Raw genomic sequence first — 69,476 nt, 5'->3', positions numbered from 1 at the left:
ATGTATAAAAATGTTTAACCCTTACCTGGATGTTTGTGCTGCTTTCTTTGAAGATGCACTGCTGCCTTGCAGATGTGTATTTTTGGGGTTTGTACTGTTCTTTGTGTTATATTAGGGGGAACATTAACGATTGGGATCAGATGATTGGTCTCCATCGTGCTACACTGGAACATGTAGCATGTGAAGCATCAGTTCACAAAGACTTGTTGAGCTTCTGTTTGTTTTCAAATGAAAATGTTAAATTTTTTTGCATGGTCCCTATTTTGTTGGCAAGTCTCTGAAAATATCAACAAGAAAGACCCTTGTACAGTTCCAGTCAGTTCTCTTTTCTTTCCACATGTAGATGGAAAACGTTACCAAAGTGGTTACGTACGTTGGTTGGTTGGTATGTTGGTTGGTAAGTGAAATTAGCAGCTATGTTTACCAATGTTTACTACATCATCTGCTTGAGCTGAAACACATTTCTTCCTGAGTGGGCCTGTTCAATGGAGAAGACAGCTGAAAGGAGCCGACAAGTTCACGTTGTACTATTCTCCGAATGGCCTGACACACAAACCAAAGGGCTTTACACGATTGTGGCATTTACACATAAGCTTCCAAAAGAAAAGAAAAGAGAAAACCTTATTGGTGATGTATTTTCTTCCATTTTGTTTCAAAAACAAACAAAAAAGATCATTTACTGATTTTCAGTGAAAGTAACTAAATTTTCATTCTCAGTATTACTGAAGATCCTGTTTTCACCTCCTCAATTTCATATTGAAACCTTTCATTTCTATAAATTAACGAAACTGTTAGGAGAAATACTGATCATTGACGAGGAAACTCTTAATTTGTCCTTGTTTGAGGCCGGACCATTTACTATGACGCACAAATTAAGTCCACATGTTACCACTGACTGACGCCGCCAGAAATTAAGATTTAAAGAGTAAAATGTTCCTTTTTTTTAACATACGATGATCCTGTTAAAGATAAAGACACCAATGGAAGCAAATATGCAGCCGGTAAGTTGACGGGACTCTGAGTTTGCTGATTTTTTTGCGGCGTGACGCTGCGTGCTAGCGGTGCTAGCTTTAGCTTAGCCGCCGAAGTGTTGCCAGGCAACGCAGGACGCCGGTAACCCTGTGATGGCTGCAGATGTCCATTAGTTTGAAGTGAGGATATTTGTTCTATTTGGAGTATTGTGGGTGGCATTTTTTTCCACCTTCACCCTTCATTTTCTACAAAACTGCATTTTTTTTTAATGTTTTGGTTTACCTGCAGGCAGTGTGGATGATTCAGCACACACACACTTTGTCCTGCGCTTCAAATACCCCAAAATCAACTACACTTTATTTTTTACCGCACTTTATATTTTCAAAGGTTTATTCAATAAGTTCATATTTTTGATTAAAAGTTGGATTAAGTGTTCATTCTTGTGATATTATGAAAAATAAATAAACATATTTTCATTCGATTCTGTGAGAAGATGAAGACGACTGAAACGCAGAATGTACAATGATAAAAGCTAATCCCTAAAATAAAAAAATTAAAAAGATCATGGAACAAAATTAAATTACAGCATTTTCTGGACTATATATTTTGGTTTCTTTTGATAATCAATCAATCAATTTTATTTATTTTATTTTTTTTTTAATCCTGGTCCTTCTGTGACTTTGTTCTTCCAGCTAAACATTAGAAACGTGTGATTTATAATCTGAAACATATAGCAATAAATAAACCAGAATGTAGAATGGTCTAAAATGTTTTTAAAAATTGTAAAAAAAAAAAAAAAATGCAAAAATTATCAAGAATTTCTTGTTACAAGGTGCCGAGTTTGGAAATTGTGGAAAGTTTATCTTTAATCTGCAAACTTCTCAATTGTCCTCATTACCCTTGATGATTGTGGTTAGTAAAATAATGGGCTGTTTTCCACAGTGTGTGTTTGCTGGATGATGTGGTCACATGTTTGGTATGAAGCGTGTTGGATTCCACTTCACAGACTGGAGGTGTTGGTGGTTTTTAAGGTTATCACGATGTTTCTGCTCCCCACATGTTCTCCTCTGTTTTTATCTCTGCACGTCTGATCTAATAAATCCAGTCTGGGTCAGCCAGCTCAGATTTCTCCTCGTTATCTCCCAGAGCCGAAGCTGGGAGCCGTGTTAATGTGCTGAGTGCTGTGTTTTGAGCAGGGTTGTTATGTTTACAGTGGAAAGTGAGTCATGTTTGTGTCTGGATCGAAGTGATGACAGTCAGGATCTGCTCTCCTGCACCAAACAGCTAATGAAAACCCCCTGAGGGAGAGCGGCTGCTGCCATTCTTCCCACTAAACAAGATAAAGAGAGAAAAGTTACGGCGTTAAAGTAATTCTGTGGAAATCTGCTGAACGTCCACCACATGACTATTAGGTGATTTATTTTATGATTCAGTCCCAAATCGATGTTAAACGGTGTTATAATTATCTGATTCATTCACATCTGGTGACATTTCCCAGAAAATTACTTGAAAGATCCAACTTTGTGATTCGAAACAGCTGAACCACTTTCTGTTGACGCTACTGTAGGTTTACACTGCTGCAGGATGAGGGGAAATTCTGAAACTAAAATCAACTGAGCCGATGAAGGGTTCATTTGTTCCATATTTCAGCTCGTTTTCAGGGCTCCTTTCTTTTTATTTTTGTGTGTATTTGGTCAGTTGATTTCTTTTTTTTTTTTTTTTTTTTTTTTTTAACTGATGTGAGAAACTGCTTTGAACAGTGAGACCCCCCTCCCCACCGGTCCTCAGGACTGGGTGGTTCTGTTCACCTGCCCTGTGATGTTTCCCTAATTACAAGTCGGCGTAGCGGCCGTGTGACCCTCCTGTCATCAGGACAGGCGACCACACCTGAACAGACTCCTGCAGCGGATCTCCGCAGCCTCACACCGTCCATGAGTGTGTCAGATTAGACTCTGAATTCCTGGACGCTCAGGTGAAGTGTGTCGGTTTCTCGGGGCCAAAGTTGCTCCTGATGGATCCTCCTTAATTAGGAGTTGCTTGGAACGAAGCGTGCTTCACTTCAGATTCAGGTCCGGTGGAGCCGCCTGGGCTCCACAGGTCTGCACCCTGCAGCCGCATGTGGCTCCGGAGCTGCTCTGAAGTGAATCTTTCACTCAATCAAATGGAAATAAGCTGTTTTATCAGAGGAAGTCTGTCAAGTCTTGTATCATCTCAGCCAGTGTCACTGAAAACACTGAAAATATTGTTAGAACATCCAAATTAAATGAGATGATTTGGGAGACTACAGAGCTGTGCAGATATGTTTCAGTCTAAAATATAAAGCTTTCAGTGTTTAGATCCTCCAGTTTGCTTGTCAGATGTGAGTCATGAAGTCTCCACAGACTGCAGACTTGTGAGACGAGTGTGTGGTGGGAGCAAGATCACAGCGGGGGGATGAAACGGGTTGGAAAGCTTCGCCTGTTCCCAGCAGCGCGGCGGCTTCGGTCCCTGTGAAGGGGAGGAAGTCTGAAAACCGCCGAGAGTCTCCGTGGAGCCGAGCGAGGCCGGACTGAGTCACACGGCAGGAATGCTGGCGCTTGGAGAGGTGACGGAGCGCCGAGGGAGAGACGGTGGACACGCCGAGGACACAGTCATCATTTCATGGTTGAAATGAAGAGAAAGATGACAGTTTTTTGCCACTTTCATGCCAGTTCTGAGGCACTGAAACTGAACAGAGTTCCTGTGTGAATCCAGACTGAATGAAGCAGCATCGGCGACATCGTCCTCCGATGCTCTCTGGTCCAGTAGATCCTGTGATTTCATCCTTGATTTAAAGGCTGCGACATGTTCCAGTGGTAATGATCTCACGAAGCAGCGTTTTTTGTGTGAATATGAGTCAGTTTGGTGCAGAAGGTCCTGAATTAGCTGCTCCTCTCATTAAATATAAAGCCTGGGGTTTGGGGGGATGGACGCCTTTTCCTGGCAGAACATTCACCTCTTAAGTAGATTGTTTCATCAAATTAGTTGGAATTGTTGTTGATGGACAACAAGGGAGAAGAACCAGAGCTACGGAGGAGGGATTTGAACCTTGGCCTCTGAACTGAGCTCCAGCTGCTGTTTTTTCCACACATTTCACTGGAATAAGTTGTGGAACAAGCTTTTTCGTTGTTGCTAAATCAAATGCGCTGCTGTATACAAAATGCCTGTGAGTCATTTTCTGGTTATTTCTCGGCTCGGGCCTCGGTGGCTCCAGCCAGGAGCTCCACTGCTCCACTGTTGGAGTTAGACTCCGAACCAAGCAGCTCGCTCGGTTCTTAGTGAGCTCAAAAAGGTTTTACTGGCTTTTTCCATTTCCAGGTCTAATCTGAAAGTGCCCCGGCCTGTGAACAAGCGCCGGTCGTCCGTCAGCGCGGCAGCTGGATGTGATTAACTCCTCGGCTGCGTGTCTGTGTGGAAAAACTCCTTCTAAAGACGACGGTCACCCCGGTTCTCCTGCGCTCTCTGCTTTCACTGCGTCTGATGAGTGTGTTGATCTCCTCAGCCGGTCGGCCATGCTGGTCTGCAAACCGAGCCCGTCCCGACACACACACACACACACACACACACACACACACACACAGCGGATGTTCAGCGAGCGCTCTGCCGAGGAATTCTTGGAGAGGTGGAGGGAAACATTAAACTCAGGCTGGTGGATGCAGGACGAGCAAGAAGAGAGATTCATCGTCCCGGCGTCTGCCGGGATCAGACGCACATGAATCACCCTCGTCTCCGACAGCTGAACCGGAGCATGTGTGCAGAGAGCGGCCTCATTCTGACGGGGAATCACCCAGAAGAGCTCCCACGCAAACATCCACTCATCTCTGACGAGTCCGGATGGAAATCCGGTCAACTCACTTTAAAGTCTCCAACCTGCAGCTCTGCAAACCCTTTCATCGCAAACCTCCCCTAAAACCATCTTTAAACAAATGTTTTTATCGATTTTCATTTTGGTGGCAAGTAGAAAATCTGATCTCAGGTTCCAGGTTTCAAATATAAATTACAGCAACAAAAACATTGAGATATTGAATCATTCTTAATACAATATCACATTTATTAAAAGGTGGAGATTTGTTAAATGCATCACTTCTGATTCAGTGAGCTGATTTAATCATTCTTTTTGTTAAATTTGCAGCTCCATTTTTTTGTGGGAAAAGCTATATTAACGTTATGTCTTAAAGCAGAATGTACAGCGTGCGTGTATTCTGTCAGTCTCAGCTTTTTTCTGGTCCACTGACCCTGAAGCAGGAGTCTGCATCCATAAAGCCAACAGTTCATTCATCATCCATTTGAAACGAGTGAAAAATAATTACACTGCCATCATTTGCAGAACATGTTGGAATAATCTGTCCTAACAGAGCTCTCTGTGGTAAAAACTGAGCATCTCATCACTTGAACTGTCAGTTAAACTCCCTGGACTCTTGGATTTCCATCTCAATCCGTCCCAGTTGTTCGTTTTCAGGTCGTTCAAGGCCACGCGTGAAACATGACCACGGTTTTATTCCAGTCCGGAGCTCACACAGCCTGTTTCACATCAGATCTCTGAAAATAAATGGAATTCTCTCATTTCCAAGCAGCTGCAGCGATGAAGTCATCCATCATTACTTTTATTGAGGTCAGATTGATTTCCTGGTCACAGATGTTCTATCTTCTCCTAAACTTTGGGGTCTCGGTGCTCCTCGTTCCTCCTCCTCATCCTCTGAACACTGCATTGCAACCTGTCTTGACCTATCAACTCAGCAACCCATCTTGGCAGAAAAATGCAGAAATGTAGACATTTTTGCAAAATTATTAAAAAGAAAAACTGAAATATCGCTTGGTCATAAATATTCAGACCCTTTGCAGTGACGTTCATATTTAATTCACATGCCGTCCATTTAAACAGCATTTTTCCCTCATGTATGTACGAGTGTGTTGAATTGGAGGAGTGCAGCGGAGTGAAACCTGCAGCAGCTCTGCCGTCTGGAAGTCTGATGTCTCATCCTTTTCCTCAGGAGACTCATCTGTTCGCCGATGGAGACAAACGACCGGTCGGTCCCAGCTGAGGAAACACGAGACCGGCTCAGACCCGGAGGAGCCAAGAGGGAGACCGACGGGGGACCGGACATTTACTGAACATGCCTTCACACCGGCAGCAGCACGGATCCAATCACAGTTCATCACTGCTCAAATCAGGTGCTCACCCGACACTCTCACACCTCCGTCCCCCCGGGAGCTTTCCTCTCTCTGCAGCTGCTGACCTCTGCTCCGTACAGACAAGGATTCCTGTCGTTTCCAGCCAGTGTACCGAGTCATTCTAACTCTTTGTGTTTTTTGGTCGTAGCGATTTTAAATTTACAGTCCATTGGTGACACACGTACAGGTGACGATAGGAATCAAACCGTAACCTCTCGTCTAGAAGACATTCTGTGCCTCAGACTGAGCTGCAGCTGGATGTGAGCGCTGGATTCTTTTACTGAAGCTTCAGAAACAGAATAGAGCCCCATCCTGAGGAACGTGAAGTTTGTGACGACGCCGTCTGTTTCATCGCAGGTTAGAATTAAGTAGTTTAGTCTATTTTATTTGTTTTAAGGTGAAATACAAACAAATGTCTCTCATATTGACTCAGAAAAGCACCAAAGTGCCAATAAAACTAAAGTCAGCTGCACAGGAAACATTCAACAGTTTTCCACCTGGTCCATATGTGAGTTAATTTGTGTGTGTGTGTGTGTGTGTGTGTGTGTGTGTGTGTGTGTGTGTGTGTGTGTGTGTGTATGTGTGTGTGTGTGTCTGTGTGTCCCACATTCCTGTAATTAGCGTGTGTGACGGCTCTTGGCAGCCAAGTCGCTGGTTTCCATGGCGACGCCTCAGGTGTGTCTGCAGGTCGGCGGCGGCAGTTTGTAAAAACTCTGCAGGCGTCGTGTCGCCTGGTTTTTCCCTCTGAGCACACAGCTCCGCGGAAACAAAGGAAATACACGTCAGCCGTTACATTATGACCACCTGCACGGCTCTGAACGCATTTTGAGCCGAGAAGTGTAAAAACAATGCTGTTTTTAGTTGATGCCATAAACAGGTCCTCGACTCAGAGGGTCAAATCCATCTCGTGAAGCCAGATAGAAAAAGTCTGACAGACTGAGTAAGTTTTTCCTCTCTGCCGGCAGTAAAGCTTCTTCTTCCCTGAGCTCACGGCTCCACCTGTTTAATCCTCCGTGTTGTGGCTGCCGGAGGAGAAAACAGCGCGAGGAAGTCCCGGGGGATCCTGCCTCGCTCGCTCGCTCTGCCTCTCTCTCCGTGGAGGCAGCAGGATGAGGAGCTGATCGCTTTACCTCGTGCCGCCTCGTCAGCCTCAGGAAGCCTCGGCACATGTGGAGCTTCCAGCTTCCCTCGGCCTTTACGTCATGTCAGGAGTGTGTCCAGACACGGTTTCTGCTGCTAAGCAGATTGTCATTCTGCGGCACAGTCGCATACAGAAACCAGATGTGTGAGCAGAGAGCTTTGCTGTAACGACAGCACACACACACACACACACACACACACACACACACACACACACACACACACACACACACACACACACTCTTTGTCTGAGTCCAGTTTATTTTCACCTGGTCACAGTAGCTGACGGCTCAAAGCTGATACGACCAACTTTCCCCCAAACACGGACTTTTATTGGTCAAACGCCATCTGGACCGCAGGTCTCTCAATCATCTGAATCATTTACACTGAAGACTGATGACTGTCGACTTTGTCTCAAACCCTGAAACCCTGAGCAGACTCAACGCTTACTGATGGATCATTCATTGTGGATAAACGCTTCTTTGAGTTTAAAATGACTTTAACGCATTAAAGCCAAAAGATAATGAGAAGTTGCCAGCGCACGTTGTCTTTTCTGAATGAAGTGTTTGGAGCAGTCAGTTCTCTGATGATTATCCGTCTTTGTTCAGTTTGATGTTCTGTAGAAAAGAATAGTGTAGAAAAAAGTGTGTTTCTGAAAATACAGACTCCAGATACCATCAGATGAAACCTTCACAGATTGATTCGTCTCATTCTGTGTGTTCAAAACTGTTTTGTCCTCATTTTGATAAACCTTGTTTCTCAATGTGATCTCTTGATATTATCTTACTCAGTTGATTATGGTATTAGCTTGATTAAAATATTTTTAATTAAAATCTGAAATGTTTGCAAAACAATACAAACTTTTCAGGGTGTGGCATTTCACTACATGTCATAATTCAACATTTACTGCATAATTAAATGTGCAGAACTAACATTTTCAGTTTCTGATTTTAGACCTCTGCCACCACAGCTTTCCAGCTACTGTTTGTTTGTTTTTGTTTTTGTTTAATCGATTATATTTTTCTTTTCTTCGAGTAATTTTGCAGTTAAGGCAGATGTTTGTGGTCTGTGTGCGCCTCTCATCACAGACTTTATTCCATGGAAGGAATCTGTAATTATAAAGCTGAAAGATGGAGAACTGGGCATAACTGACGTTGCTGCTCAAACTGAAGCTGTCAAGTTCAGCCAAGTCCACAAAAAAGCCCCAAATCAATGGTCCCACATGTTTATAATGAAAGTCTGAATTGTCTGACAGACTTTATTACATGAGGACACAAAGCTGATGCTGTATTCGATCTAACAGATGTGACAGAGTTCTGTTAAAGTGACCAGAACTGTGGTTTATGTGGCATTTTTACAATTTTAGAGCTACAATGAAGACCCATTTATATTAATGTGTAGCTATTTTAACTGTTTTCATCATTTTAGCTCGAGTTCTTTTGTTCCTTTTTTTCCAGTTTAGCTTTATTTTAGTTTTTTTATGCGACTTTACAAGAACAGTTTTGGCTCTTGGTGTTTTTGTTTGAGTAATATTCGCTGCTTCAGCTGTTTTCTTCAATTGATCTTCTTTCTTCCTGCATCAAACGGCTCTCAGTCCAATTTTTTTTTTCCAATCCAGTGAGGTCTGTTTGAAACCTGTGAGTTATTACAGCTGTAAAAGTCTCAGAGTGTCTTCTGTTTGCCGGTTCCAGATTCTTTCTCTTCCGTCCAGGTAACAGATCCTTCCAGAGAAAACAGAACTACTGGAAAAACTGGAGAATGTCCGCTTGCATTGGAGCGGATCTTCATGAATTCCTGGTTTATTTGCTGCTTTTTATGAAATTTTCCACCTTTGCACTCGTAATCCTCTGAGGACCTCACACCGTCACGATGTGTCGTTCACATGACGACGGCGTTGCGGGCGAGACGTTTCCGGAGGAGCGTAAACCTTTTCTGAAACATGTTCTCCAGCAGTACAGCTCCAGTCAGTAGGTTTTTTTCCATGAAGACCTCCTCTTCCTTTCTCTCTTCAACACCATCATAGACTGAGGTCTGCGAAGACTTCTGCGTGACCAGAAATGTCGGACTATCCAATCAGGAGCAGAAATCAGAAAGATCTCCAGGTTCTTCCATGTGCAGCTCATCGTTCTCTCCTGTCTGTACTTGTTGGGCGTCCATGCCGTCGAGTATTAGTCAGTGTTAATGAAAGGCCTGTGTGCCTTACTTCAGCTTCCCTCTTTTTACTCTGACATGCTGCAAATACACAAGCTGAGCATTTCAAAGCATCCAGGCTACAAATTATTCTGGGCTCCTCCGGCTGAGAAACTTCAGAAATGTGTAGAAATGGTTTGATTTTTTTTTTTTTTTTTTTTTTGTGACATATTACGAGTGAATGCAGTAAGATTTTATAGGTGCAAAGCAGCAAGAAAACAAACATTGAATTGAAGTGGTTTTCTTCAATCAGCATGATGCTGGATTGAGGCGAAGGAGGCATCGAGCTGCAGGATCCAGTCTGTCCAGCTCTGACAAGTCTGGCCTGTGAAATCCTGGTTCCGGCCCTGCTCCAGCAGTGTTTGCCTCGGTTTGATGATGATGTGTGAGGTGTGTGTGTGTGTGTGTGTGTGGAGTGTGTGGAGCTGCGTGGCTCCTCCTGCGCTCCAGCACTCCTCCTCCTCCTCCTCCTCCTCCTCCTTCTCCTCCTCCTCCTCCTCCTCCTCCTCCTCCCTGATGCTCCACAGAGCAGCCCGCAGTCGCAGCGGCTCTCTCCCCCTCAGGATCCACCTTCACCGCGCCGGAGTCCACCTCCGCAGTGTGCGGTAAATCCTCTCTCCGTGCGGGACTTCACGGCTTTAGTTCCCCGTTCCGCTCGCAGCGCGCGCTTTGGATCAACTCCTGCAGAGATGGAATATGAGAAGTGCAGCAGGGAAAGACTTTCACGGGTTTGAGGTAAAAAAAAATGTCACCTCTCTCTCTCTTTCTTATTTAAAGTGCAGTTTGATTAGAGAGAGAAAGCTTCAGAGTTTGTGCGCAGTGCGCGTGAAAGATGCGCTGCGCTCCTCCATTCACGAGCGCGCGCAGGAACTTCAGAGCGGATAAAGCTGAACTTTCTGAGGATTATTGCTTTGTGAACGGTGTGCGGACCCTCAACAGCCGGAGGGGTCTTCTCTGTAGAGGAGAAGATTATCTGGACTTACACACTGAGATCCAACTGTTTCTTTTATTTTAGCAAAATATTAAATCACATTTGATAGAAAGATAGGAGTGACTCAGTGAAGGGATTAAAGCTGCACTGTAGCATTTCTGTAATCCTGCTTCTGTCCATGTGCTGGCAGTGATAACTCATTAAAGTCTGTCTTTTAGATTTCTCTCAAATATCCTGACTATTTTTTTTTTTTTTAGTTTAGATAAAACAACATGAGTTTTGTCCTTAAATTAGATTATTTTGAAGTTTTCATTTATAAATATTATCTTTAACTGTGTTTTTGTGATTGTCTGTACTGGAGGTTGTATTTTCATTGGAATAGATGACACAGTGTAATGGAATAATGAAATATGAAGTTACTGAGAAATAGAGATGTTTGAAGTTTTCTGGCTCATGTCCCATTCCCATGGCTCATTCCCATTAAGGTTTCACAAAATTCAGCCTGTAACAGGAGGACTTTTTATCTCCTGGCTAAAAGTGACAAATATCTAAAAAAGCAAAATTTAAACAGTTAAAGAGGGGAATTTGATTTGGTTTAGGGTGATTATATCTTTTTCAGTTCTAAAGTTGCAGATTTCTGGATTATAAACAAAAGTGAACCATTACAACCTCTAAAATTCAAAAATTAGAAGATGCAGTTATTTTTAATCTAAAGTAATAAAGAAAGGTATTTTGAGTTCTTTGTGTCTATTTTGGGCCACTTTTGGGCTGCAGACCAGATGTTTGACACTCCACTCCGTATGAAAAGCATTTATTTAAGCTCTTCGTTGCCTGTCTGGTCCTGCAGCTCGGACACAGGCTGTGACTGCTCCTCCTGCTCCTCCTGCTCCTCGTGAAGATGGGTCCTGCTGCCGCCGGCGTCCTGCAGCTTCTGCTGGTGACCGTGACGGTTCTGCCCCCCGCGGTGAGCCTCCCTTGCCCTCGTCCCTGCTCCTGCCCCCAGCCCGTGGAGCTCCACTGCACCTTCCGCTCGCTGGTCGGCGTCCCGGCGACGGTCCCCAAACACGTGACGCGCATGAACCTGGGGTCGGTCCGCCTCTGCACCGTCGCTGCTCGGACTGCGGACGCGGCTGTGAAGCGCTTCATGCTCTGTTTTTACCTTCCAGATTCAACAGCATCAGCAGGATCACAGAAAAATCACTGGCAGGTCTGAGAAAACTGGAGCTGCTCATGATTCATGGGAACGAAATCCAGAGTCTGCCTGCTGGTGTGTTCAAAGACCTCGCTTCACTTCAGGTGATGCCCTATTTACAGCGTTTGTCCTCCATCAGTTCTGAGTCTGTCAGAGATAAGGTTGTATCGACAGATGAATTCTATAAATCGCTTTCTTGAAGGTTCCTTTCCTGTGTTGGGACAGTGTGTCAGTATTGTCTGTCTTCTCGTGTGTTGTAGATGTTGAAGATGAGCTACAACAAGCTGACGGAGGTCACCAGGGACACCTTCCACGGTCTGTGGTCTTTGACCAGGCTGCACCTCGACCACAACCGCGTGGAGTCCATCCATCCCGACGCCTTCCAGGGCCTCACCTCCCTGCGCCTACTGCAGCTGGAGGGCAACCGGCTGCAGCAGCTGCACCCGGCCACCTTCAGCACCTTCAGCGTGATGGGCAGCTTCCACGTCTCCACCCTGAGACACCTCTACTTGTCCGACAACCAGCTGACGTCGCTGCGGCCCGGGCTGCTGGCCTCGGCGCCCCAGCTGGAGAACCTGTACCTGCAGGGGAACCCGTGGACCTGCGACTGCAGCATGAAGTGGCTACACAGCTGGAACGCCACGTACCCAGGTAACACGTCGATGCTGTAATTGCACTCTCATGACTGACCTCAATACCACACATAAAAAAGAGTTGAATGAGAACGTCCTGAACAGATGAAGCTCTGAGTGAAGGCACTCACTGTGGCCTTGTTTTCTTTCACTCCAGGAGTGCTGAAGTGTAAAAAGGACCGTGCTCTTCCCGGTGGTCAGCTGTGTCCCGTGTGTTCATCTCCGAAACACCTCCAGGGTGGAGAACTCCTCGCCGCGGAGGGTCTGCTGTGCAGCCGGCCCGTCGTCAGCTCAGCTCTCAGAACAAGCCCGCCTGAGGACGTGGAGAGCGAGGTCTTGACCATCGAGGACTTCAGAGAATCCCTTGGAAGCGTCTCTCTGGGCCTGTCGGATGAACATGGGAACGAGGTGGACTTGGATTGTCGCGTCGAGGAGCCCAAAGAACTGACAAAGGCCAGCTGGGAGCAGGTGGACCAGCTTCACCTCACCGCCAACATTTCTTTGTCCGTGGATCTTGACTGTCCAGTGGACCGAGAGAAATATGAGCAGCTGTGGAGGCTGATTGCGTACTACAGCTCTGTGCCTGCTCACTTACAAAGGGGGATTATTGTGAGCCAAGACCCTCATCCCACATACGCGTTCAGACAGGACTCTGAGAAAGACGCCCTGTACTACACGGGGGTCAAAGCAAACATGATGGCCCAGCCGGAGTGGCTGATGCAGCCGTCCGTGGACCTCCAGCTGAACAGGCCTCAGTCGTCGGCAAAGATGGTGAAACTGACCCTGAGCACAGACCTTTCAGAGAACGTCGACATTGAAGCGATGCGGAGACAGAGGAGGACGTGGGTCACGATCGAGTCAATAAACACGACTCAGAGGATGCTGAGCGCCCTCGTGGGAAGCCCAAGTGAAATGTACTGTAACGTGCACAGCTCAGGCCGGCCGGCGGTCCAGTGGACGCTGCCGGACGGCTCCAGGCTGGAGGCCTCCGACCGTGGCACAGACAGCAGGGTCTCTGTTCACAGCGACGGACGGCTGCTCATTAAAGCTGTCAGCCACACCGATGCAGGGGTTTACTACTGCGTCTCCAGGGTTCAGGGAGACTTTGCTGTCATGCCTTTTCATTTAACAGTGCATGAATCATCCAGCCCTCCTCCAGGAGAGGACACGTCCACTGTGGAGGGGTCTGTAGGGAACCCTGTCTCCCTGCCTTGTGAGGCATCCGGATCCCCAGATCCTGAAATTCATTGGATTTTACCACATAACAACATTGTTAGTTCCCAAACAAACACCTCCCGCACTTCAGTCTACCCAAACGGCACTTTACATATAGCAAAGCTTCTGCCATTGGACGGCGGTTATTATAAATGCATTGCCTTGAATCAACACGGCGTGGATACTCTGACCACCAGAGTGGTCGTCGTCAAGCACAAAGGGATCCTAAGACCTTTCAGAAAATTTCCAGCTCAGCCTCAGTCGGCCTCTGGAGTCAGTACTCAGATTACAGTCCCGTCAGGAGACACGGAGGAGGTTTCCGGGGACGGCGAGGTGTTTCAGGAGGGGACTTCAACAAACCACGAAGATCCCGTCAGAAGGAGGGTGTCTGGCAGTGTGGTTCCAGGCAGGAGAGGCCTCCTACCCACCAGGACTCTGCGACGGAGGCCACCGGTGCTCCAGAGACCAGCGACAACACGTGTGACAGAGAGGAAAAACCCTGTTCAGAACAGGAGGAGGATTAACGTGTCAAAGAGTAAAATAGACCCAGAGAAATGGGCTGATATTCTGGCAAAGATTCGAGATAGAAACGCAGTAATTACTGCGTCTCCATTCCCAGAGAGGACGGCGACGGAGCCGACGACGCAGGCTTCTGATGGCGTGACAGCGTTAGAAAAAAGAGACGAGGATGACTTGACTACAGCACACACTCCTCCACAACATCCACAAATAAAAAGTAATAAACACAGCATCCAAAGCCAAAGCACGCATGAGGCATCTGAGAGGTACACCACACCGAATCCTTCCGAGATGACTTCCAACTTCCAGCACTACATGCAGGCCACAACAGAAGCAGCAGACATCACACTGAGTGCATACAGCGAGTGGCACACAAGCCGCGATACACACTTGGCCCAACACACAGGTTTCCTGCCACAGACCACATCTGTTCCTTTACACACTGTCACTCTGTGGCAGGAGATTTCAAACACTGCGAGCAGCAGGACAGTTTCGCTCCAAGATCACAGCGTGTATTCAGAGGATGATGGAGTCCAAACAGCCGACTGGTCAGACGTCAGTGATTCAGAGCATAAAAGTGACAATATGGATAAATCAGACGTCGCTGCTGGAGAGTCCTCTGTTCAGGGAAGTGAGATCATCCCTTCAGTCAACCCCAATGAATCGGCCACGAGTCAAAAACACAATGGAAAACATCTGAGTGTCACTGCGAAATTACAGACAAACTTTGATGATTTGCAGTCTGAGCAAATGGTCTCGACAGCGCCGACGACGGCGTCGTCAACACAGAGCAGATCTGAGCAACCCAACTCCAGGAGGAGGAATGGAGGTCGGAGGAGAGGACAGAACAGGAGGAGGCACAAGCTGAGTCGACCCGCAGCGCCAGTGACTCCCGCCGCCTCCCCGCGCTCAAAGACGGAGCCGCTGGACGTTACGACGGCGCTCCTCGGCACCGCCGTTCCATTCACCGTCAGCCAAGTGGCGTCATCAGGCAGACTGAGTCATAGAGCGGGCGAGCTCTCTCGACACGACCACGAAGAAACCACCAGACCCTCCTCACATAAAACATCTTCTCAAACCAAGCGCAGACGTCTACCGTCGGCCAAACCGCAGATGAAGAGCACATCGGCAGCGCCGTCGTTTCCAATAACGTCTGCAGGAGCCGGTCATGGAAAGATGAATTCCCACACAGCGGCTCTGCCAGAGTACTCAGCCCCTCCGCCGAGTCCTCTTCCACCTGCTCAGCCCTCGGAGGCAGCACCCCTCCCCGAAGGCCCTGGACCAGAGCCACATCCTGAGGGAACCACTGAGGGCTTCCGTGTCCAAACACAAACAGATGGAATGAGGAATCAATCAGGGAATCCGCACACGCAGGAGAATGATGCAGCTTTCACCTCGCCTCCACGTCCATTCACCTCATCTGAAACAACATCTGGATACTCTTCCAGCGCATTAATTACAATCCGGAGCACACTTTATTCAACAGATCAGGTTACCACAGAGTTACCCCGAAGTCTGTATCATGAGCAAAATCAAACCACAAGCACAGAGTCTGTGGAGGATCCGGAGAGAATAACTCCGCCTCCTGCTGCCTCTACTCTTCTTCATACTGTAACTCCATCCACAGTCCCGTCACCCATCTCCTCCACAGGTGACAGGATCTACCCTCCAGTGCCAACTCCAGCCACGACAGTCAGCCAGAGTCAAGAGGAAGACATGACCTCCACTATCACCACGCCAGAGCCAGACAGAGGAACAGACTTCCATCCTACAGCTGACCGCAGGCCTGCAGGCCAACATTCAACAGTGAGCAGCCTGCAGGTCAGCAGCCAGACAGCGCCCCCTCCTGCTCCAGGCCCATCCAGACCCTCCACAGAGCAACCACGAACCAGCACGGACGGAAGACCCCTGCTGCCTGGGCGAACATCTTCAAGAGGAAAACCAACCATAACGAAGAACAACTTCCAAACTGTGACTGTGAGAGCTGAAACAGACGCCGTGCTTCCCTGTGAGGCTGACGGCGATCCGATGCCCTTCCTGTCGTGGACCAAAGTCTCGACTGGTACGTATAACTGACGGTCAAAACCCAAATATGCCTACATTTAGACGGGCAGGTTTAATCTGGTAAAGCTCATGATAAAGAATCAAAAAAAGCCATCAGTCATCCTGTCTCTGTTTTCACACAGGGGCGAGCATCGCCAGGAACATGAGGGTCCAGAGGTTTGAAGTCCACCAGAACGGGACCTTAATCATCAGGAACACCGAGCCGTCAGACCAGAACCAGTACCTGTGCACGGTCCAGAACCAGTACGGCACAGACCGGATGCTGGTCAGCCTCGTGGTGCTGTCTGAGCACCCGCGGGTGCTGCAGCCTCGCCACAGAGACGTCTCTGTGAACGTTGGCAGCAAAATGGAGTTGGAGTGTAAAGTGGAAGGACATCCCGCCCCCCGGGTCACCTGGGTGCTTCCTAACCAGGCCCACATGCCCGCCGGCGCCTCGCAGCAGCGCATTGCCGTGCTCGCCGACGGGACCCTCCAGATCGGCGAGGTCAGGTACACCGACAGAGGCGTCTACAAGTGCCTGGGTAGCAACGTGGCCGGCGCCGACTCGGCGTCGGTGCGTCTTCACGTGTCGGTGCTGCCTCCCGTCATCCGGCAGGCCCTCCACGAGAACAGCAGCCTCCCCGAGGGCAGCAGCGCCTTCTTACACTGCACCGCCTCAGGGGCGCCGCCGCCCGTCGTCCGCTGGACCGCGCCCGACGGCCTGCAGCTGGCCGCCGCCCAGTCCGCCACTGCGCGCAACATGGCGGTCTTCCCCAACGGGACCCTGCACATCCGAGAGCTGGGCTCAGGAAACGCCGGGCGATACGAGTGTTGGGCCAGTAACGGGGTGGCGCACAGCAGGAGGACGGTGAACCTGAGCGTCAGGAAGACGGCGCTCTCCGCCAAGGCCAGGATCAGCTCGTCCTCTCCTCAGAGGACCGACGTGGTCTACGGCAGCACGGTCCTGCTCCACTGTCAGGCTCAGGGAGAACCAGAGCCCCGCATCATCTGGAGGACTCCGTCCAAGAGGCTGGTGGACATCCAGTACAGGTGAGGAAGAGCAGGGTTCAGGCCACGTCTTCTTTTTTTATCTTTATCAGAAGGTTTTAAACCTTTTAGCTTTTTTCAGCTATTTTAATTCTGCTTGTTTTTTGTTTTTTTATATTATTATTATTATTATTATTATTACTTTTATTCAGTGCTTTAAGTTCTTTAAGCATTTTATTTTAACTTTTTTTTTTTTTTTTTTTTTTGGATCGATACTTTAAAAGGCACATTTTTCTTGTAGTTTGAGAAATTTTCTATATTTTATCCATTACAGCAATTTTAGGGGTCTCAGACTTTCAAGATTTTAGCAAAGTTAGATTACCTTGGTTATTTCAGCCATGCTACCTTTTTCCTTACTTTTATTTGTTTCAGTCAGTGTAGCTGTTTTATTTCATTGCGATTTTAGCTGTTTTAGCAGTTCTAGACAGTATTTTTGGTCAGCAAATGGTCAGTAACCGGAAAACTCTGCAAGAACCAGTAATTACCCAGAGGAGTTCAAACCCATAAAAAGTAGAATTCAGAGTAAAAGAGGACTCAAAGTACAGCTGTAATGCACATCAAAGTTATAAATACTTAATATTCATAAAGATATCTTCAGAAATCAGATGAAGTGTGTTTCCTTCTAATTTGTAGAAGTGTCACACAGCAACCACAGACACACAAAGCTCTCGAGTTTCAGGTTTCAGACCCAAACTGTTCCCAACTGAGCTACATGGCAGCTGCCTCCGTCAGTAAAATCCACTTCCTGTTCCCCCTGATCTCCCCTGACATTACCCCGTCATTATCATCGGCTGCGGGCTGACTGTAATCGTTCCTTTTGTTCTCGCAGCGTTGACCCCAGGATCAAAGTCTTCTCCAACGGCTCGCTAACCGTCCGCTCCGTCACCGACCAGGACAGCGGCGACTACTTGTGCGTGGCTCGCAACAAGCTGGGCGACGACTACGTCCTGCTGGAGCTCGGCGTTCTGACCAGAGCCGCCAAGATCGAGCACAAGCAGCAGCAGCGCTCCAGCCAGGAGGTGCTGTACGGCGGAGACCTGAAGGTGGACTGCGTGGCGTCCGGACTGCCCTACCCAGAGATCAGCTGGGCGCTGCCGGACGGCACCATGGTCAACCCGGTCAAACAGAAGGACGGGATCGCTGCGGGTCGCAGTCGCCGGTACGAGCAGAGATAAAGATAAAAGCCACTGGGGAAATTATTATTTTTTGGCTGATCTTGGCCCTTATTTTGAGAACGGAATACCGTTTGAATGAAAGATAAATGTAACTGCTGCTAGTATTACAGGCGTGATGGTCAAAGTGAAAAACATAATTATGGCGTGTGACGGATGGAGAATTCACCTGTTCCCTCCCGGTTGTCCGTTCCACGCAGGTATGTGGTGTTCGACAATGGGACTCTCTACCTGAATGACGTGGGCACGCCAGAAGAAGGAGACTACACCTGCTACGCAGAGAACCAGCTGGGAAAAGATGAGATGAAGATCAGAGTCAAGGTCAAAGCCGGAGCTTCCCCGCCACAGATCCAAGGGAAAGACCAGAAGAGCCTCAGCGTTCACTACGGGGAAACCGTGACGCTGAGGTGCGACGCCGGAGGTGAACCGCCGCCCGTCATCACCTGGATTTCTCCCACAAACAGAGTGATCGCCCCGGCGCTGGACAAGTACCAGGTCCTGAACGACGGGACGCTGGTGGTTCAGAAGGTCCAGCGCTTCGACGCGGGGAACTACACCTGCCTCGCCCGGAACAAAGCGGGACACGACCACAAGGTCACGGCGCTGGAGGTGTTGGTAACTCCTCCGGTGATCAGCGGCCTCAGAGGAGCCGCCGCCATCAGGGTGAGCGCCGTCCAGGACCAGCCCAAGCTGCTGGACTGCGTGGCGAAGGGAACCCCTGCTCCTCGCGTCATGTGGGTGCTTCCCGGGAACGTGATCCTTCCTGCGCCTTACTACAGCAAGAGGATGGCGGTTCACCTCAACGGCACCTTGGAGATCCGATCCGCAAAGAAGACGGACTCGGGGCAGCTGACCTGCATCGCCCGGAACGAAGGAGGCGAGGTCAAGATGGTGGTGGACTTGACCGTGAAGGAGGCCGTGGCGAGGCCGCAGGTCAGAGGTCCTGAGGCGGACGGCCGCTCGCTCACCGTGGGTAACGCCATGACCCTGAACTGCTCGCTGGAGGGCACGGCGCTCTCACACGTCACCTGGATCTTACCCAGCGGGACGCCTCTGTCCGCCGGAGCTCGGCTCTCAAAGTTCTTCCACCGGCCCGACGGCTCGCTGCTCATCAGCAACCCCTCCATGGCCGAGGTGGGGACGTACAAATGCTTGGGCCGATACGTGGGGGGACTGATGGAGCGCACCGTCACGCTGTCCCCGGGCAGGAAGCCCGAGATCAGCAGCAGGTACGACGCTCCGGTCAGCGTCACGAACGGAGAGATGCTCCTGCTTCACTGTCAGACCGCCGGCGAGCCTCTCAGACTCACCTGGACTCTGCCCAGCGGGGTCGTGCTCAACAGGCCCCAGAGGGCCGGACGCTACGCCGTCCTGCCCAACGGGACCCTCGCCATCCAGATGGTCTCGCTGTATGACCGCGGCCCGTACACGTGCCGCGCCACCAACGAGTACGGCAGCTCCGTGCTTCCCGTGTCCGTCGTTGTCTCGGCGTTCCCACCGCGGATCACCAGCGGCCCTCCGTCCGTGACTTACGCCAAACGCGGAGTGGCCGTCCAGATAAACTGCGTAGCGACGGGAATGCCGAGAGCGGAGGTGGCGTGGGAGACGCCCGATAAGATGCGCCTGGCGGTCAGCGCGCAGCCGCGTCTTTTCGGGAACAAGTACCTCCATCCGCAAGGTTCCCTCATCATCCAGAACCCCACGCAGAGAGACGCTGGCGTTTACCGCTGCACGGCCAAGAACGCCATCGGAGTCGACTCCAGATCCACCTTTCTAAATGTCTTCTGAAAGCGTGACTGTCGATCGCCACCCTACCGCCGCACTGTACGCCCAGGAAACTGCCGACTCGGGGGTCTGCAGCCCGTCTGCAGTGGAACCCCGTCACCCTCACGAGACAGATGTAAATAGAGATTTTATTTTATTTCCACACCAGGACTCTTGTTTCTTGATTCAAAAAGGGATAAACAGGTTAAATAGCTAAAAGGCCAAAAATTGCTAAGTAAAAAAAAAAAAAAAAATGCTAATAAAATAATTAAAAAATTACGAAGGGTACATTTCTTTTCCTCTTTCCTAAACAAAAGATCAGAAGTGTTCAAACTGCATGTGGCTTCTCAGCCGCTCTGTAACGTCTCTCAGGTTTCAACTCAGCTTTATTTATGTAGCACCAAATGCAACACATTCATTTCTGAGAAACACCAACAATGTCACAGGTCTGCAAAAAACTACACACAACAGACAGTGTTTAAAGTATCGATCCAGTAAAATCTGTCTTCTCCAACAATGAGAAATGTTTCCTCTGGGCAAAATCATCGGGATTAAATCCAAAAAATGGAAAGTTTCAGAGGAAAACTGAGAGTTTTACTCATTTACTTTGACTGACAGCTTTACCTGGAGCTCTGAGATGAGCAGAAATCAGCTAACAAAGGAAAACAAATCAAAATGGTCAAATCACTTGGATAAAACAGCTTAAACTACTGGAAAAGCTCCAGACATTGTCTAAACTTCTGAAGGAGTCAAAATGGGTTCAACACTGAAACTATTAAAATAGCAGATAAAAAAGATCTAAATTGGCTTAAAAAATGAAAATAACTGAACTAAAGCTGTAGAAACGGCCTTAAAACATCTGAAAATACAGTTAAACGTCAGCCGTTTGATGTGAAGTCATGAGAACGTCTCTGATGTTGAATCAAAGCAGCAGATCTCGGGATTATCTCCTCCAGTCACAGTAGCACATCCTCACTGGTTGATGCTCATTTATGTTCTTTTCATCACATCTTTAATATCATTTTGTACCTTAAATGACTGCTGACAGTGACAGATTATGTCAAGCTGCACAATAATCTTCATTGCTTCATTTCCTCTCTTGGAAACAACTCAGTCTAAGTTAATTGTGGAGTGAATTGTTGCTGTTTGTTTTCTGTGATGTGCAGATTGTGGTTGTTTTCTTGTTTTGTATTTTTTTATATTTGTCTTTGACAGATTGATTGATATGTTTCCATATTTAAATAAAAGATTTCTTCGTTCTGAAACTGCGAGTTTGGGTTCGATGAGGGGAGATCATGATCATGACACGAGAATATTCACTCTTTCAAGCCACACTCTGTGAATTTATTAACTTTTCTGAAATGGAGACAAGAAGAAAATCTGAGAAAGTTTAGTGTGAATGAAGTAGGTCAGTGTTGGTGGGAGTGGAGCTGCTGAAACATCTGGAATCAGGAGGAAATCCCCCATTAGTTCAGCTGTGTGTGTGTGTGTGTGTGTGTGTGTGTTCTTCTATATATTTGGAACTGTAGCTGCAGAGCATAATCATTAACAGCATTGATTTTTTTTGACTGTTATCGGATCAGAAAGCCGATCAGAGGTATTGATTCTAATCCATTGACACATCAACCAGCTGTGGAGACCTCTGACCTCCGGAGAACTCTTGGTTCTGCAGTCTGTTCTGCGGGAGCTGCTGCAGAACGTGCACGGCGCTCCGATCAGCGACCTGACGTTCACACAGGAAGCTGAACAGGAGGGATCAGAGCTCATCACGGTCTGGGAGGAAAGAACAGAACATCAGTCCTTCCTCTTTTATGAGCTCTGAAAAAGGTTTCCTGATCAGCGAAGCCACTCAGACAGACCTGAAGTTGCATCTGCTGTGTTTTTTGGATGAATCCAGTTTGGTTTGTGGCCCAGTTTCCTCCAGCAGGTCCTGCTCCGCCCAGCAGCTCTGTGCTCACAGCTGACTGTCATTACTCCGACAATCACTTCAAACAAAGTCTGGCTCATTAAAACTCCGGGTCAAATGAGCCCAGCGGCTTCGAGCTGGAATCACAGCCATCAGAGGAGCTCTGCAGCCGTCTGGACGCGATCAAACACAAACCTGAAACAGGTCAAATGTCTAAAACCTTCAAACTGTTGCAGTCTGGAATAAGATGTTTAAAAGGTTTAACATTATGGTTTGACACGTTTTGTGGCTCCAGGTGAGTTTGATCGGGTGAAAAGTGGTGAAATGTCTCTTGTGGAGGTTCAGACTCAGCCTTACCTGTAAAGTGTCTGTGTTCAGTCACTGTCAACATCTACAGACTGATGAGGATCAGAGCAGATAAACGACTCATTGGCTTTCTGCAGTTTTAGAAACCACCGGTGCATTTGATGTTTTTAACCTTGAAGTAAAGTCAGTCGCTCAGACAAGTCAATGACGTGGAAGGAAACGAGCAGCAGCACAAATAAATATAATAAATGAATAATATAATATAAATTTGTAAATATTCAGAATAAATTTTGAAGAGTGAATCCAAACTGAGTGGATTCTCAGCTTCAAACAGTGATTTTTGTTGGAGGTTCGTCAAACTGGTGGAAATCTGGACTGTTGTTGTAATTCATACATTTGTCCACAAGAGGGCGCAAAATCAGGAGGAGCTGCTTGTTGAGAAATGGAGGTCTGCCCTCTGGTGGTTTAAAATAGGAACTACTACAGCAAACTTCAATTTCTGAAAGGACAGCGCTCCTCCTGTTTTCTCGCCCTCTTGTGGACAGATGTAGGAATTACAACAGTCCAGGTTTTCACCACTTTGCCCTGAAAAGAAGATTGAAGTGAAATCTGAATGAGTTGAAGAACGTCTCGTTTGTCAACCATCAGCAGAAGACACTGTGAGTAAATCAAACACACAAATTAATCTAATTAAGATGGCCGGGCTGAACCAAGACCCCAGGGGGGGTTTGAAATACACCCAATAAACATTCACCAAACAATCACAATGTAACTGGGGGCGATTAAAAATAAAATGGTAAATTTTTAGTTTTATGTAAAGTGACATATTTTTACTCTTGGAAAACTTCCTCAAAATATTTTATATTTTTTATGAACACACCCCCCCCCCCCCCCCCCCAGACAGTGGACTGCTCCATCACCTGCTCCCGTAGCTCCGCCCCCTTTAGCATCAGACTGGGGCAGAGCAGGAAGTGTTCCAGGTGAGTTGCTGGAGTTTTCCCAACAGTTCAGAGTGAAAACAGGCTGGAAATGAATCCGAGTCGTAGATCAACACTTCATGTCCAGGATGTTATATCAGATATGTGATTATTAATGATTAGGATAATCAGCTGTCACTATCGATCCACTACTCCACAAATGACATCAATGTATTTGTGGTTTCAAATGTTTGCATGTGCTCCGAGAAGTGACAATATCCAGATAACTATTTTAGTTTTATGCAGTGATCATTCTGAGTCAGATTTGAGGGTGGAGGTGGGATTGTTCTTCTTTAGATGTGTGATGAAAATGTGTGAATTATTTTTCCAACACTGTTGCAAAATTCATTGTTTATTTTTCTCAGTAAAAAGTTTTTGAAGATTTCGCTGCCGATACAACAGTTATCATTGAAAATAACAGCTAATCAATTAAAGTGATATTTTTTCTGCTCCACCTACTCACTGACTTTGAAGTCATTCAGGGTCTGGAACCAGCCTGAAAGTGTTTTACAGTGTTTACTTTGTGATATTTTAGAATAATTACTGTTACTGATAACTGACTGTAACTAATAGTTTCTATTTATTTTTTAAAACTCCACTAACTGAACTTTGCGTAAAGTAAAGTCATAAAGTCAGGAAAGGTGGTTTTCTCTGATTTTGACTTCAACGAGGTGAATTTTGAGATTTGGGGGTGAATATCAACACCGATTGGACTGTAAATCCAACTAAAAACAAGACTGAAACGGTTTGAAAGTAAAGCCTTAAACGAGCCTGAAGTCAATCCTGAAACTCGCCTAAAGCCAAGAGCGGGACTCAAATATAATGAATTTTACCTGCCAACCTTCAATTAATTGTTCTCCAATTTTTAAGCGCTTTATTGATGTTTTTCTTTTTCAATTTTCTTCAGATGGTTTTTTTATTTCTCTGTAAATGAAATTTCAAGAATGAATTTAAACTGAAAACAGAGTGATTTATGTCGGAGGTTCATCAAACCAGTGGAAATCTGGAGCAGTGTTGTAATTCCTACATGTGTCCACAAGAGGGCGTGGAAACAGGAACTGTTCATTGAGAAATGAAGGTCTGACCTCTGGTGGTCAAAAGTAGGAATTACAACCACTAAAAGTCTGTCTCTCTTGACCCCGCCCGCTCCTGCAGCTGCGGAGAGAAAAACAAACGTCTCTTAATCAGTGATTCACGTTGAAAAAGAGGAAATCACCTTCTGACTGTCAGGAAGTTATTTTTAGGCTCAAATCAAACCTGAAATACTGAAATGTAAACTAAAAAAAAAAAAAAAACTACTCTGTATTTTAACCTTTTTAGAGGTTTAAGACAGTGGACTCTGTCTCCGTCTTGTGGCTGAATTGTGTCACTGCATTTATTGACCATTTTCCAGATTTCTTTGTTCTCTTTAGACTGATTTAAGGAACTGAACCATTTTCTGTCCACATTTCTAGATCCTCCATCACCTGGTGGGGGCAGCACCAACAAGATGTGCCAGTGGGTGAGTGTGTATACACACACACACACACACACACACACACAAACACAAGAGAATAAGACAAAACGCAGCATTGTGGAATAAAATGTTTCTCATCTTTACATTTGCACTGGCTCCCAGATTTTATTGTTTTAAAAATGTTGAATGGACTGGTCCCACCGTACATGAAGGACCTCATCCGCATCCATACAGCGGCGTGCGAATTGAGGTCCGAGGGCCAGATCCAGCTCCTGGACCGTCGTCTTCTGTCTCCGCTGCTCCGCCTCTTCCACCTGCTGCTCTGGAGGAAACAAAGGAAACTATTAGTGCATTTTGCTCATCAGGATGTTTTGGTCTTCACTGATCAACCTCTACATTTGTTTTCTGCTTTGTTCCACATTTCCACTTGGAATGATCAAGATGTCAAAGTATTTGTTCAGATGAGTTTGTCATTCATCAAATACTTTCTTTACTGTTTACAATTTTTTTTCTTAATTTAAAATCAAAGTAAAATTCGAAAAGTCACCAAAAAATTGCCACTAAATACATGTATCCATCTGGAAATTTGGACTGAAATATTCTGCTCATATAATTCAGTCAAAACTGAAGAAAGAAATCTGGAAAGGGGTTGATAAAAGCAGTGAAACAATTCTGCCAGATTTGACCAGAGGAGATGTTTCCACGTCATTCTTTATGATCACTTCCAGTCAGTTTTTTCTCATGGTTCGCCTCAATCTCTTTGGCAGATTTTAGACGAGTTTCATGTTTGATTTCAGGCTACTTTATCCTGACTTTGTGACTTTATTTTACTCACTTTGTCAGCTCAGCACTGATGATGTGTCCGAGGTTTGCCATCAGGAGATGTTTCAATTTCTGGAGTGAAGAACAAGAACAGAGATAAATACTGAACAGTTCATTATCTATTTATCATTATTTATTGTCCAGTGCAGCAGTCAACTCTCCAGACTTGGGTTTTAGTTGGATTTGCACTCTGACAGTGTGAAGAGATCCACCTCAGAGTCTCTGATTCTGACCCTGAATAATTTCCAAGTCATCATCAACGAGAATGTGGAGCAGAGGAATCAGTTTAACAGATCACTGTTCTTTTTCTAATGATCACAGGTTTTCATGCTGTGATAGAATTCTGACACAAGATGCAGTTTGCTGTCTTCCAGTCTGAGAAGTTATAAAAAATGAATTTAAAAAAAACTTCAAAAAGGTCACATGTGGAGTACTGATACTGTAGTTCAGATTTCAGCGTTACTCAGAATAACTTCATGACTGTCAGAAGGTGATTTCTTCCTTCTCAATATAAATCACTCACTAAGTCAAGAGGCGTTTGTTTTGTCTGTCTGTGATAATAACTTCTTTTTTTTAATGATCACAGGTTTGATACAGTGATAGAATTCTGACAAAAGACACAGAGTTTGCCGTCTTTCAGTCTGAGAAGTTGTACAGTTTCCTTTTTCATGTAATATATATTTTGTTTCATATCATCATATCATCAGTGGTTTTGACATTACTGGAACGAATTAATAATAAATAAAAATATTGAAAAATATAAATAAATAAATGTTTAAATGTCCCTAACAAATTTTAAAGAATGAATCCAAACTGAGTGGAGTCTCAGTTGAAAACAGTCTGACTTTTGAGGTTCATCAAACTGGTTCATCTGGACTGCTGTTGTAATTCGTAAATTTATCCACAAGAGGGCGTAAAAACAGGAGGAGCTGTCCATTGACAAATGGACATTTGCCCTCTGGTGGTCAAAAGTAGGAACTACCACTGCCATTTGAACTTAGAAAGAAATAGATTAAAGTCAAACTTTTAGGATTAAATTTACACGTTGGTTTCAGTAGATGGTCCGACACAGCTAAGAGATAAACCTTCATTCGTTTGTTAAAGATAATTCACTAAAATCTCCAACATTTTTTGTCCTCACCGCCGCTTGATGGGTGGATGATCCCCCTCTGGTGGCCACAAGTGGAAACTACAACCAAACAGTAAAGTTGGAGAATTGGAATCAGCATGACACTTCCTGTTCACCCCTTCAAAATAAACCCTCACAAATCACGGGGGAACTTCGTGAACCTCACGTTTATTTTCAGCGAAACAAAGTTGACTTCGGTTCGTTTCTGTCAATAAATTTGAAGACATGAGAAGATTACGGTTTGCTTTGCCTTGTGCTTGCTGGAAATATCAGGGACATTTGAGCTGGTTCGCTCTCAGAGACAGTCTCCTCTCTGGAAACACAAACACAGCAGGAGGCTAAAGCTAACTAGCATTAGCATGGCAATTAGCTTTACACCCACATCGTGATCAAACAGATACTTAATGGATAAAACCCTACAGAACTAAAGTACAGTGATCTTGAAACTGAATTGTTCCACCAGCAACACCCAACACTGGCTTAAGACACAATGAGTAAGTTTGAGAGAAAAACCTCAAGTTGGAGCTTACCTTGAGTGCGCATGCGCAGAGAACATCTCCTAGATGTAAACACAAACATGAAAAACATTAATAGTAAGATTTTTAGTGAAATGCAAGGTAAAAATTCCATATTTTTATTTTCGTGCATGACATACAAACTGCAGAGAACGACAAAACTAAAACTAAAATATAGTTACAGCCAGTCACAACCAATGCCATGAATAACTGCAATGATTTTTAAAGCAGTTTGAGAGTCAGTTTGAAAGAAGTTTCAGGTTTGATTTGAGCCTCAGAATAATTGATGACTGTCAGAAGGTGATTCTCTCTTTCTCAATGTGGACGAGTGATTAAAGTTTTTATGCTGTGTTTATGTAAACATGTGGTGCTATTTTTAAATCAATTGGAAGAATAGAAACAACAGTTACATCTGGAGGCATTTCTTCTCTAAATTTCCTTTGTTTGTCTTGTTTTTTAATGAGGTTTGATTCATCTACCAAAACGACCCCACATGACCCCACTGCTGATGGAAGCAGTGGATTTGATGAATATGACGGAGGTGGAGGAGCTTTTCTCCACGGGCAGGAGAAGATGAAGACCATGTTCATCTGCTCACCTGAGGTCCACAGTGAGCTGAGTTTTCCTCTGAAGGACACCGTCTGAAACCTCCCCAGCAGGCGCAGCCTCTTCCTCCTCTCCTCCTCCTCCTCCTCGTCCTCTTGCTCCACAACACCTCTGACTTTTGAGATAAAAACGGACTTCATTGACATTTGTTAATTCTGATTCGGACACTTTCAATTTAGTTCAGATTTCACTTCAGTTTTTATCTGCAGAGCAAGCTGGCGCAAAATGCGGTCTGTGATTGTAATTCCCACATGTGTCCACAAGAGGGCGAGAAAACAGGAGGAGCTGTCCGTTGAGAAATAGAAGTTTGCCCTCTGGTGGTCACAAGTAGTAGCTGCTACCACCGTGTAAACCTAGAAAAAAACAACATAAAATTAAACTTCCTTGGATTAAACTTGCGGTCCGTTTTAAGTAGTTGGGTCAAGAAAAAATCATGATAAACTTTACCTCTGTCAAAGTCGGTTCGCTCCGGTCTCTGTCATTTGCGGTCCTTACTGCTATCATTGAAGAGTGGATGATCGCCCTCCGGTGGCCACAGGGGGGAACTACAACCAAGAAGAAAGTTATGAAGTTGAGATCGACATTGCACTTCAATATTAGCTTTTTATAAACGAACCTTCTCAAATAACAAGGTAATTGTGTGTACTTTGGTATTCAGACCGGATTTTAGACCAGTTTCATTCTTCATTCGAGCCTCAAAATAACTTAATGACTGTCGGAAGGCGACAACATTCAATTTGAACGAGTGATTTAAGTGGCGTTTGTTTTACACTCTGTACCCGTAGAGGCGGGCGGTGTCAACACGTTTTTTGCCGACAAACACAACCAGGCAAACACATCTTTTTTTAAAAATTGACTTAATGTTAACCTACTGGCACTTTCACTTGGGAAGCATGGTGTTTGGAAATGCTTGTGGTCAATTAGAGTTCGTGGTTTGTTGTCGGATCCCCCCGTTTGATCGAGATGGAATGTGCTGCTTGGACGAGTGATTAAAGTTTTTATGCTGTGTTTATGGAAACGTGGTGCTATTTTTAAATCAGTTTGAAGAATAGAAACAGCTCAAATGGAATTGCAGTGACTTTTCAACGTACTTGTAATAACCAGCAGTGACCACAGGAGGGCAGTAAAATATAAGCACCAGTTCTGAATCTGGATGAAATAGATTTACTTTATCGATCAGTGTTATTTTAATCAAAGTAGGTTTAAAAAAACAGATGAATAAATGTAATGTCATCTACTGATTAAAAAGTGTAGCTAAAAATTAACACATTTGAAACTCAACACATTGATTAAAAAAAGAGAATACATTTTCTGCTCTTTAAAACATTCACTTTATTCCTCTGAGTGAATTCCAACAATCTTTTCAAATCCACTTTCATATTTCATCACTTCTGTTTGCAGTAAAGCGGAACATCTGCAGAGCAGTCCAGTCTTTCTGTGCGCGCTGTGCAGGAAATGCTCAGAATGGGAAGTTATTCTTTCTTCACGTGAGGTGAAACGTCGCTTCAAACGTGTGCAGAGAGCGCACGATCCCCCCGAGGCGGAGTGTGTGTGGAGAGCAGACCACAGAGAGCTTCTTCTCCTGATGGAGAACCGAGGAAATCCAACCTTCAAAGAGCAGCAGGACTTCAGTCTTTCTGCCTCCAGCTGTGCCAAATTAAACAGGACTGAGAATTACCAGGACGAGAACCAAGACCGGTTCCATTCTGTGAATGAGGCTGTGTCCAAGCACATGTGTGCACATATGTGTGTTGTTGTTTTTTGTTTTTTTTTTTCCATCTGCCGATAAACACAGTTTGTAAGGGTATGAATTCCCCCCCCCCCCCCCCCCCCCCCCCCCCCACACACACACACACACACACACACACACACACACACACAGACACACAGGTATGCCTTGAAAGAGAGAAGTACATCAATCTGGTGAAAATCTGCACTGCTGTTGTAATTCCTACATTTGTCCACAAGAGGGCATAAAAACAGGAGGAGCTGTCTATTGGCAAATGGAAGTTTGCCCTCTGTTGGCCAAAAATAGGAACTACAACCTCCCTGTAAAACCTTGAAAGAAAAAGATGAAAGTCAAACTTTCTGGATTAAATAATACAGTTTGGTTTATGTAAATGATCCGTCACAGCTTTGAGATAAGTTTTCCTTCGTTTAGGAAAGATCATTCAATAAAATCTGAAACAAATAAACTGTCCTTACCACTGCTGTTTTCTTTATGGGTGGATGATCGACCTCTAGTGACCACAAGTGGAAACTACAACCAAAGAGTAAAGTTGGAGAACTCAAGGTTTATTTTTAGTGAAATAAATTTGCCTTTGGGTCGTTTCTGTCAATAAATATGAATATGTTGCATGATTACAGATAAAGCACCGGTTTTGAATCTGGATAAAATAGAGGTTGTTAAACCACAGTAACATCTTGCAGAGACAATGAACAGCGCAATGACGGAAAATTAAAAACACAGAATACATGGCTGCTTGCTCTGTGCTGTGCTTGCTGGAAATATCAGGGACATATGAGCTGGTTTGTTCTCAGAAAGTCTTCTCTCTCTCTCTTAAAAGAAAAAAAAAGAAGCACAGCTTAAATTTCAAATTGCTTTATCACATGGCATACACACTTCTGTTTTTCATACTTGAAACAATCTTTGAACTTTGACCTGAGCTGGTAAAGGGTGTCAGATGAGAAGAAATGAGCTGGCAGCTCCACTTCTGCTGGATTCACTGAAATATGGACAATGGAAGGAAAGTGTAGAGGGCAGCAAATATATTCTAGAGAACAGTTACAGTGTCAAAACTATGCTGATGTACAACTGAATAACACTGAAGTCACAGTAATGTTCCAACTTTTCATGAAATTCATATCCGGAAAAAAGTTGCAAGTACAAACATCTTATTCATGCAGTAAAGTTGGAACTACTACCACTGTGTAAACCTAAAAAGAAATAGATTGAAATTAAACTTATTGGATATTGAAAGTCTGTTTCATGTCGATCATTCAAAGATTTTTACTTTGACGTTTCAATCATATGGAAAATATAATAAATATAGTTAGAAAGTTAAGGTCAGCATAACACTTCCTGTCCTCTCTTTCAGAGTATGAACACCAGGCGCTGTTCCAGTTGAATAATTCAGCGTTTGGCTCGTTTCTGTGAGTAAAATGGATGATTTTGAAGAGAAGTGGTGTAGATTAACCAACAAGCTTTTTACCGTTATTGCCTTCGTACGTCATATTATACGTTTGTTTTACTAGCAACAGTGGCTGATGATTTCTGACTGCGCCAAGCAGCACATTCCATCTCGATCAAACGGGGGGATCCGACAACAAACCACGAACTCTCATTGACCACAAGCATTTCCAAACACCATGCTTCCCAAGTGAAAGCGCCAATAGGTTAACATTAAGTCCATTTTTTAAAAAAGATGTGTTTGCCTGGTTGTGTTTGTCGGCAAAAAACGTGTCGACACCGCCCGCCTCTACGGGTACAGAGTGTAAAACAAACGCCACTTAAATCACTCGTTCAAATTGAATGTTGTCGCCTTCCGACAGTCATTAAGTTATTTTGAGGCTCGAATGAAGAATGAAACTGGTCTAAAATCCGGTCTGAATACCAAAGTACATACAATTACCTTGTTATTTGAGAAGGTTCGTTTATAAAAAGCTAATATTGAAGTGTAATGTCGATCTCAACTTCGTAACTTTCTTCTTGGTTGTAGTTCCCCCCTGTGGCCACCGGAGGGCGATCATCCACTCTTCAATGATAGCAGTAAGGACCGCAAATGACAGAGACCGGAGCGAACCGACTTTGACAGAGGTAAAGTTTATCATGATTTTTTCTTGACCCAACTACTTAAAACAGACCGCAAGTTTAATCCCAGGAAGTTTTTTTCTAGGTTTACACGGTGGTAGCAGCTACTACTTGTGACCACCAGAGGGCAAACTTCTATTTCTCAACGGACAGCTCCTCCTGTTTTCTCGCCCTCTTGTGGACACATGTGGGAATTACAATCACAGACCGCATTTTGCGCCAGCTTGCTCTGCAGATAAAAACTGCAGTGAAATCTGAACTAAATTGAAAGTGTCCAAATCAGAATTAACAAATGTCAGTGAAGTCCGTTTTTATCTCAAAAGTCAGAGGTGTTGTGGAGCAAGAGGACGGGGAGGAGGAGGAGGAGAGGAGGAAGAGGCTGCGCCTGCTGGGGAGGTTTCAGACGGTGTCCTTGAGAGGAAAACTCAGCTCACTGTGGACCTCAGGTGAGCAGATGAACATGGTCTTCATCTTCTCCTGCCCGTGGAGAAAAGCTTCACCACCTCCGTCACATTCATCAAATCCACTGCTTCCATCAGCAGTGGGGTCATGTGGGGTCGTTTTGGTAGATGAATCAAACCTCATTAAAAAACAAGACAAACAAAGGAAATTTAGAGAAGAAATGTCTCCAGATGTAACTGTTGTTTCTATTCTTCCAATTGATTTAAAAATAGCACCACATGTTTACATAAACACAGCATAAAAACTTTAATCACTCGTCCACATTGAGAAAGAGAGAATCACCTTCTGACAGTCATCAATTATTCTGAGGCTCAAATCAAACCTGAAACTTCTTTCAAACTTCGTCTCAAACTGCTTTAAAAATCATTGCAGTTATTCATGGCATTGGTTGTGACTGGCTGTAACTATATTTTAGTTATGATTAAACTATAGCAAGAGATTCATGTCCTGGTGCACCTTAGAAACGTGACTGCTGAGCTGACAAACTAAGTGAGTTGTTGGTGTTTTTTTTTTTTTTTGTTTGTTTGTTTTTGGTTTTAGGTTTTTTTAATTCATTTAGATGCTAGCAGACACAGTTTTGTGTTTTTATAATAGTAATTTTTTGTGCCAGATCTCTGTGGGTAAGCTATGAATCACAGGAAAAACACTTACAGACCTCGATTTACGTCATGAATTCCATGTTTTTAATTATAACTTTTATATTAATTCATACAAGTTATAAACGTTACTTCTTTTGACAAAAGTGTCAGTAAAATTTAAAAGATCATCAAAGGTCATCAAGACAGAAGCTCATATTCATTGGTATATGGTGAGATGCTGTGTTGCATGTTTTGATCTTTTTTTATTATTTTATATTTATTTAATTCATCGGTACATTTTTAAATCCGACTGTATCAAAAGAATAACTTTAATTGTATCCGAACTCCCAACTACATCTTTCCACATACTTGCACTTTTTTGTCTTTTTGTCGTTCTCTGCAGTTTGTATGTCATGCACGAAAATAAAAATATGGAATTTTTACCTTGCATTTCACTAAAAATCTTACTATTAATGTTTTTCATGTTTGTGTTTACATCTGGGAGATGTTCTCTGCGCATGCGCACTCAAGGTAAGCTCCAACTTGAGGTTTTTCTCTCAAACTTACTCATTGTGTCTTAAGCCAGTGTTGGGTGTTGCTGGTGGAACAATTCAGTTTCAAGATCACTGTACTTTAGTTCTGTAGGGTTTTATCCATTAAGTTTCTGTTTGATCACGATGTGGGTGTAAAGCTAATTGCCATGCTAATGCTAGTTAGCTTCAGCCTCCTGCTGTGTTTGTGTTTCCAGAGAGGAGACTGTCTCTGAGAGCGAACCAGCTCAAATGTCCCTGATATTTCCAGCAAGCACAAGGCAAAGCAAACCGTAATCTTCTCATGTCTTCAAATTTATTGACAGAAACGAACCGAAGGCAACTTTGTTTCACTGAAAATAAACGTGAGGTTCACGAAGTTCCCCCGTGATTTGTGAGGGTTTATTTTGAAGGGGTGAACAGGAAGTGTCATGCTGATTCCAATTCTCCAACTTTACTGTTTGGTTGTAGTTTCCACTTGTGGCCACCAGAGGGGGATCATCCACCCATCAAGCGGCGGTGAGGACAAAAAATGTTGGAGATTTTAGTGAATTATCTTTAACAAACGAATGAAGGTTTATCTCTTAGCTGTGTCGGACCATCTACTGAAACCAACGTGTAAATTTAATCCTAAAAGTTTGACTTTAATCTATTTCTTTCTAAGTTCAAATGGCAGTGGTAGTTCCTACTTTGACCACCAGAGGGCAAATGTCCATTTGTCAATGGACAGCTCCTCCTGTTTTTACGCCCTCTTGTGGACAAATTTACGAATTACAACAGCAGTCCAGATGAACCAGTTTGATGAACCTCAAAAGTCAGACTGTTTTCAACTGAGACTCCACTCAGTTTGGATTCATTCTTTAAAATTTGTTAGGGATATTTAAAAATTTATTTATTTATATTTTCAATATTTTTATTTATTATTATTTCGTTCCAGTAATGTCAAAACCACTGATGATATGAAACAAAATATAGAATTACATGAAAAAGGAAAAATGTACAACTTCTCAGACTGAAAGACAGCAAACTCTGTGTCTTTTGTCAGAATTCTATCACTGTATCAAACCTGTGATAATTAAAAAAAAGAAGTTATTATCACAGACAGACAAAACAAACGCCTCTTGACTTAGTGAGTGATTTATATTGAGAAGGAAGAAATCACCTTCTGACAGTCATGAAGTTATTCTGAGTAACGCTGAAATCTGAACTACAGTATCAGTACTCCACATGTGACCTTTTTGAAGTTTTTTTTTTTTATTCCTTTTTTATAACTTCTCAGACTGGAAGACAGCAAACTGCATCTTGTGTCAGAATTCTATCACAGCATGAAAACCTGTGATCATTAGAAAAAGAACAGTGATCTGTTAAACTGATTCCTCTGCTCCACATTCTCATTGATGATGACTTGGGAATTATTCAGGGTCAGAATCAGAGATTCTGAGGTGGATCTCTTCACACTGTCAGAGTGCAAATCCAACTAAAAACCAAGTCTGGAGAGTTGACTGCTGCACTGGACAATAAATAATGATAAATAGATAATGAACTGTTCAGTATTTATCTCTGTTCTTCTTCACTCCAGAAACTGAAACATCTCCTGATGGCAAACCTCGGACACATCATCAGTGCTGAGCTGACAAAGTGAGTAAAATAAAGTCACAAAGTCAGGATAAAGTCGCCTGAAATCAAACATGAAACTCGTCTAAAATCTGCCAAAGAGATTGAGGCGAACCATGAGAAAATAACAGACTGGAAGTGATCATAAAGAATGACGTGGAAACATCTCCTCTGGTCAAATTCTGCTGCTGCCACTGATGGAATGAAACGTGACGTTTCTGAAGTTACTCGACTTCAGATTTAATTGATAAGTATGAAAGAGTTTGAGACGTGGAGCAGAGGGGATGTTTCTCCTCGACTCAGACATTAGATTTCAACTCTGCTCTCCAGATTGTGTTTTAAATGTATTGTCAAAGTGCTTGAAGAGGAAAATGAGCCTCCTCTCATTTGTTTATTTTGTTACTCTGTTATTTTAAGAGTTTCCCTAAAATTCTTTTTCACAAATCTGAAATGAGTCTGAAGGCCAGTCGGAAACTGATGGGAAAATGGTTAATTGTGTTTTCTTGTTGTTTTTGACAATAATGAATGTTAAACATTGTTGTCTGTAACAATTTATCTTCCTTTTGTTAACGACAACATAAATACTCTTGATTTGATCTTTCTAAAGTGTTTTAATCCTGTTTTTATTCCTCAGTCTGAAAGGCCGTTGACTCTGTCTCCATCTTGTGGCAGAATTGTTTCACTGCTTTTATCAACCCCTTTCCAGATTTCTTTCTTCAGTTGTACTGAATTATATGAGAGGAATATTTCAGTCCACATTTTCTGATGGATACATGCATTGGGGATCAATTTTTTTTTGGTCACTTTTTGAATTTTTCGTTGATTGGAACTTAAGAACAAAAATTTAAACAGTAAAGAAAGTATTTGATGAATGACAAACTCATCTGAACAAATACTTTGACATCTTGATCAATCCAAGTGGAAATGTGGAACAAAGCAGAAAACAAATGTAGAGGTTGATCAGTGAAGACCAAAACATCCTGATGAGCAAAATGCACTAATAGTTTCCTTTGTTTCCTCCAGAGCAGCAGGTGGAAGAGGCGGAGCAGCGGAGACAGAAGACGGTGGTCCAGAGACTCTTTTAATCCACGTCTCTCAACTTGCTCTTTCTCAGCAGCAGCTGGTCTCAGCGTCTGATTGGAAACGTTTAAAGTTAAAATGCTGCAACAAGAGAAAGTCCAAGTTGAGAGACGTGGAGTGAAAAGAGTCTTTTACCACAGAAGATCTGCAGCTCTGATGGGGGGGGGGAAGTATTTTCATTCTTGTCATAAATGTATCCAGCATAACCCCCCCCCCGGGGAAGGGCTGGGCTCTGATCCCCTCTAGTGATCTGAACTGGTGTGAAGAGGACTTGAACCTCTGCCGGTCTGCCAGCACCAAAGTGTGTCCGACAGACTGAACCACTGCTCCACCGTGTGTTTGTCTCAGAGGCTTCAGTCTTCAACATTTCAGCTGTTGCACAGTGTGAATTTTTCCTAGTAGTTTCTACCAAATGAATGTAACCTGAGCAGGTCCTGAAGTGTGGCTGGTTGGCTCAGTGTGGTAGAGCACCGCCTGTGAAGTGGAAGACCTGGGTTCAATTCCCAGGTAGGGTGTGTGTAGAACACCAATTGGTCCTCAAAGATTCAACAAGTGAAATGAAAACTTATTTCAAAATTTTGTGGCATTTTTTGGGATCAAATTTCAGTAAAAGCGGCCGGACTGCTCCTAACCTCCCCACTTTTCTTCCCCCTGGCGCCTTGACACCACCTGCTCCACCACGCACCTGGATGACTTTTGGACTAAGCCTGTTGTTGGAACTCCGCCTCCACTTATTTATCTGTCCCTCAAGGTGGAGCGCTGTTGGCCCTGGCCCTGGCTTAACCATCTAAAGGGGACCTACCCCTCCTGTCAGCTCAGTCGCCTATTTTTGATCATCACACAGTGGATGATGAAGTGAGCTGATGTCAAGGCTCCTTTTTCCCCGACCAGGAATTGAACCCACGTCTACCAGCATGGCTCACCAACTGGTTTACCATGTGAGCTATCCGGCCACTCGGGTTCTTGCTGCCATCCTCACCTTTATGCTCACGGCTTTCGACACAAACACAATTTTCTGCTATAAATGGATAGTCAGGGTTTGAACCCTCGACCACAACTTCATTCGCAGCAGCGCTTTCAATCTTCTCAAAATTCCAAAAACTAGTTTAAATATTTTCACCATCAAACATTTTAATCCAGTAATCAACGAGTCAGACGCCACAGAAGCAACAACACACAACTCATTTCCATATAATTTAATTTAAAAAATAAATCTTTGGAATATTTCTGCTCACAAACACTGGATTTTTTCTGTAAACAAACAATACTTAAATACACTCTATAATTTCTTCTATAATCTCTGTATTAAAGCAGGACGTTACATTTCCACAATTTCTTCTTTTACAAAGTCCTTCACTACGAAACTAAATCCCTTCAAATGCAAACTCTATTGTACCGAGTGCTGATGGTTCTTTTTTTAGACGCTTTTCAGTCACACACACGGAACAAACGAGGATGATTTACTTCAGTTACGTATACAGTAAAAGTGCCTCCATTTATCTCATCGCAATCCAAATCCCAAAAAGCTCCGGTGTTCCTTTTGTTCCTGATTTAAAACCAATGCAGGGTTAAAGTACGAATAAAGACTGTCACTGTATAAATACTATAAAACATTCGAGAAAAACAGCAGCTTCAAAATGACCTGAAAGTAATGACTTGGATAGGAAGTGAATGGAGAATCGTGTCGAGGTTGAACTTCAATGCCCTGCGATGAAACAGTTTGAGAGGGTTTGATGGGACTCCAAGGAATTTTTGCTTTGTCTTGAGAGCACAAGTGACTCCAAAAGTCTTAAAAGTTTTCATTTTTTTCACTGTGGGTCTCATTTTAGGAGAATTTTCACAGTTTGTTTTCCCCGCAGGAAGCCGCTGGATGTTGGGTGGGCGGTCCAGTCTGACTCCGCCCTGCCTCACCTGTCGTCCTGAGCCACGCCCAGCGGGTGGAGGCGCCCCGGATCCAGCAGCCTGCGCCCCAGCCAGTGTAAAACCTGTGAGTACCAGTGAACCCCGTCTCCGTGGCCCCCGGCGGTCCCGGTCCAGCTGTGGAACAGCCTCAGAGGGGCGAAGGCCCAGTGAGCCAGGGTGTGCTGGTCCACCGCCGCGTAGCAGGACGCCACCACGCCGTCCACCACCAGCGTGCCCTGCCGGGTCAGCGGCGCGAACGCCCCCCTGCCCCGGGTGACGCCCACCCGGCTGATCCGAGACAGACGGCCCTCTCGGTGGCTCCGCCCCGCGGCGCCCTCCGCCACCAGCACGCACTGCCCCGGCCGGGCGTCGCCGGCGTACGCCGTCCTGAGGGCGCCGCGGGCCGGCTCCGCCCCCTCTGAGCAGTTCCCCTCTGAGACAAATATGAGGTGGGCGGCGGTGAGCGAGAGCCGCGCCCCCGAGTCCGTCTGCAGGGTGTGGAAGAGTCTCGGGGTCGTCCGGTCCCGGTCCAGGAAGGTGAGGACTTCACTGAACGCCAGCGGCCCGCAGCCGTCGCTGCCGGACGAGGACAGGACCCGATCGCCGGGTCGAAGGTCACTGATGGGCTTCTGGCCGCCGCCCTCCAACGTGACCAAGGCCTCAGCCGGGAAACAGCCTCCGGACTTGGCCGCCACTGAATGGTCTGAGGGCAGAGACACAGAGAGACGAGGGTGAAAACACAAAAACAACAAGACAAACAACTGACAAGACTGAATTTACATATTTATGGCAAAACTCTCAGTTAAAGTTCACAATTAAATACTATTCTCATTGTTTTATCATTTAGACGGATAGAAAATATCCCATTTTCATCTGATATGCCATCATTTAGACTGTTTCTCAAAATATTGAGGGAAAAAAACAATCGTTATTGACTTTAAATACTTAAATTCAAACTTGTGTTTGAACTTTCATTTTTTTAAAGGACACCTGCTAAAAAATGACAGGTTCATGAAATAAGGTTCATCCTCCAAAAGGGCAAACTTGGACTGAATCTCTCCTTATTTTTGACAGCTTGCTTTATATTTTAGCGGCGAACTCTCACATTTATCTTGACACAAAGTCATAATGACATTATTGTAACATTAAGGCCTTCGCCCCTCTGGGCTCAGTCCATAAAGAAACGCAGTATGGGTTATTTTATTGGAGGTGTGAATAAAAATAAACTGTAATTCATCAAATCTACATTAATGAAAGTGACAGAAAGTCACCAACCAGAATTCTTACTGACTTGTTTTCATTGCATAAATATTTCTAAACTAGGACTTAAAAATATCTTTATAAACTAAATGAACCATCTAACCACCTGATTTTTCTCACAGAAAAAATGTAGAGCTTTTCCTTTACATCTCCTGTCCGACTTATCTCAGATTTTCTGTTTACAAACTCACACTAGTGACGAAATACTTCAAATTTTCAGGCGTTTGCTTCTATACAAAGCCAGCTTGAGCACACAATGACTGTCTCCACCTCCCTGTCGCTCAATATTGACTGTTTTCTTTCAGATTTAAAAGAAGAATAACCCAGCTCCCGTTTGCAGCCCTGAAAAGAAAAAAAAGCAGTGTGTGTTTCCACATGCGCGTCCAGGTGGGATTGTGTCGGTCACAATGAGTTAGGGCACTTGAAAGTGGCACTTGAAGACGGCCTCAAGTCTATCGGAGGATAAATATTTGGGGAAGGTAGGAAAGCCAAGGCCAGGTGATAAGATAAAGTCACCTGGAGGAGGAAGGAGGAGAGCAGGAAAACCGGGCAGCAGGTTAATCATCAGACAAACACACAGCGTCACGTGACTTCAGGTGAGACGTGTGAGGAGAAAGACTCCTCCAGATTTAAAAGAACATGGAGTGTAATGGCTTCTCTTTCGTCTGTGTATCTCTGTGCTCTGGAATCTGAGGAGAATTTAGGTGTTTCGTGGTCAAACTTACTTGGAAATAAATGTTCAAGGAAATCACACAAGTGGACTCCTTCCTGCCTCACCTGACTACACTTCAGAGAAATCTGATTTAAACTGGGCCGAGGTATAGATTTCACTCCATTCTGATAAACATTAGTACATAGCCTACTGAAAAGCCTACAGAGATTAAATCAGAGATTTTTTTTTCTCTGCATCACTGACTAATGCTAAACGCCAAGGTTTGGATTTCTTTGCTTTTTTTTTTTTTTTTTTACTAACTCATCTAATGTGGTGAAAGGCACCAAATAGAAGTACATACAGTCAGAAATAAAGCAGCCATTTCCAAAAACAAGCAAAACCTTTGAATTCTGTTATTAATTCCCATTTCACTCAATTCGAGTCAGTTTTACTTTCTCACCACAAAATATTGTTGTAACTTAAACACTGAAAAACTACAATAGATCAGCTACTTTAAAGCAAGTTTACCCACAGCGTTCATAATTTATCACATTTTGAAAACTAAAATATTGACAGAATTATTTTTTTCTGTTTCCAAATTTTAATTTATTATAAAAACTGCAGGCTAGGTTTGCTAATTTCGACTGCAATATAAGCGAAAGGTTGTCATTATCTTGCATTGTGTTGGAATCTGATGTAATTTCTTGCTATAAACTACTTGCTAGAATCAACAGACACAACACTGCTTTAACGAAACGCAATTTTACGTCTGGGTGAAATGTTTTAGACACCATTTCCAGAGAGATGTTTTCCATTTTCCTTTTGAATGATGAATAATAAAACTTCTTTGGAAGCACTTTAAAAGTGTGACTATGACACAAATTGTTCATCATAAACTCTTTTCCCAGACTTTCACCTCATTCCTGTCCTGTTCTCTTCTTCCTTTTTCTGTCCTGTGCCTTTAACACATGCAGTGAGATGGTCTGCCCCCTAGTGGTGAGCACCTGCCACCTCGCTTTTAGTAATTAAAACGTCAGGGTTATTTGTCTTCTTTTGAGGGAAATTAAAGAAAAAAAGGAGGAAAAAAATCAAAAACATGGAAAAAAAATACCAACTTGATTGGTTGCCCTTCTGATCAAGTCAAGGACTGGGCCCTCGCAACCCGATCTGGGAGGGAAGGAAAGAGGAGGAGAAAGGGAAGAGAGAGGTGAAGTAGGAAAAACGGGAGACAGAAGAGGAAAATTTCAGTTACCGCTCAGTGTCAAATGTGTCACGGAGTGTTGAAGAGGGTGTTTTTGTAATTGCGATGCATTTCAACATCGGGGCGCCACTTTCGGCACTCCCGTGCGTCCTGGTCTGGGAAACACGTTTGTGTTACTTTTCATGCGACCTGCACATTTTCTCTATATGAAGAGCTTCTGTGTTCAGTGTGTTGATCTGTGATGACAATGTGTGACAATCAGCCATGATATTGATCTCAACCAGAGGTGAGAAGTGGCTGTCCAGTTTTCAGGTATATCAACATTTTAAGCATCCTACTGGGAATAATTAGACAAAACACAGAGAAAACGAAGCAACACATAAAGTGGGAAACTTGAGCATGGAAGAAGGGAGAACTGGCAGCCACATGGCTGGAAGTGGAGGCAGGTAACGAGGTGTTTTTCAGCTCAAATCGGAGGCAAGGTACTGTACGCTCACTCTGGAACCCAGCCGATGGCCGCTCACCTGACTTGACGCTGCAGTGGATGTGTGCTTTGGATTCGTAGTAGACCCAGTCGAACCCGGCCTCCACCGCCAGCCGCGCCAGCATGGCGTACTTGTTCCTGTCGCGGTCCGAGGTGGTGATGTCCACGGCGCGGCCCTCGTAGTGAAGCGACTCCTCCGAGTGGTGGCCGTCCTCGTCCCAGCCCTCGGTGACCCGCAGCCGGACCCCGGGCCAGAGATTCATCACAGAGATGGCCAGAGAGTTCAGCTTGTCCTTGCAGCGCTGCAGCAGAGGACACGTCACCTATTTAGGAACTATTCTGCACTATTCGGATGTTTCCTGAGAGCTTCAGCACAAGAACCAATTAGAATCATCCCGTCTCTCCACAGAGAGCCTTTCTCCCTCCTGGGGGCCCTCACCAGACCCCCGTCACCCCAGGCTCCCCTCTCCCCCTTGTCTGTGGCTCCAGACAGCTGTCGCTGGTGTTTGCTCTCTGTGGCGAGCGCAGGGAGCCGACGGGCTGTGTTCGGGGATGGATGGAGGGGTGAGGGGCCGGTGGGGGTGACGGGGTCCTCAGCGTCCCTCTAAACCCGGAGCCTGGTCAGGGTGAGCAAACAGAAGGTGAGAGGGCCCATTGACGGATTGGCTCTACTCTAACTCACGGAAATAAATCCTTCGCTTGGCCCCGTTTATCTCCTCGACACCAAGGCTGCATTGTCATAACATCTCAGGTGAGCCCTGCACGCACACCTGGAGCTAAATACAAAGGCAGATCCGCCACGCTGTCCAGAAGAAAGAGTGATTTCTTCTGTTAGCAGCGTTTGACAGTCTTCTCTACATCCAGTAAAATGGGACAGCTTGTGGGAAAAGGGTTCGCCTCTCCTTTATAGTAAAAAGATTATCAATGAAAAGACAACTAAATCTTCAAAATTAGACAAAAACACATTGCACCTAAGCGTGTAAAGAACTACTTCAGCACATTATCTCAATTCATGACTGCAGAATTTGCAGATCTGGTACATTTTCATGTGGTTTGAACTCATCTGGTCAACTAAAGGTCGACACCTCAAACGTCTCAGGCCACATCAATTCTGACTTGTATAAACCCTTTAACAGGTTTTAGGTGGTTTTATTTCACTTGAGTGACAGATATAATGAAATAAATCAAAATCAGGCTCACTTCAGTCTTATTAAATCAACTCTGCATGACTGCAGGGCGTCTTGTCATTTCCCCCAGCCTCTGAAAGCCTTTCTCAGTGATGCATGAATCTCGGTCTATTAAGGCTGCAAACTGGGATTAAACCCTATAAATGTCTTTTTTTTTTTTCCATGTTGGCTGTGATAAGAATAGCTCGCGGCTCGGTGGCCACAGATGCCTTTTCACAGTGTTCAGTGTGGATTTTAACGTCTAATGTTTTCTCTCTGCGGTCACAGCAACGAGTTGGACTTCATAAATCAGACGATGGATTTTGTTGGTTTTCCTTTCAAGGTATACAGATCGACGGGGGTTTCTGTCGGAGCGGTTTGAGCACTAAACCGCTGGCTACACAAACATTGAACGCACAGGCTGACAACATGCGCCTATACATGCGCACCTTTGCGCTGCAAGAAGTGTTCCTCTGATGGGGTTGTTGAGGCATCTGAAAGTCTCGTTTTCCTCAGAAAAAGCGACATAATCTTCGGGAAGCATCGGGTATTCTCACTTGGAACTGTCGCTTCTTTGAGTTGTTCAAACGGCCCTTTTTACGCACCATGAATAGCGGTAATATTCTGGAGAAACGTAAAAAAAGTAACTTACTGATTAGGGTTGTGAAAGAAATAACATACAGAATACGATAATTAAACCAAATTAACCACCTTTCTCATCGTATATTTTGCCCCCCAAACAGTCGCGCCAGTGTGCAGCAGCAGCGCCCAGGAAAAAGCGAATAAAAACTGAAGAGACGAAAAAAATCCGTATAATTAAGGCTTCTACACAAGTGAAGTGGGCTATTTTTGTCCACGTGCGCTGCGAAAACAAACAAAAAGTAACACGGAATAGTAAAAGACAAACAGGAGGCTGTCTCCTGCGGCTTGGAGCCCATAAATTGTGTGCAGGTCTGCGCCGCTGACGCGCCGCCACTCGGGGTGCGCGCTGCAAAAAATGTCCTTCATGGAGAAAACGCTTCACCTGAAGAACTGCCTGGAGGCTGGAAGCATTATTAGAATCGGTTTCGCCCGCACTTTAATTTAGAGTCTTCTCCTGATTAAAGTTTCATAAGTTGGAAAAGACTAAATCCACCCAAAGCGTTTGATTTTGTAGAATATTCCCAAGAACGTCTTTGGATTTGTTATGTGTGTATTAACTGGTAGTAAATAAATTGCACACGTTTTGCACTATTCACGGCCACTATCTCGGCCAGATTTTAATACTCACTGGCAGCATGCAGAGTTTCAGTGCAGGATACTTCTTGCAGTGCGCGCAGCGAGGTGACAGCTCCAGACTGGAGTGCGCGCCGCTTTCATTCCCCACGTGGGTCTGTGGACTTAAACTTTGCCGCTCGGGAGGAAGCCCGCGGTCGCAAGAGCCAGATATAAATACTTTATTCCTGGGGAAATTGGGAGTCAAATAAATTCCAGCAGGGGCCACATCAATGACGGTGTCGTAAAAATTTCTGACAGTCCAAAAGGCGACTGTTAACTCTAGCCAGTGGGGCTAAAAACGAAAACGGTAAACATCAGTACACGCTTGACCCGAGCTCTGACCAAATAAGACTTTTGGCTGTTTTTCCAGCAAAAAAACATGATGCAAAACAGAGGACATAGTGTTTTAATTAAGAGCGACCGCTTTTCCGTACATTTTTAGATGCGGGGTTGCCCTCTTTTACGCACGAGCTGCCCACAGTGAACCTCTGAAAGCTCCATGTGGAGCAGGAGAGGAGAGCTCTGATTCCAGACGGTCACCTCCACAATTCAGACTCCACTGTGTCCACAGCTTTTCAGAGGGGACTGGAGAATAACTTGTGCAAAACACAGAGATTTTGTAATCAGTGTTCCCCGAGGAATTACTCTACAGGAAAAGCAAAGCAAAAGTTTCGTGGAAAATGTTCACAATTAAAACCTCCTGTTGTGATTTAGAACTGGCAATTTGAAAAATTCTTGATCTCAAAATATTCCAGATTTTTTTTTCTGCCCGTCAGAAGTGTTTCTTCCCGTTAACTGTAAAAACTGGAGTCAACAAGAAAAGAAGTAAAGATAACAACCTCCACGTGTTTAAAGACCGGGCAAAGTACACCAAGTAATGCATTCAAATAGCTTCCTAATGTGTAAAAAAGTGTGCCTTAAAGGCACCACGGCAGGTGGGAGAGTTACCTGAGTCATCATGCGGTCTGCACCTGTGTTCTCCTCATCCTTGAAGATGATGTCGGGGTTGTAGTTGGGGGTGAGCTCCTTGAAGCGCTCGGAGTTCCGGGTTATTTTCCCTTCGTATCTTCCGCTGGCTCCCAGCGTTTTCTCGGCCACGTTGGGACTGAACTGCTTGTAGGCGAGAGGTGCCAGCTTCCGCGGTGACCTCCTCTTGCCGTAGCCTCTGCCCGGCCCGCAGCCCTCGCTGACCGGTGAGAGGAGAAAGGCGCACCCGGCGAGGCACGTCACCAGCGTCGGGAGCAGCATTCCGCTCCGGGGCCGGCGTCCCCCCGCGACGGGAGGCCAGATGGCTCTCTCGTGGACTGTCTCCCCGCGCGTGGGTTCTCTTAGATAATCTTAGAGTGGAGATGACGGAGCAGGACTCACCCCAGAGTCCCCAAAAGCCGCCATTCCCGGCGCGTAAAAGTGGCCAGTGCGCCGCTGGAGGCGAGCTACGGAGACGTGAACCTGTGCGCGGCTGGCACTCCTGTCCCGAGCACACGCGGAGGCAGGGGCATAAATAGGCGAGGTGAGTTTGTCTTGGCAGGCAGGTTCAAAGCCGCCTCTCTTGTGTCGGAGCTGTGAGAAACGGGCTTCAGACAGACACGGAGACGCGCGGTGCGTAGGCTGGCTGCGCCTGTTGGGCACGGCGGTCAAAGGGTGTCCCCGCAGCGGTTTCGGCCTCTCGGGTTTGCGCTCAATGCGTCCCTGTGGTGCAGGACTGTTGGCAGAAATGGAAATGGAAGAGATCCTGCTCCAGCACAGATGAGGTGCCGCGAGAGAAGAAGGAGACCGCGCCCTGCTGGACCTGCCCTCTGCGCCGTCCTCTCCTCCCATCGGGGTGGCACAGGCCCCGCGGCCGCCTTCATCTGTTTATTGTCAGCCAAGAGGACAGACAAACACCGAGCCACGAGACCGTCCGGGGCTGTCGCGCGCTCACTCTGTCCTTTGGACCCGCGTGTGTCCTCAAGAGCAGGAGCAGGTGCGCGCGCCTTCAGACCCGCAAAACTTCTTGACCTCTTCTTCCTGCGGTGGCTGGCACCGCGTGACATAACAGTCTAGGTGAGGAGACAGCAAACCCTGAGCAGCGTGAAGCTGCCCCACTGTGTGTGCGCGTGCGTGTGTATGTGTGTGTGGGGGGGGGCACTAACAGCACAATTATTAACATGCTTTTTTAGAGTCATTTAACCACAAAATCTTTCATTTCATCTTAACAAACATTTCAAATTATGATTCATCACTTCTGATCCATACAGTTAAAAAAACAAGATTGATCATTTTCTTCATTTCACCCAATTAAGCCAAGCTGACAGCTTTTATCCAGGACAGTCACAGGTGAAAGAATGAAGCCACTTTTCCGTCTGGCAGAAACTCTTGAAATACTTTAGAGGCAAACAGCAACTTCTCGACTACAACTTCAATGGCATTCCCCAGATACTGCAACACCTTGAGTCAACATCTCACCGTGCTCTGAAAAAGGAGAGCGGCCGCTCTTATCGACCACCGCCAGCTCATTGTACTCTGACTCAGAACGAGCTTCAGAAACATCTCAAGGTTTTATGGATTTAACAGAAAAATACTTTTAATATATACCTTCGGTGCTGTAAAAAAGTTTTAATATTTCCTCTGTAAAAAAAAAAAAGAACAAAACCAGCTGTCAAAATCCCATTAATATGTTTTATTGAGTTTGACTTCTTTAAAACCAAATGCGAAGGTTCACAAAGCAATTAAAAAAAGACAATCTCTAAGTATAAAATACCCTAAAAATAACAAATCTTGATAGTTTATTACACCTTTAATCTAAAAATGTTCATGATAAAACCATCTAGTGTTAAAAAAAAAAAAAAAAAAAAAAAAAAAGGCGATCTTCTCGGTAAAATGTAAAGAAATCAAGATTTTAAAGGCAGGCGACGGAATGAGATTTAAAAGCCAGTGTGTGGTGAATGTACATGTAATTTGTCGTCAGTCTGTGTGTGTGTGTGTGTGTGTGTGTGTGTGTGTGTGTGTGTTGTACTGCTCCGGCTCATCTGAACAGTCCCACCTTCTTCTTCTTCTTGGATTTGGTCGACGGTCGCTCTGCCGGCTCGGAGGAGACAGCCAGAGACTGCGTGAGAGGACATTTGTTGAAATGAAACTCATCTTTATTCTTCACAAGTAAAGTTCCTTCCTACATTTATAATAAAATCTTCAATTTTCTTGTAAAATCCATAGATTAGCCTTCTACATCATGTTGTTTGTGACGCTCGTTTCCTCATTTTAAAGCCATTATGGCTGTAAAACTCTCCAAATGTTTAAACAGTAACAACACTGTGAAATCGTAAAAGGGGCACACGTGAGCTCCTGTCTTCTCCCTCCCATCTCACCTGTGGGACGGTTTGCTTGCTGGCCGTTTTGGCTTCTGCTTCGTCCACCTGGCCATTGTGGCTCTGTTTTCTGTCGTCTCCGGCTGTGTCAACCCCGACAGATTTGGCTGCTGGAGGACAAACGAAAATGTCTCCTCGTGGGTCAATAAACCGACGGTTTCAACGCTTCTTGTCCTGAGTTAGGCCCTGTTGACATTTCAAGTTAAAATGCATCGTTTTTGCATATTTCTTTCAGGGAGGTTTTGCGTTTACACAGCAGTGTTGGGAAAACGACGACCGTTACATGACAGACATGTAGTTTGCATGTTGGGCCACTAGTGGGTGCTGTTGTTTATTACTGTCATGAAATGACGCGCGCGCGCGCACACACACACACACACACACACACACACACACACACACACACACACACACACTGCAGAGAACAAAACACTATAAACACGAATGGAAGAACATGGACATTAGAATGGATTACTATTCCAGTCACTGTTGTCATGGAAACAAACACCCAAAATTGAATCCAAGTTTTGCATTTTCACTATAGAAGTGGTTGTTGTGGCCACAGTGAGGCTTGAGTTTTCACCTGGAGATGAGGAGAGCGCTGCTCCTTCGGTTTGAAGCTCCTCGACGACGCGCTCCTCGGGCAGTTTGCGCTTCCGCGCGGTTCTGTGAGTGACGACGGCGCCGTACAGCCGCTGGAGGTCCGCATCGAAGCCCAGAACGTCCGGCCGCTCGGCACACAGCAGAGGAAGAGCCTGGTAGGAAAGACGTGCAAAGTCACGTCACACAGGAAAATACATAATGACCATTAATTTTTTATCAGCCTTTGATTTTAAATGTCCTTTTTATTTGCTGCATTATTTTTGTCCCACTTTTTGGAAAGTGTCTTCAAAATTCAAACCATTCCTTAATGCTCAACCACACTTTAGGCATTTATGTCCAAAAATAGAAGATCTGAGGTTTGTTGCTTTAATATCTGCCAAAAAAACATCAAAAAGTGAACATCAAATGCCTACTTTTAGCGTATTTTCTTTAAAGGCTACCAGGTTTAGTCTTTATATTCAGATTGAGACGCTTCATTTGTGCGTTTCCTCGCCCCAAAACAGACTTTAAGCCAAAAAATACCATGAAAATCATAATATTTAAGAGTTTTTGTCCAGGCTCAGCATGGTTTCTGGGGAGATGTTTGTTTTCTGGTCCTGCTGCGGGACTCACATGGCCGAGTTGTGATAAGCCTCTAATCAAAGCTGCATTACTGGCACAGCTGACCACAAGAGGAGCGACAACCGAAACACACACACACACACACACACACACCGGCCTGACAGATAAGGCTGCAGGTAATCTCCGGTAACATTATGCGAACGCACGGCTGACGCATAGAAAAACACTCGCTATTCACTAAATCCCTCTTTTTTTTTTCCCCCAATGGAGAGGACAAACTCTCCAAATTAGCTCCTCAAATATTGACCGGGAGAAATTGGTGGTCTCCCGCTCGCTGTCAGGGCAGAGGGGCTCCTAAACACACTTTGGTCAGGTCTCGAGGTTTCGCATTGATTTATTTTTGTTATTTGTTTGTTTAAATATCGTAAAAATAAATGTATGCTCTGGTGAGGCTTCGTTCTGCTTTGGGCACAGAGGAACCAATGTGCTGAGGGGGGGGAAAGCAGCAGAAAGCCCACCTTATTCTCTCCTTCTATTCACTTCCACCCTCCTCCTCCTCCTCCTCGCTGGCTTCCAACCAGCTCACTTCAGATTATTTGATGTGAAACGCTGAGCTCAATTTGTTGAATCCGGCCGCTCTGAAGCACTAAACTCAGCTGTCTGTTTGATAGTTTGAGGCCCTTCCTCTCCTTCTGATGGAAGCAGCTCTGGGGTTTCTGTTTACACGACAACGGCGCTCGGAGCCACCGAAGACACAACATTCAGAAAAACGGCTCCCGAGGCGGAACTTTTCCAAAACGTTTTAAATGCAGTCGAGTAAGCAGGGTGCTAATGTGACATCCTGACAGTAAAAGACATTAAAATCACTTTGGAACAGCGTTTCCCAGAGACCACACGGCCAAAAACCACGGCGCACGCTGTAAAAATGAAACACAATTTCCTCTTCCCTGCGCCGGAGCGGACCTCCATACGTCCCGGTATTTTTAGTCAGTGCGAACACGGGAGTGAGAGGGCGACTGCTCTGCGAGCTGCAGACCAAAACAGCAACACCAGACGAGAAATAAAAAGGTGATTACAGAAGGTCAATAACCCCGTGCCCGTTTTGTCGGGCTGAGTAATGCTCTGGAAAGTTCCTCCCTGCTTTGGTAACTGAGCGAAGTCCACAAGCAACAAAGGAGGATGAGGCAGTGAAGGGGGGGGGGGCTCACCTGGCGATCACGCCTCCAGGCCCCGCCCACTGCACCACAGCAAAGCTTCGCATGTGGGGAAGGTGACGAGAGGATGGGGGAGAGCTGGCAGCCTGTGGCCGTTTCTCTATTATTAGCAGGTAAACAGCTCTGGTTTTAGACGGGCTGCCGCTGCTGCGGCCGTTGTTTTTCCAGCGGGGGGTCTGGTGCCGGACAGTCTCACTCTGACGCTCCCTCGTCCCCACCTCGCCTACTGACCGCATGTTGCCCCCCCGCCCCCAACCACTTTCTCTCTCAAATTCCACTTCTGGAGCCCCCCGAGGATGCAAGGTCACACATTCACCCCAAAAATAATTAAAAACTGGAGGAATTAAAGAGCTTTAGGACAGAGGAGAGTAATAAGAGCAGAGTATCACTACCATCAGTTACATGATTAATACTAATATCTACATTTCACCTGATTGCTGGGAGTTTTTCTTGAACTCCACCAAAATGTCAGAGATTTAAAGTCCACCTGTTTGAATACTGTCGGTAGGGACTGATTCCCAGGTGAAATCTTCACCACTGACGACGACCACCACCACAGTTTCGCCTCATTTCCCTCTCGCCTCTCCTCGCCCTCCGGGCCGCTGACGTCAAATTGCCGAGGGTCAAAAGTTTACGCCGAGGCCAACGTCCCTTCAACAGTCACGACAATGTCTCGGTTGCAGACGAATGGCTGCTGCGGCCACCGCAGGGGAAACACTGGACCGGCTGTACGGCTGACGTTCTGTTCTAAAAACAGGTGGGAAGTGTGTGAGCGATGTTCAAGAGATGAGAAGACGAAACTGAACATGAAGCTTTTAAAAGTCAACTTTTAGGTTTTTGACAGTATTGTTGCCAGGATGATATTGACTTGCTTGACGATGACAAGAAAGTCATGGGATAACGGAGAAAAAAAAAAAGCAGGTTGTGTTTAGCCTTTTGGGGAATCCTCAAGGCACATAAGAAATCCTGACACACTGATACAAGGTGTGTATTTCCTTTGCAATAAAAGCACCGAAACTCCCGAAAATCTACTGATCTACTGTGATCCCTTCACTTTCAGCTTCGCACTCTTGTTGCTGTTACAGCGAGTTTTAAACGCCTCAAATAAAGAGGAGAGCAGCAGGAGGCGGCGGCCGCTGCACGCGCCGCCCGACGTGTTCACGTGCCGACAAGCGCCGCTGCAGCTGCTGCCGTGCTCGGAGCCGCCGCTCGCAGGGCTCGTGATGTCTCTTGTGGGAAGCCGCGCTCGGCCTTGTCCGGGCCGGGACGCAGACCAGAGGCCGGCAGCTGGAGAGGGGGCGCCGCCAGGCCGCAGAGGGCCTAATTACAGACCCGGGCCAGGGACAACCCTGTGGAAACTGTGTGCAACTGACAGGAGGCATAGGACGAGGAGGACGAGGAGGAGGAGCCGGATGTACAGAATTTTGTTTTCAAGGCTTTTAGTCCTCACAAACAGCGGAGAAACTGAGGCCGCCTGAAAAGATTAGTTGAGCATTTTAAGTCCACACAAACATTTGAAAGAATCCTGCTTCCTTTAGTCTGAAGCAGGAAGTAGAAAGAGCCTGGTAATGTAAAAACGCCAAAATTAACACTAAAATGTGTTACATATCATGAAACACGACAAGCAGGCTGAATATTCTTTATCACTTCCTGGCTATAGAATGCGCCCGTGCTTATATCAGCACCTCCTCCTCAGCAGCCTCGCCCACTTCCCACCCAGGCCCTGAATTCTTCAGGTAAGTGAGATAAAGAGCCGCTCGCTGCTGTTTATGAGGCCAGCAGTCAATGATTGACTGAAGAGGGACAGAAAAACCTTCCAGACTCTCCTCTCTGCTGTTACTTCTTCTTGTACTGTGTGATCTGCTCGCCGCTTTTTTTTTTGTTTGTCGTTGTTGATCAGCTATTGAGAAAAAAAAGTCTAATATCACATGAGAAGCCAAGATTAAAGAGAACAAAGTCAAAATGACAAGGGGATAGTGTACAAGTTAAGAAAGCTGAAAGAAAAGTCCAAATAAAGACATGATGTCAATATTAATAAACTGAAAACATTAGTGTTCAGACCAAATGTCAAAATAGAAGAATTTTGACAAAAAAAAAAAACTTCAATGGGAATGTTAAAAAAAAAAAAAACCTTCCCAACAAAGTTAAAAAAAAGCAAGAATACTGTCACTTACTTAAAAAGAAGCTAAAACTTTGGGAATTGTATGCTGAGCAAAGTCAGAACATCAAATCATGTTAAAAGAGACAGAATTACTGTGAGTGAAAGTCAAAACTTTGTGAATAAAGTCAAAATGTAGAAAATGTATTGAGTAAAAAAAAACTGAATTGGTCTGAATTGTCAAGAATATTATCAAAAAACTGAGAATTAGGTTGAACCGCTAAAGAAAATGACATTCTGTTATTGGCATTTTAATCATCAGCAAAAATTTTCACTGTGGAAAAACTGAATTAACACATTTCTGAATCCTCTGTTTTTCTGAGCTCATGTAAATAATAATAAATAGATCATCATTTGTTGAGAACTAAGCGCAACACAGGAAATCGTTTGAGTAATAAGAGAATTTCACCCACTTCTTTGATATCAGTGTCAAGTTGAAATGTGAAAGCTTTTTTTATTGTGAATGAGTGTTGGTGTAGCTAAGATGAGACACAGTTTCATGTGTTGTCTTACATCTGACCCAGAAACTGCCCGGTCAACGTGTGACCGTAATCTGCGCGTGCACGAACAGATCAGAAAACAATAAATAAAAACTAGGCTTTGACTTTTTTTTTTTTTTTTCAGTGGGTTCCTTGTTGAAATTTACACTTTAAGTTTTGCCTCCACAAGAAACAATAAACTGAATGAATGTAAATGAATCCAGATTAAATTTACTATTAAGAACTGACGGTGAACAGCAATGTAAATTTCACTGTCTTTGACGCGTATTTCAGCAGATCTGATCAATACGTCCGGCCTCTCTTCATTCTGATGGTCACGTCTGACTGCTTGCTGTCAAAGTGTGTATTTTGGAGCCCATCAGCCACTGCGGTTCGTGGGTACAGGAGTTCAGTTTCCTGCCCTGCCCTGAGCTGGGAGCCGACTCTGGTCGGAGCACACTGATATTAGGATTTGACTCCTGCAGTCGTGCCAGCGGCGCGCGGAGCACTACATAGCATTTAAGGATAATTTCTTACCCCGTTTGAGCACATAACCATTACAGTGTTTTTACTGGAGATGGAAAACTGCACATCTCTGCACTGTAAAGAAGAAAAACACGCTTCTTATTGATTGTTTTTAAGCACATTCACTGAACACAAACCTGCACGTTAAAAACCCTTCAATTTAAGTGAGGATAGCAGGATATTTGGAGGAAAGAAAGTGCCAAAATTGGAAGCCACAGCAATTTGGCTCAATTATGTGAGTGTGTGCAGCTCAAGTGAGGTGCTTCAGTCAAATGTGGTCACTAATTGTCAGATGTTGAAGAGCTGCGAAGCCGCTGCCTCATGGAGCAGGAAACGGGCGACATTCCCAAACGGTGACAGTTCACTTCGGAGTGGACAAACAGTGACGGTGCTGCGAGCGCCGCGCCGCCGAAAACTGCACGGCTTTATGCCACCACGGCTTACACTCTCATGCACGTAAATACACACACACACACAGCTCTGGAAAACCAAACGCATGCGTCACAGACTGACTCCGTGTGGAAGAGCTGCTCAGACCACACTCACATATGTTTCGACTTCTGCCTCTGTGGGCACCCTCAATGACATAATGGATCCTGATACACAAACATTAATTCAAAGTCTCTTCTTCATGGAGACCTGCCTTGGACTCCTTTTTTTCCCCCAGTTGAGTTACTCTGAACCCCAAATTCATACAAACTTTTTTCCATCAAATATTTATTTCACCTTTCTTTCAACCATTAGAAACGTATTCCAATAACAAACCATCCCTCGTTTCTTGGGGTTTTCTTTAAAACTCTCACATCACAGATGTATTCTTTGGGATGAGGTGAATGAGGGTTCAGAGTTCTCACCCCTCAGAACGGCCTCTGAAGGTCCAGCCAAAGAGAGGTTCTCCAGCACGGAACAAATATTCTCGCTTTGCTTGTTAATCCCTGCGAGGCTCCGCGGCGGCATCATCCTGAACCGCTGACCTTTACTTTTTCCTGAAGTTACCCTGAGCAAACAAACGCATCTTTGAAGTTCTGTCTTCAGAGAGGACAAAACAAACTGTCATTAACCTCTGGGACTGACACTCAAACTGCTTTACAGGCACGCATACACACACACACACACACACACACACAAGTGGCATCGCTCCACATGAAAATAGGTGCACAACACACTGCTGGTGAGTTATTGAATCTTTCATCCTTCACTGAGGCTGGTCATTAAAATGTCAGTATCAAGGTAAACACCAACAATAATGTTGGAGACAACGTTGCAGAAACTCGATTTCTAATTTTATCAACTTAAAAAAAAAAACATTACACACAAGCTTCATGCACCAGTGTTGATGGCTTGCTGTGATCGTTGCCGTGGAGACGAACGGGGACAGACAGAGACACAAACACAAGTCAGTGGGTGCACAGGCGGTGAACTCACACTCACACACACACACACACACACAGGTATGTAAAAGCCCAACCCTGATAGACAAATACTGCACGCACACGCTAAACGCCTGTGCGATTCAAAGTCTTACACATACACAAGCACGCACGCACACGCACACGCACACGCACACACTCCTAGCGCGTTCCATTTGACGCATCCCGGTGACATTTTCCCAGACACGTTTTATTTCAATGTGGACTTTGGTTTGAGGGCGGCGTCTGTGCAGCCCGGTGAAATTTGCCACAAGCGGGAAGACTTTGATCCACTCCAGCGTCGATCGCCTTCCTCTGCGACCTCTTCTTCTTCTGCGGTCTCCGACTCTTTGCTCACCTTCCCACCTCGTCCTCCTACGTCTTTCTCGCGGGGAACAGAGCTGCCACTGTGACCCTCGAGTAACTTTCCATGACTCCTCGTACCTGAGCTGAGGCATCAACCACCAACCTCAAAATGTGACTCCTTCCTGGTTTGTTGTTTTACACAAACAACATCAACAGAAAGGCTGTTTTCCTCCTCAAAAACCTCTACATGTTGCAATTAATGAGTCAAAACCTGTTCATGAGCTACTTTCTGCAGACAGTGGAAATGAAAGCAGGTCGAGGAATCATGTTTCTTTTCTGGGGGAAGCACAGACAATAAATCCAGTACTCTAGCTTAGTTATATTCTGGACTGACGGGGTAATATCTGGGGTAAGGTCTTTGAGGAATTTGAAGTAGCGGTTCTCAAAAAGGCAGAGAAGGAGTCAGAGGTCAACACAGTCAGAGGTGATACATTCCACACCTCAATGGAGCAAATGGACACAAGCACTCATGGAAAAGACTCAGCTCCTCATCCGGAAGACCCACAGCTTGTGTTCAGGGCGAAAAAAGAGTCGGTCCCTTCCTGAAACACTTCAGGAGAGTGTGTGTGTGTGTGTGTGTGTGTGTGTGTGTGTGTGTGTGTGTGTGTGTGTGTGTGTGTGTGTGTGTGTGTGTGTGTGTGTGTGCGTGTGTGTGTGTGAGAGTTCTCACCTTTGCCATGAAGTCCTGTCTGAAGGTGTGCTCCTCAAACACATCCGTCTGAAGGCGCTCTGGGTTCAGACACAAAGACATACATCTGCATCAGCTTGTGATACTTGTTCAAGGCACTTCTGGAGAGAAAGACACACAATTCCACATGAGGAAGTAGAAAGGAAGGAGGCAGCAGCATGTCCTTTCCCATGCTCTCTCTTCTATTGTCCCATCACTCATTTTTGGAATGAGTTATTGCACCATGTCCGATCTAATCTTGTCCATCTTCTCCCATTTCTACATTCAATCTTTTAATGGAGCGTTAAGCACTAAAGCTGTTTATTAAAGCTGTTTTCCCATCCACATCATGAATCTGTATGTGGAATCCCTGAAGTTAAAATGATTTAACTGACTAGTGAAGAGTTGTGAGAGAGAAAAATAACATGAGAGCTCATGTTTCCATAATAAGCATGTCTAAAAATATCAATCTGACTGAAAACTGTGTGAAAATAAGGTGATTATTACAGGTTTCACAGGTTACAGTCACACACCATGCAGCGCGTTGGTGTCATGGTTAATTACATTGTGTCACATTGTGCTTGTGCTCAGTCTGTGTACCTCTGGTGAGGGTGGCTCCATTCTCTTTGTAGTCCAGGATCTCTGCATCTTTCCTGACCAGCAGACCTCCCAGCTGGTCCACCTGCTGCTGGAGCAGCCTGCTCATGGCCAGCAGAGGGCGCACCAGCTGAACACACACCTAAAAACACACCCAGGGCAGTCAGAGAGGTACCTTTACTGACAAGGTGTTCAGTCTGCCATCTGAACTGTGGATCGTACCAAAGTGACAGGAGCAGGGATGCAGTGAAACTCCCAGTGGAAAGGCAGTCCTTCCAGCTTGCTCTTCAGCCCAATGCTGATGTTCCCGCCCTCCTGTTTCGTCAGGGATATCTGAGCTTTACTGTCAGCTCCACTGTTATCTCCCGACAGGAAAGGCTGAACCACCTCGTACAGGTATGAGAAAAAAGCTTTGACCGGGGCTTGTAGGCGCTTGTTAAGATCCTGAAACAAGTAGAAATATTTCATAATCAAAGACATTTAAAAGCAATACAAAGTGACAGGGTTTTTAGGTTGATGTCATGCATCCAGGTTAAAATTGAGATGTTTTTTTTTTTTTTGTTTACTTTTGCTCGGATCTGGATTGCTTCAGCGTCCATCCTCTCCTCCCATACAGAGTGCAGATCACTCAGCAGGATGTGGTACGTTGTTTCACCAAACCAGCTCTTGGCCAGGAGCTGGCAGCCACTGACGCTCACTGGGATCCAGGGCTGACCGAGCAGAACGTCACCGGCAAGGGATCCACCGGCCTCCATCACAGCAGGCAAACACCTGCGGGAGGAAGATGATAGCTTAGTCAGGGGAGACTCAAAAGCTGTGACCAGCCAATACCTGAAATTATTTAATTTCATAGACATAAGTAGGGGACTTCAGTTATAAAGGGTTTGGAAACACAGACAAAAACGGCTAAAATCAACAACCAACTGAGCCCACACTGAGGAAATAAGTAAATAAATAAACAAGCTACTGGGTACATTATTACACATACTTAGACATATTTGTAAATGTTAATATGCACCTGTATTTCTTTATATTTACATTAAGTCACTCATTTACTAATAATTATTGAATACCTTTTTGATCATCTTAGAGAAATTATTCCAACAACAATAAAGCATACAATGAGATTTTAACTTTCAAACCTCTGAATTCAAGTAATTGTCATTTTTATTGTTTTACATACTTATTATATATTGTTTTTTTCTTCTGTTTTGAAAAATCTGCAATTTATTGTCCACTTGCTGCTGTAACAACGCAAATTTCCCCAATGTGGGACAAACAAAAGAATATCTCATCTTAAATTCAGTTCTCTAACATCTAGGCAACTATGGGATTATTTTTCACCATTATAACTGAAATATTTGTTTAGGTATTTCACATTTATGTAATTACACAATTGCTTCACTTCTTAGCGTTTCCTCTTGATTCATACAAATCAAATAAATATATTTTTATTGTGAACGTTTGTTCAGGTTTGTGTTTTGTTCTGCAGATGGGAGTTTTTTGGATTCCTGACGGTATTTACAGTACATATTGAGACAAACCCTTCAATAAAAATAACACTGCAATAGAGAATTACTGTCAAGATATTATTCTTTCACAGAGACTTATTCTCTCACAGCAGACAGAAGCTGCTGGTTCTGAAAGTCCATGCCAATGAACACCCACACTCTGAACCCACGGTGCAATTTTCTTTTTTATCAAACGTGTTTGAGAGTCACTCACCTCGGAGGAATGCACCGCCAGAAGCCTGGACTGAGATCTGTGAGAGCGGGCTTTTACAGACGCAGAGCCGGCCGCATAATCACCACCTTGCAGGGGAGAGACCGCAGCGGCAGCTCCTGTTTTCGGGGAAGGGAACGAGGTATTTCTCGTCAGTCGCCATTTGAAACACAGGGCACGTTGCAGAGGTTGACTCATGCCAATTTGGAAATCACAAAAATACCAAATCAGTAAGTTTATGACTGCCCAACAGCAAATGCCAGTGGTCAGAGGATATCAGGGTCTTGACACGCAAAGTTTTGGATTTACACCAAACACCATTCACTAATCCACGACTTTTAAAATATTGGACCGTTAAGCAGGGCTGGTTATAACATCAACAAAAAGCGGAAGCTCTATAGATTGAGATCATTGCATATTAATTTGTATTGACGAAATGTACATTGCAGATGACGGATCTTTGTGAAAAAAATGGATCAATTATTTTTGCGCTGCCAGATAATGAAATAAACATTGTTTAGAATTTTTCGACATGGTCAACATTGGTAAACGCTATTGTTTAATGCGGCGACTATCTACAAAATGTTTATTTGAATGAATGAAATCAAAAATGTATTATTGTTTTTGTTTCAATTCTAGCCATTACAAATACACCAAACCTCATAGGAAAAAAGTCTCACTTTAAAAACGTTCTCATTTATATTGAATCTTATTCTACACGAGTTATGAATTAAAACCTGCTCACACAACCGACTATGTCCTTCAAATCGGCCACGATGTCGCTCACGTAGAAGGCATGTTTATTGACGAATTTACACTTTCTGAGCTGTAAAGTGCTAGCACTGCGCCAGCTTAGAGGGAAGGAACGAAACATGAACGCCACATTAAGTTAAATTTATCTGCCGCTACGCAAATAAGAAAGTCGAGTTTTGTCGTTAGTACATTGGACCCACTTCAAATACACAGAAACACAGTGAACAAGTATTTTAAAAGGGTGTCTGTACTGTAATTGTAGGAAAAAGAGCAGCTCCTCTTCTGCGGGACGGCGTTGTTGACAATTTTAAAGTTCCGATGCCGACGTGAAACAACAGCACTTTTCAAAGGTTCCGCTTGAACTGCGACTGCAAAGCATCGGCGATTTGCTCATCGACAAATTCCGGCATTGGCCGATATGTGTGCGAACTCACTCAGGATCCATTATTTGCACAGCGCAATCGGAAAAGCGTGTCCATCATAAAAAGGCAGCGAACACACTCGAACCACAACAATACGACTCGTGCCACAAATGTTACGATTACAACAACATCATCTATTACTACTACTACTACTACTACTACTACTACTACTACTAATAATAATAATAATAATCATAATAATAATAATAATAATAATAATAATAATGTTAATAATAATAATAATAATAATAAGTCCTTTTTTGAAGCTCTGATAATGAATTTGATGATTGTTGTAATAACGCTATTGTATTTTTTTCCTCAAATTTTGTATAAATTCATTGCAAAATTTACCCAAATATATTAAAATCAAAAATCATTTGTATCCAGTATTGTGCAATAAACTTTGTGAAATCCTGGGTGGTCCTTCTTCCAGCACCAGGTGGCAGTATGGTCAGGATTTAGATTCTCAGCTGGACATCCAGAAAACTGTTTGTAGAACTCGGGTTCGTGAAACAGAATCAAATTTTAAACGACACATTATTTCACTCATAACAACACATCTAATTATCAATTTGAAGCATTTAAAATTTGCCATGGTTCTTTTTCTAACAAATCTGGTTGTTTGCCATGTTGTTGTCAGTGACATTTTGAGCCTCATACCAGCAATAACAACACAAACTTCAATGTTTCTGGAATAACAGGACACTGAGCCATGTGGATATCAACAGAACAAACCGGTCAGGCCTCATGGTTAGAGCAGGGGTGAAACACTTCTTCGACAACAAAGGATCATATCACAGTGAGGTGTTAGAAGTGCTCAGCAAAAAGTGAATTGAATAAAACAAGAAACTAGAAAATACTAAATACAATAAAACTAAACAAAAACAAATAGTTTAATTAAAGAGTGTCTGCGCTGACATTTCACTACCAAAGCATTCATCAAGAAAGGCATTTTCTCAGTTCTTTATACTTTAACCATAAACACTTAAAATGTAAAAAAATAGGATTTGTACTCCTTTCTTATTTGATTCCTTCATTTAGGGTTTCCATAGTGATCCCTACCCCACACAGAGTCTTGAGTTCATTAATCAGAGAGTCAATAAGAATCTCCAAAGCAATCCACTGTTTGCTTTATCGTCTGTGACTTGAAATGAGTCCCATGTGTATGGCTCAGGATTATGTATTATCTTTTCACATAGCAAAGTTATTAATGTGTGACAAAGTGTGTCTGCACAGCGTGTTGACTTTTCCCCTCTCCTCAACTTGCTGACCCTCATTTACCAACAGAGCTTGTTACTATGGAGCTGAGAGGGACTATAAGTAACAGGGGAAAACTTCACATAAACACACAAGACAGGTTTCTCCATCAGATCGTGAACATTAACACCGGGAAAACTTAACAATGGTAAGTTTGATCTGGCAAGCACTTCTTAAAAAATGTGGAGTCACAGATTCAACACCTCAAGGCCAATATGTTAACTTTTGTGGAAATTCTTTTGCTGTGTCTCTCCAGCGAGAATGCCTCTCAGTTCACGTCGGCCAGGCTGGTGTCCAGATGGGCAATGCCTGCTGGGAGCTCTACTGTCTGGAGCATGGCATCCAGCCAGACGGTCAGATGCCCAGTGACAAGACCATCGGAGGAGGAGATGACTCCTTCAACACCTTCTTCAGTGAGACTGGAGCTGGGAAACACGTTCCCAGAGCTGTGTTTGTGGACTTGGAGCCCACTGTCATTGGTAATGTCATTTTTTTGAATGAAAATTAGCTTGAATAAGATTTAGAAATGTTGAATGATAATGTGTTTTGTGACTACAGATGAAATTCGCACAGGAACCTATCGCCAGCTGTTTCACCCCGAGCAGCTGATTACAGGAAAGGAGGATGCTGCCAACAACTACGCTCGAGGTCACTACACCATTGGCAAGGAGATCATCGACCTGGTTCTCGACAGGATTCGAAAACTGGTGAGCTTATCTACAGTATTGTTTGATATTTCAGCTCAGTTACCGTTAATTATTACAAATGACAGTTTTATCTTCCTCTGTGCTCAGGCTGACCAGTGCACAGGGCTCCAGGGTTTCCTCATCTTCCACTCCTTTGGAGGAGGAACCGGTTCTGGCTTCACCTCCCTGCTGATGGAGCGTCTCTCAGTTGATTATGGCAAGAAGTCAAAGCTGGAGTTTGCCGTTTACCCCGCACCTCAGGTGTCCACTGCAGTGGTGGAGCCCTACAACTCCATCCTGACCACCCACACCACCCTGGAGCACTCCGACTGTGCCTTCATGGTGGACAACGAAGCCATCTACGACATCTGCCGCAGAAACCTGGACATCGAGCGCCCCACCTACACCAACCTGAACAGGCTGATTGGACAGATTGTCTCTTCAATCACCGCCTCTCTGCGCTTCGATGGAGCCTTGAACGTGGACCTGACAGAGTTCCAGACCAACCTGGTGCCCTACCCTCGTATCCACTTCCCTCTGGCCACCTATGCTCCCGTCATCTCAGCAGAGAAGGCCTATCACGAGCAGCTCTCAATTGGAGAGATTACCAGCGCCTGCTTTGAGCCGGCCAATCAGATGGTGAAGTGTGACCCTCGTCATGGAAAGTACATGGCCTGCTGCCTCCTGTACCGTGGCGATGTCGTGCCCAAAGATGTCAACTCTGCCATCGCCACTATTAAAACCAAGCGCACCATCCAGTTCGTGGACTGGTGTCCAACAGGCTTCAAGGTGGGCATCAACTACCAGCCCCCCACTGTGGTTCCTGGAGGAGACCTGGCTAAGGTGCAGAGGGCTGTGTGCATGCTGAGCAACACCACGGCCATCGCCGAGGCCTGGGCTCGCCTGGACCACAAGTTCGACCTGATGTACGCCAAGAGGGCCTTCGTCCACTGGTACGTCGGGGAGGGGATGGAGGAGGGAGAGTTCTCGGAGGCCAGAGAGGACATGGCTGCTCTGGAGAAGGATTACGAAGAGGTGGGAACCGACAGCCTCGCTGATGAAGGCGAGGGAGAAGTTGAAGAATATTAAGATGTAAAGATGTTACCATTATTTCCAAACTTGTCATTGTTAAGTCAGTAAAACATGTTGGTATTATGCATCCGTTTCCTGTGAACCAGCAAATAAAAAAGCATTAGTAGCAGTTCTGTACAGGCAACTTTTTTGTCGCACGGAATGAGGAGAAAAACCTGGACTTGTTGATTTGCAGCACAATATCTTGAGAGTTTAACACAAGGTGTTTAATTTCACACAATTCATTTCACACAATTTTAACTTTTGATTGCTGATTTTGCATGTAATATGAATAAAGAACCTGTAAATCGAAATAAAACTGATGCTTTATTTGTGGGCTTGTTTTGTGTTTATGAAAATGCAAATTCTCTGTCAGCCGTACTTTCCACTGTCTTCCACTATCGGGTCAGTTGATATCTGAAAGCAAACAAAGCCAAAAAGAGTAACTAGGGAAACTAAACCAGAGCATGTTCGGGCAACTCGGCAGTTGGAAACAGTTTGTCATTAGTGTCGGGTTACCTTCAGGGGACAGGGTGAAATATTTAACAACCATTGCAAGTCACACAAAAAAAAAGAGAATTTGATAACAGTGTGGCGTTTTCACAATTTCCATATAAAACATGGACGTAAGTCTTTTACTTAAAAAAGATTTTTGAAACTGGGCTGCTTTTGTCATTGTGTATCCATTCAGTGTTTCAAGGAAGTTTGTCAAGAACAACAATCTTATTCTCTTGGAGTAAATTCCTTGGAGCATAATCTTCTGTTAATCTCTAGTTTAAATCACTACATGCATCCACTGTGCCTCTTTTCTCTTTGGTTATGTAAAACCTTTAAAACTTTGCAACCTGTGTGAATTGACACTAGCCTGAAATGTCGCCTGCTTCACAGAAATGTGTTCTCTCGTGTGTCTCCCTTGCAGTTGGCACTCTTTGCAATGCAAATTCATCTCCGTGTCGATGCAACGGTAACAAAAGCCTATTGCATTCACTTTGTGGGGGGTATCCGTTTTCTCTCAGCGGTGAGATGAGAAAACAGGCTCCTAAAGCACCCTGCGAACAGGGCCAGGTTCGAATTTGAAAAGGAGAGAGCTATTTTGTTCATGCATTCTGTTTTAAGTGAAAAGCTTAAGTTTTGAGTGGGATCCATGAGCAAAAACCAATTTTGAGGCTCCTCAAAGAAATTGTTTAACATCAGTCAAAACAGCTAACATGCTTTAAATTTAACATGAAGGCCAGCAGGTTTGCAGAGGTCATGTTTCACAGCCACTCAGTTCACTGTTGATGGTTACTCATCTGTATAACAACAGCCGTTGTTCCTTAGATCAGTACAAGGTGACCACATCAGGACATTTTCCTCTTTGTGCCCTTCCTCCTCATCTTTCATTGTAGAAACCACTTGGTGCGTCTCCAGCTTCTTCGGTTACCACAACAGGCCTGGAGTTGCCTAGTGATTCCACACTATAAAGCAGCTCCGTGCACTCACAGCTGACACAACATCCTCGGCCGACCCATTTCAGTTGAACAAGGAACTGCTGCAAGCATCAAAAACATGGTGAGGAGCTCTCTAATGTATGATTAACTTCCACTCATGAGAACTTTCTGTACTTTACAACGAAATAAAAGCGTCACAATGAAAATGTAATTTTATACTGATGCTGTATACTTTATTAAATTTGACAGACTTTGATCTGGACAATGAAAAAAAAACTGCAGAATAAGAGCAACAAGTTTTTGTGTTGTAATGTATTAAAGCTTCAAAGTGATTCCTCATATCATTCTAGAGCAAGCTGATTTGTAACATAAGTTTGCAGAGACATTTAAACATTTATGATTAATGTAGATTAAATCTGATAAAAATGAACACTGAAACATACATTCTTTTATAAGAACAAAGTTTCAGATCTTGAATGAATCAAGTAACACCTTTCTCATTGATGGTATTCATCATTATTGTGCAGGAAAAAAATACATTACTGTGCTACACTTCTTCCAATAGTAATATGTTAAAATAAATAAGATTGCATAGACTGGTTTAGCTTATCTGTCGCTGTGCATAATTTGTGAAAAGATAATATTTCTCATGATTTGTTCTGAAATATTCTTGGTTTCAGCGTGAGTGTATCTCTGTCCACGTTGGTCAAGCTGGCTCCCAGATAGGAAATGCCTGCTGGGAGCTCTACTGTCTGGAGCATGGCATCCAGCCAGATGGTCAGATGCCCAGTGACAAGACCATCGGAGGAGGAGATGACTCCTTCAACACCTTCTTCAGTGAGACTGGAGCTGGGAAACATGTTCCCAGAGCTGTGTTTGTGGACTTGGAGCCCACTGTCATTGGTGAGATCATTATTTACTGTTACACATGTCTGTCATTTATTGCACAACAAGATTAAGGAGTCATGGTTATTGTCTTTAATCTACAGACGAGGTCCGCACAGGAACCTATCGCCAGCTGTTTCACCCCGAGCAGCTGATTACAGGAAAGGAGGATGCTGCCAACAACTACGCTCGAGGTCACTACACCATTGGCAAGGAGATCATCGACCTGGTTCTCGACAGGATTCGAAAACTGGTGAGCTTATCTACAGTATTGTTTGATATTTCAGCTCAGTTACCGTTAATTATTACAAATGATAGTTTTATCTTCCTCTCTGCTCAGGCTGACCAGTGCACAGGGCTCCAGGGTTTCCTCATCTTCCACTCCTTTGGAGGAGGAACCGGTTCTGGCTTCACCTCCCTGCTGATGGAGCGTCTCTCAGTTGATTATGGCAAGAAGTCAAAGCTGGAGTTTGCCATCTACCCCGCTCCTCAGGTGTCCACTGCAGTGGTGGAGCCCTATAACTCCATCCTGACCACCCACACTACCCTGGAGCACTCCGACTGTGCCTTCATGGTGGACAACGAGGCCATCTATGACATCTGCCGCAGAAACCTGGACATCGAGCGCCCCACCTACACCAACCTGAACAGACTGATCGGACAGATCGTCTCTTCAATCACCGCCTCCCTGCGCTTCGATGGAGCATTGAACGTGGACCTGACAGAGTTCCAGACCAACCTGGTGCCCTACCCTCGTATCCACTTCCCTCTGGCCACCTATGCTCCCGTCATCTCAGCAGAGAAGGCCTATCACGAGCAGCTCTCAGTTGCAGAGATTACCAACGCCTGCTTTGAGCCGGCCAATCAGATGGTGAAGTGTGACCCTCGTCATGGAAAGTACATGGCCTGCTGTCTGTTATTCAGAGGTGATGTCGTGCCCAAAGATGTCAACTCTGCCATCGCCACTATTAAAACCAAGCGCACCATCCAGTTCGTGGACTGGTGTCCAACAGGCTTCAAGGTGGGCATCAACTACCAGCCCCCCACCGTGGTTCCTGGAGGAGACCTGGCTAAGGTGCAGAGGGCTGTGTGCATGCTGAGCAACACCACGGCCATCGCCGAGGCCTGGGCTCGCCTGGACCACAAGTTCGACCTGATGTACGCCAAGAGGGCCTTCGTCCACTGGTATGTCGGGGAGGGGATGGAGGAGGGAGAGTTCTCGGAGGCCAGAGAGGACATGGCTGCTCTGGAGAAGGATTACGAAGAGGTGGGAACCGACAGCATTGGAGATGAAGGCGAGGAAGAGGGGGAAGAATACTAAGTTTTAATCAAAGCAATAGCTTAAGTACTTCCTGTGCCTTCTTCGGTGTGACTATACTTCAAACAAAGTTGATCAGTAAGTGTGTTATTAGACCGAGACAAAAGGGCACATCCCTGCTGTTCTAGAGACAGATGAAATACTTAAACAATGTTGAAAACATTTTAACACTCCCTTAGTCTGACAATCAGTTTGTTTAAAGAATAATCATGTCTTTGTTTTTGTTGTTGGTTTGAATATACACATTCATGCTTCACTTCAATTGGTGCTCAAAACAATGTCCTTGTACAAGAGTTCTTTTTTTCAAAATGCATACATTGTAAGGCATTATCGAGATACTTAATATGAAAAAGCCAAAATGAGCCCTTGCTTTAAAGTAGTGTGCTGATAATCTGTATTGTGCATAGGACAATAAACACATAGGCTACATATAGTATGTGTGTCATCTTCCTCACTAAAACAATAAACTCTTTGCTGTGTCTGATATGACTGCACAACTGTCATTAACTCACATTTCCCTTTCATAAAGTCCTTAAAAAGTGTTACATCACAAAAACACAGCAGGGTCAGGGCCTGACCTGGTACATTGTGTTCTCGCTTCATTAAAAAAGAATAAATTGGGGGTGATCATTTGTGGATTTTTCACTGAAACCTGTTTGCTCAAACATGCCAGTTATATAAAAAAAATCTATGAAGTTTACATGCCTTAGTCATGGTTTATGTGTAAAGAAACTGGATGAATGGGTGTGTTTGAGGCCTTCTCATAGTGGAACCACTGTTCTTACTTCCTCATATTAGTTATGCTGCCTTTAATGGCAGTGAACCAAATGCATGAGGTAAAATAAACATCTATTCCCTAATTTAAGTTGATTTATCCATTTGCTTTGAGATTTTCAACTTCGTTTTTAGATTTCCCTTTACACATATTTTTATCAAACTTGAGGAATCTCAATTTTAAGGAATCGTATTTGATACTGTTGTGTTTTCTTTTGCATTGTTGTATGTTTTCCCAGCATTTCGACTGTATTACACTCAATAAATAGAAGGAACACGTGAAGAGAGAAAGAATCTCCACTGAATGCAGCACAGCCTAAGGATTTAGTAATCACGTGGCTGAAGTAGCACAAGCAGCCACATGCTCATGGAAGATTAAGGGCGTTTATTCTCTATGAAGGATAGTTTACAGATAAAAATCGTAGACTGATTATCCGACAGACGGATGAAGGAAAGGTTCGTCCTTTCGTCATTGAGGTAAAAACACTGACTGTGAATAAAATAAAATACAGATGTCCACGTTTTCAAACCGTGAGTGGAACGAGAGTGATTTTTTACAAGCAGCACTTGAATGCAACATGGCTTAACGTACGCTCCCGCCTGACGTACACGTTCAAAAAGCCTGTTTAGCCCCGCCTACTCAGACAAGCATAAAACTGTCGGTCGACCACTTCCCTCTTCAGTACCGCCTTCAGAAACCGATACTTCAACGTCGGCAAGAAGGACAGAAACTGCTTGAAAAATGGTGAGTAAAGAGAAAAAGGGGAGAGAAAAAAAAACATCAAATGTACCTTTATATTACCTAAGTTTAAAGTCATACTGTGTTTGTCAGTAAGGCATGAAATTTAAGAAAAAAATATTTTTTTTTAATATATGAACCACGCGGTTTGTCCTGTGTGATTCATTGTGAAAGTTGTGTAACTCGTTGTTTCAGGACTTTTAAAGTAATTTAATTATCTGAACTGCGTAGTTCCCGTTACCGACCCGCCATGAGCCAAACCGCCTTTCCTGATAACACGGAGGCGGAAATCTGGGTGAAAGCGAGCGGAACACTGTTATAACAGTTTTTTTTTTTTTTAAGCCACGAAGTGGATTTTTTTTCCTCCAAAAGTGCGCGCAGGACGTGGTTGTCGACGCAGTTTTCTGAATAAAAATCGGGAACGTTTATTTATAAAACCACTTAATTGACGCTTCAAAACCTCTTTTCTGTATTTATTCTTTCTAAAGTGTGTAAAAAAAAATCGTTAGGCAGTTTTTTTTCTTTTTAATGAGTCGGAAGGCGCCATCAGATAAGATGTTCTGTTCATGGACGTTACACGAAGGTAGGGCCCCTGCTGCAGTTGCAGGGGGAGAGAGAGGGGGGGAGGTGCGCTCACTTCCGGTCTGCATGGATTTCAAACTCCTCCCAGGTGGGAGTTTCCTGATCGGCAGTTGCCGCTGGGAGGGGTGAACGGCTCATGTGACCCCTGCTTGAAAAAAATTCGCCAGAGGGCAGAGTCTTGCCTTTTGAGTGACCCATAATCATTAAATTACAGTTTCTGAATGAATGATTGTTTTTGTCAAGCTTACAATGAAGATTCCTACACAACATTCCATAACAAACTTTTTCCATGTGAAATTGCTGACTGTTCTGTGTCCCTCTTTCCACAGAGGGAGTGTATCTCTATGCATGTTGGCCAGGCCGGAGCCCAGATGGGCAATGCCTGCTGGGAGCTCTACTGTCTGGAGCACGGCATCCAGCCGGACGGCCAGATGCCCAGTGACAAGACCATTGGAGGAGGAGACGACTCCTTCAACACCTTCTTCAGTGAGACTGGAGCTGGGAAACATGTTCCCAGAGCTGTGTTTGTGGACTTGGAGCCCACTGTCATTGGTGAGATCATTATTTATTTACATTATTTACTGTGTGTTCACTACACATGCATCCCGATCTGAGGATGTTTTTTGTTTTCTTCTTCAGATGAGGTCCGCACGGGAACCTACCGCCAGTTGTTTCACCCCGAGCAGCTGATTACTGGCAAGGAGGATGCAGCCAACAACTATGCCCGTGGTCACTACACTGTCGGCAAGGAGATCATTGACCTGGTTCTTGACAGGACTCGCAAACTGGTGAGTTTTTGTCCTGATTAGCAAATTCCTTATTTAGCTATTTTTTTAAAGGTGCAGTGGTTTTGATTTTTGTCGCTCATGTTTCCTCTGTGCTCAGGCTGACCAGTGCACAGGGCTCCAGGGTTTCCTCATCTTCCACTCCTTTGGAGGAGGAACCGGTTCTGGCTTCACCTCCCTGCTGATGGAGCGTCTCTCAGTTGATTATGGCAAGAAGTCAAAGCTGGAGTTTGCCGTTTACCCCGCACCTCAGGTGTCCACTGCAGTGGTGGAGCCCTACAACTCCATCCTGACCACCCACACCACCCTGGAGCACTCCGACTGTGCCTTCATGGTGGACAACGAAGCCATCTACGACATCTGCCGCAGGAACCTGGACATCGAGCGCCCCACCTACACCAACCTGAACAGGCTGATTGGACAGATCGTCTCTTCAATCACCGCCTCTCTGCGCTTCGATGGAGCCTTGAACGTGGACCTGACAGAGTTCCAGACCAACCTGGTGCCCTACCCTCGTATCCACTTCCCTCTGGCCACCTATGCTCCCGTAATCTCAGCAGAGAAAGCCTATCACGAGCAGCTCTCTGTGGCCGATATCACCAACGCCTGTTTTGAGCCAGCCAATCAGATGGTGAAGTGTGACCCGCGTCATGGAAAGTACATGGCCTGCTGTCTCCTGTACCGTGGCGATGTCGTGCCCAAAGATGTCAACTCTGCCATCGCCACTATTAAAACCAAGCGCACCATCCAGTTCGTGGACTGGTGTCCAACAGGCTTCAAGGTGGGCATCAACTACCAGCCCCCCACCGTGGTTCCTGGAGGAGACCTGGCTAAGGTGCAGAGGGCTGTGTGCATGCTGAGCAACACCACGGCCATCGCCGAGGCCTGGGCTCGCCTGGACCACAAGTTCGACCTGATGTACGCCAAGAGGGCCTTCGTCCACTGGTACGTCGGGGAGGGGATGGAGGAGGGAGAGTTCTCGGAGGCCAGAGAGGACATGGCTGCTCTGGAGAAGGATTACGAAGAGGTGGGAACCGACAGCCTCGCTGAGGGGGACGAAGATGAAGAAGAGTACTAGACCAGTTGTCTTCATTGTCTTTGCTGTGACAAATGTTTTTCCAAATGAATAAAAAAGCTTTAAAGGTATACCTGTCTGTTTCTTGAGATAAACATACTACTGTTTTAATTCAATGTCTTTTTTTGGTGTTACATCATAACTTGCATAAGTGGGAAGAAGGCTCCAAGTGCTGGCCTTACAATTAGGCTGAAATCATTGAGTTTTAATGATTTGCAACAGAGACTTGATTCTTGGATCTGAAGATGATGATGCATTATCTGAGAAAGGATTTCTCCACTACCAGGTGATAAAAGTATTTCCACTGTTGGAGTGTTTTTCATACAAGGCAAT

General features: G+C 44.7%; 6 protein-coding genes across 10 annotated transcripts in view; 4 read left to right on the top strand and 2 right to left on the bottom strand.

Moving 5' to 3' along the window:
- Positions 1 to 105, top strand: part of prkx (protein kinase X-linked) — a 14,638-nt gene extending 14,533 nt beyond the window's left edge. The window contains exon 9 of the mRNA XM_030086359.1: positions 1 to 105. This exon is cut by the window's left edge and continues 1,618 nt beyond it. The gene's annotated coding sequence lies outside the window, so the exon portion shown is untranslated.
- Positions 106 to 11,321: 11,216 nt separating this feature from the next.
- On the top strand, positions 11,322 to 20,365 carry mxra5a (matrix-remodelling associated 5a). Its single transcript, XM_030085776.1, has 7 exons — positions 11,322 to 11,509; positions 11,590 to 11,719; positions 11,876 to 12,266; positions 12,405 to 16,043; positions 16,168 to 17,074; positions 17,901 to 18,230; positions 18,444 to 20,365. The coding sequence occupies exons 1-7, from the start codon at positions 11,322 to 11,324 to the stop codon at positions 20,029 to 20,031; spliced, it is 7,173 nt and encodes a 2,390-aa protein (XP_029941636.1). The 3' UTR covers positions 20,032 to 20,365.
- A 17,341-nt stretch (positions 20,366 to 37,706) lies between these two features.
- On the bottom strand, positions 37,707 to 45,070 carry ihhb (Indian hedgehog signaling molecule b). The gene is made up of 3 exons (XM_030086355.1): positions 44,670 to 45,070; positions 41,339 to 41,600; positions 37,707 to 38,404 (listed from the first exon to the last, which is right to left on the bottom strand). Exons 1-3 carry the CDS (start codon positions 44,967 to 44,969, stop codon positions 37,707 to 37,709), a joined length of 1,260 nt encoding a protein of 419 aa, XP_029942215.1. The 5' UTR covers positions 44,970 to 45,070.
- Positions 45,071 to 46,433: 1,363 nt separating this feature from the next.
- Positions 46,434 to 58,446, bottom strand: nhej1 (nonhomologous end-joining factor 1). 2 transcript variants are annotated; one of them, XM_030086361.1, is made up of 9 exons: positions 58,371 to 58,446; positions 57,370 to 57,485; positions 56,211 to 56,415; positions 55,867 to 56,088; positions 55,648 to 55,786; positions 55,051 to 55,109; positions 47,649 to 47,820; positions 47,066 to 47,172; positions 46,434 to 46,806 (listed from the first exon to the last, which is right to left on the bottom strand). In XM_030086361.1, exons 3-9 carry the CDS (start codon positions 56,397 to 56,399, stop codon positions 46,726 to 46,728), a joined length of 969 nt encoding a protein of 322 aa, XP_029942221.1. In that variant the 5' UTR covers positions 56,400 to 56,415; positions 57,370 to 57,485; positions 58,371 to 58,446; the 3' UTR covers positions 46,434 to 46,725. The 2 variants fall into 2 exon arrangements, with proteins under 2 accessions (XP_029942221.1, XP_029942220.1); XM_030086360.1 differs by having other exon boundaries at positions 46,438 to 46,806; positions 47,066 to 47,175.
- A 1,596-nt stretch (positions 58,447 to 60,042) lies between these two features.
- LOC115384057 (tubulin alpha-1A chain-like) lies at positions 60,043 to 65,201 on the top strand. 4 transcript variants are annotated; one of them, XM_030086346.1, is made up of 4 exons: positions 60,061 to 60,277; positions 60,357 to 60,505; positions 60,593 to 61,519; positions 65,138 to 65,201. In XM_030086346.1, exons 1-4 carry the CDS (start codon positions 60,097 to 60,099, stop codon positions 65,189 to 65,191), a joined length of 1,311 nt encoding a protein of 436 aa, XP_029942206.1. In that variant the 5' UTR covers positions 60,061 to 60,096; the 3' UTR covers positions 65,192 to 65,201. The 4 variants fall into 4 exon arrangements, with proteins under 4 accessions (XP_029942208.1, XP_029942206.1, XP_029942205.1 ...); XM_030086345.1 differs by having other exon boundaries at positions 60,593 to 61,178; positions 64,797 to 65,192; XM_030086348.1 differs by lacking the exon at positions 65,138 to 65,201 and having other exon boundaries at positions 60,043 to 60,277; positions 60,593 to 61,588.
- A 1,487-nt stretch (positions 65,202 to 66,688) lies between these two features.
- LOC115384055 (tubulin alpha chain-like) lies at positions 66,689 to 69,214 on the top strand. Its single transcript, XM_030086343.1, has 4 exons — positions 66,689 to 66,707; positions 67,613 to 67,835; positions 67,923 to 68,071; positions 68,169 to 69,214. The coding sequence occupies exons 1-4, from the start codon at positions 66,705 to 66,707 to the stop codon at positions 69,144 to 69,146; spliced, it is 1,353 nt and encodes a 450-aa protein (XP_029942203.1). The 5' UTR covers positions 66,689 to 66,704; the 3' UTR covers positions 69,147 to 69,214.
- The last annotated feature ends 262 nt before the right edge of the window (positions 69,215 to 69,476 follow it).

Source organism: Salarias fasciatus (assembly GCF_902148845.1).
Source record: "Salarias fasciatus chromosome 23 unlocalized genomic scaffold, fSalaFa1.1 super_scaffold_20, whole genome shotgun sequence".
NCBI lineage: Eukaryota > Metazoa > Chordata > Actinopteri > Blenniiformes > Blenniidae > Salarias > Salarias fasciatus.
Note: the sequence above shows the minus strand (reverse complement) of the source record. Positions and strands in the feature narration are given on the sequence as shown.

Excerpts from the sequence above, each read along its gene's own strand:
- mxra5a (XM_030085776.1), top strand. The coding sequence starts at position 11,322 with ATGGGTCCTGCTGCCGCCGGCGTCCTGCAGCTTCTGCTGGTGACCGTG. Across the intron at positions 11,720-11,875 it reads AAGACCTCGCTTCACTTCAG|ATGTTGAAGATGAGCTACAA; the intron begins GTGATGCCCTAT and ends CGTGTGTTGTAG. Across the intron at positions 17,075-17,900 it reads CTGGTGGACATCCAGTACAG|CGTTGACCCCAGGATCAAAG; the intron begins GTGAGGAAGAGC and ends TTGTTCTCGCAG.
- ihhb (XM_030086355.1), bottom strand. The coding sequence starts at position 44,969 with ATGCTGCTCCCGACGCTGGTGACGTGCCTCGCCGGGTGCGCCTTTCTC. Across the intron at positions 41,601-44,669 it reads CAGACCGCATGATGACTCAG|CGCTGCAAGGACAAGCTGAA; the intron begins GTAACTCTCCCA and ends CCTCTGCTGCAG. Across the intron at positions 38,405-41,338 it reads CCACTGCAGCGTCAAGTCAG|ACCATTCAGTGGCGGCCAAG; the intron begins GTGAGCGGCCAT and ends CTCTGCCCTCAG.
- nhej1 (XM_030086360.1), bottom strand. The coding sequence starts at position 56,399 with ATGGAGGCCGGTGGATCCCTTGCCGGTGACGTTCTGCTCGGTCAGCCC. Across the intron at positions 56,089-56,210 it reads CAATCCAGATCCGAGCAAAA|GATCTTAACAAGCGCCTACA; the intron begins GTAAACAAAAAA and ends TACTTGTTTCAG. Across the intron at positions 46,807-47,065 it reads GCAAGCAAACCGTCCCACAG|TCTCTGGCTGTCTCCTCCGA; the intron begins GTGAGATGGGAG and ends CCTCTCACGCAG.
- LOC115384057 (XM_030086346.1), top strand. The coding sequence starts at position 60,097 with ATGGGCAATGCCTGCTGGGAGCTCTACTGTCTGGAGCATGGCATCCAG. Across the intron at positions 60,506-60,592 it reads TCGACAGGATTCGAAAACTG|GCTGACCAGTGCACAGGGCT; the intron begins GTGAGCTTATCT and ends CTCTGTGCTCAG. Across the intron at positions 61,520-65,137 it reads TGGAGAAGGATTACGAAGAG|GTGGGAACCGACAGCATTGG; the intron begins GTGGGAACCGAC and ends GATTACGAAGAG.
- LOC115384055 (XM_030086343.1), top strand. Across the intron at positions 67,836-67,922 it reads CTTGGAGCCCACTGTCATTG|ATGAGGTCCGCACGGGAACC; the intron begins GTGAGATCATTA and ends TTTCTTCTTCAG. Across the intron at positions 68,072-68,168 it reads TTGACAGGACTCGCAAACTG|GCTGACCAGTGCACAGGGCT; the intron begins GTGAGTTTTTGT and ends CTCTGTGCTCAG.